General features: G+C 38.4%; 6 protein-coding genes across 8 annotated transcripts in view; 3 read left to right on the top strand and 3 right to left on the bottom strand.

Annotated features, from left to right (window-relative positions):
- Positions 1-6660: 6660 nt before the first annotated feature.
- On the top strand, positions 6661-7761 carry npy8br (neuropeptide Y receptor Y8b). The gene has a single exon (XM_020928378.2). The coding sequence runs from the start codon at positions 6661-6663 to the stop codon at positions 7759-7761; it is 1101 nt and encodes a 366-aa protein (XP_020784037.1).
- A 9259-nt stretch (positions 7762-17020) lies between these two features.
- On the bottom strand, positions 17021-18135 carry LOC110163406 (progonadoliberin-1-like). The gene is made up of 4 exons (XM_020928359.2): positions 18081-18135; positions 17871-18009; positions 17531-17623; positions 17021-17443 (listed from the first exon to the last, which is right to left on the bottom strand). The coding sequence occupies exons 2-4, from the start codon at positions 18006-18008 to the stop codon at positions 17402-17404; spliced, it is 273 nt and encodes a 90-aa protein (XP_020784018.1). The 5' UTR covers position 18009; positions 18081-18135; the 3' UTR covers positions 17021-17401.
- A 162-nt stretch (positions 18136-18297) lies between these two features.
- Positions 18298-22448, bottom strand: kctd9a (potassium channel tetramerization domain containing 9a). Its single transcript, XM_020928316.2, has 12 exons — positions 22277-22448; positions 21892-22013; positions 21777-21820; positions 21550-21646; positions 21397-21455; positions 21178-21306; positions 21030-21097; positions 20839-20934; positions 20607-20756; positions 20410-20515; positions 20019-20152; positions 18298-19675 (listed from the first exon to the last, which is right to left on the bottom strand). Exons 1-12 carry the CDS (start codon positions 22322-22324, stop codon positions 19559-19561), a joined length of 1170 nt encoding a protein of 389 aa, XP_020783975.1. The 5' UTR covers positions 22325-22448; the 3' UTR covers positions 18298-19558.
- A 310-nt stretch (positions 22449-22758) lies between these two features.
- Positions 22759-24980, top strand: ankrd39 (ankyrin repeat domain 39). Of its 2 annotated transcripts, XM_055161691.1 has the most exons (5): positions 22759-23115; positions 23216-23319; positions 23387-23590; positions 23785-23952; positions 24827-24980. In XM_055161691.1, the coding sequence occupies exons 1-4, from the start codon at positions 23022-23024 to the stop codon at positions 23926-23928; spliced, it is 546 nt and encodes a 181-aa protein (XP_055017666.1). In that variant the 5' UTR covers positions 22759-23021; the 3' UTR covers positions 23929-23952; positions 24827-24980. The 2 variants fall into 2 exon arrangements, with proteins under 2 accessions (XP_055017666.1, XP_020784031.1); XM_020928372.2 differs by lacking the exon at positions 24827-24980 and having other exon boundaries at positions 23785-24139.
- A 5222-nt stretch (positions 24981-30202) lies between these two features.
- Positions 30203-58043, bottom strand: fgfr1a (fibroblast growth factor receptor 1a). 2 transcript variants are annotated; one of them, XM_020928301.2, is made up of 18 exons: positions 57432-58043; positions 52836-53013; positions 47689-47922; positions 47354-47443; positions 46804-46976; positions 44315-44438; positions 42221-42411; positions 40532-40676; positions 37949-38139; positions 37361-37506; positions 36338-36459; positions 35884-35994; positions 35175-35365; positions 34921-35043; positions 34635-34705; positions 34401-34538; positions 32462-32567; positions 30203-32390 (listed from the first exon to the last, which is right to left on the bottom strand). In XM_020928301.2, exons 2-18 carry the CDS (start codon positions 52984-52986, stop codon positions 32214-32216), a joined length of 2484 nt encoding a protein of 827 aa, XP_020783960.1. In that variant the 5' UTR covers positions 52987-53013; positions 57432-58043; the 3' UTR covers positions 30203-32213. The 2 variants fall into 2 exon arrangements, with proteins under 2 accessions (XP_020783960.1, XP_020783959.1); XM_020928300.2 differs by lacking the exon at positions 40532-40676 and adding an exon at positions 41645-41795.
- An 11538-nt stretch (positions 58044-69581) lies between these two features.
- The window catches only part of lgi3 (leucine-rich repeat LGI family, member 3), a 6290-nt gene continuing 4498 nt past the window's right edge, over positions 69582-71373 (top strand). Inside the window, exons 1-2 of the mRNA XM_020928361.1 lie at positions 69582-69781; positions 70763-70834. Of these exons, the coding sequence (XP_020784020.1) occupies positions 69582-69781; positions 70763-70834 (272 nt within the window). The remainder of the gene's footprint in view (positions 69782-70762; positions 70835-71373) is intronic.

Here is a 71373-nt window from a genome sequence, read left to right on the forward strand (position 1 = left end):
AAATATACGCTTGCACCATTAGTCTATATCCATAAAAAACATTCTTCGCAGACATAATTGAAAAGTGAAATGTCAAAACAATGATAAATAACTTCAGGTTTTTGCATTTTCTTTAAGAATCATGAATCAAGTGATAACCAGTTGATTCACCATACATCATACCGGTGTGTTGCATAATGGCAAAATTAGCACTTGGAAGTTGCAAGTTTAATTGATTATTTGTCATCTACATTGACATTACCTCCAGTATTAGACCAAGGCTTATCCATAGCCACTAATTGGAATCAGTAGATGAATGAATGTTGATATTACTTGTTTTTGACAAATTCATAGTTTTAATTATGTCCAAGTATATACTGTATAGCCTTTGTGACATCTATATGTGTGTGTGTGTGTGTGTGTGTGTGTGTGTGTGTGTGTGTGTGTGTGTGTGGGTGTGGGTGTGGGTGGGTGTGTGTGGACATGTCACTAAAGCATTGCATACTGATGTAAGTAAGTAAAGAGACACTTGCTTAGGTACCTAAGCGAGTTACTACACGGGGGCACACATCATAGTGACTGAAGACTTAAAAACCATAATAGTTCTTTAAAGATGACATTTATCTATTCTGCAATATGCATTACTCCACAGATAGTGCTCTGTTAGGGAATAAATGTGCATGCAAAAGTCCTATTTTATCAGGGGGGCAGAAGGGCGCACTCCGTCACATGGGATTTGACTGATGCAAGCTTCTTCCAGCAGCATGGCATTTGTTCAGAACTGGGGTCAACTAAGAAGCCTCTGGGAATCTATGGGATGCGATTACAATGATAGTGTCACGACTCACTTTAACATGAGGCCAGGTCACAGTTTCCACTGAACATAATAAGGTTACAAAGGAGAAATTATATGCTTTATATGTGCTTATGTGTATGGGTGTATGTTGCTTGTTTTTTGTTTTGAGTAGTATTTGAACAATGTAACCCTATGTAATATCTGTTTAATTTATTTGTGGTGAATTTATATACAATCCGTATTCTTAGTATTTCCACCAACCTGCTAAGGGAAGGTGTAAATTAGTATTCATGCTAGAACCTGGCATCAGCATCTCTCCTATGTCTTTTGTTTTGCTTAATGGCCCTGTCTTGCACTGCCCCTGTGTAAATAAAAACATACCATACCATATACAACTATGTGAAGTAATATTAAATCATTTTTAATTTATGCAATATGTAAATGATAGATTACACATAAGTTATTTTGTAATGTTGCAAAGTACCTGTCCGCATGTGAACTGATCAATGTGTGCAGTGTTCCAGGAAATTAATGTTGAGGTATTTTAAAGGCTCATGCTATTTTCACCATGCATGAATGTAAACCAGGTCTCTGTTTTAGATTTGCTACACAGTGGCATTACTGTCTTGGGAGCCCCCAAGCAAAAATCACAAGAGACCCTCCTACTACTCCTTCTTTTGACGTGATAAGACACCGGTACAGGTTGCGACTGGTGGAATCTGTATCTTCCCTCCCCTTTCTGTCTATATCCCCCTCACAAGACCCATAACAATCATCATAAATAGGTGTAGGGGTAGGTAGAAGATGGTTTTGCTGCCATTCGGCAGGGGAATAAAAAGGGAATGATTGTTGTTTGATGAGACCTGTTTGGTTGAGTGTCAGTGATTGTGACGGGAAGGTGATAAAAAGGTATTAAGTTTTTTTTTTTTTTTATAAATCAAATACCTATTCTAGTTGTACCAAACAAAACATAACCTCAATAATATAACATACAGGAAACAAAATTTCACACAGACACATTGACAGTCGTAAATATGCTAGACAAATTGTCCAAATTGTCCCATTTTTCTGTCACTATTTAATTTTTCCCATTTACCCTTCCACCATCTTTTTGCATACAGCAATCCTCATCATTTCTCCGTCAGTCTTTGTTTCAAGTACATGTTCATTTCTGGCCAGCAGCTTTTTAGCCCTTTATTATATAGCTCTATTTGAATCATTAAAACAAAGGTAAAAGTTCTACATCACAACACATGTAAAAGTGTGTTCTTTAGGCAATCAGAAAATCAATTCACTTATCACCTGATATAGATTCAGCCCACCTCCACTTCCTACTGTGTCCTCACTGCCCCTGACAGCTTGTCATTTGTTCGTCACAATTGTTGCCTTTGGATGAGTGTGTGTCAAAACACCTGGAAGAAGGATCAGGAGAGTGACAGTGTAAGTACAAGTCATTCCATGTCAGACCTATTGAAGGGTTGATGATGACATAATTACATATAGCCTTTTCAACAACTGCACTGCCGGTAGATCAGAAATGACTGGTCTTTGGAGGCCTGGTGCTGCCTTGGAGTATAATGAACTGCACAGTGCAGCTCTGAGCAGTAGTGTGTGGGGACAGTGTGAAGAGGCAGTTAACAATCTGTTGCACAAGCAGAAGAGGTGCAAAGAAAAATGGGTCTAAAATAGTCCCTAGTGTGAGATTGGAAGAGGAAGGCATTTTAATGAGGCGACTATAGAGTCTTATGTGAGATTTCAGGATGCAATAATGATACTGTGTTGTTTTGTGCACATGCAACGTGATTTGACTCTCAAATCTTGTTGTTGGCAAGTTTTTTATTGTCAATATATGCGTAATAATAATAATATAGTAATTTCTTTATTGGAATTAGGATCATATCCAATCCTTCTGAATGCAGTCTTCTTGGATACCAATTTAGCATTTCTTTTCATTTTTTTTTTACATTTACTCCAGATGCATGCCCTTAAAACCAATCATAGGGTGAATGTGGTAGGTAAAGTGGTAGTGAAAAAAATGATTAACTTCAGTATTTATCCTTTTTACATTTAAATATTTTATGTTCATTTGGGCTCTATAATATGTTTTTGATGAAGTTGTATCCCTTGCATTTTGTATGTATCGTATGTAAATGTTTATTAGAATGTTTGATATTTATGTCTGTAATTTGTCACACAAATAATTGTAGTATATATTCAAGAAACTATTGAGTTTAAAATGTTCATAAAATGTATCATGCAACCTAAGGAAGGGAGTGTGCAGAAAATAGCATACAGCCGACACTCTATTGATAAGACAGATGTAATTTTTCTTGACAATTCACAGCCATTACATATAAAATGAAAGTGAAACTTTGAACCAGCTGGGTCTCCCCTCTTTATATAAAAAACAGTTCCGTTTGTGTCCTGTCTGATTTGTATTGTATCTCTTAACATGATTTGACTCAGATGTAGGTCAAATCAATATTGTCTGATGATCTGAAGGATAGCCATATACTGAAATGGTAATTGCACATTCCAATAAGTTTCAAATAGGCTACATTAAGCAATACTTGCATCAGTTTGGCTATCTTTTACCAATAAGTTATTTGAAAACAGATATAGGTGAAATCAAAAATGCTTGATGAGCCAAAGAAGAGCCATCTCATTTTTTTATGTATAGCCTATTTGTAAGACCTAATATTAGGTTATAAGATGAATGAGATGAATAGGTTTCTTAGGATAACCAAACAGACACAAGTATTGCTTAATGTAGCCTAATACTTACATTTCAAAAGATGGAAATCTATACAAATCAGACAGTACAAACACAACCAGAACTGCTTTTTGATATAAAGGTGGCAGATCGAGCATCGTCCAAAGTTTCACTTTCTTCTATAGTTATTCATTTCATACACACGCATAAACGCAATTTCATTGCATAGGAATATAAATAAAATGGGGGACTTGAAGACTTGACTTCATAACATTCTAAAAAAATTATTGAAGAAAAGGGCAGCAAAGGATTTTAAAGCTGAAGTGCATTTGCATGTCTATTTGGTTTTAACGTAGCCTAATCTTCCACAGTATGGCAGAAAACGTATTTCCTTCCAGAATTTTCTGAAGTATGGTTTTAACTTTCTTGTGATTTGCCACCTCCAGAAAAAATAAGACCCCAGTGATTTGGTGACAGGTGTCGGCGCTGGCAAAGTTCCATGCATTTGTCAACCAAGGGCACTAGAAAAGCGTCACTTTTTGACGTTCTCGGAGTAAAAATGTGTTGCAACAGTATACTAAGATAAAATATAGACTATTCATTTTTAGCTTGTTATCAAGGCAAAAAGTGGTGGTCCATTATAGTCTATCCAATCACAAAGGCACGATTGCCGTCAAAAGGACTTTTGAGACCATTTCATTGAAGCTTACAGAGCAACTGAATCTTATTGCATACAGGCCTACCTACACATAGACCTACCTAGGTCTACTGTAGCCTGTACACAATATAAGATCATTTCGAATATAAGATCACTATGCCACATTTGGTAAAATAGACCCCTCAAGTCGCGCGCCATTCAGAGCACGTATAAATGCACTTGTCTGATGCATTGTCTTTTCTTCTTCAGGTGCGGTGCTAAAACTGAAATAGTTCCTCCGTCAGTGGTCGCATTTATCAGTACGCGTGCGTGTGTACATTTGAGTGAATGTGTTGGCGCGTGTTCAGTGCGCGTCCACGTCACAGCGAGAAATTTCATTATGTAACATGTTCTACAGTCCCATCCCCACCAGAGTGTGTGATACATAAGGTCGCTTTAAGAGCTATCTCCACTCCTTGCTGTGTTCCTGCATGCGCGCTCATCAGACGCCTCTTTCTACCTTCTCTCCTCACCTGATGCGGAGATCCGTGCGAAGAAAGTGGGAGAGAGGAGACCTCACGCCACACTCCGGTAAGAAACGGAGCTTGTGCTAAAAGTGAAAGTCCGCACTATCTTGTGTGTCTTTACTCTTTTACAATCTTTTAACAACCTTATCCATCAAGCAAATGTCTCGCTCGTCTGTGCGCCTTGTTTTGGGCTACTGACACATTGTTCATTTGGCTGCCCGTCAGGCTGTTTTTATAGAGGTCCATTAAGCGGCGTTTTGAGGGTTTTAACAGAGAAATAAATTATGCTTTTACTTCTGGACAGACGCTGCAGCCTATGGGATTTACCCCAAGTTATGTGCACCTGTCCCAGCGTGGAATAGCTCGACACAGATATTAGAGGAAGAAAACTACGGACGTTTACCAGGTAGGCAAAATAACTTTTTTATTCAGCATGGGTACGCTTAAAATTCTCCCCGAACATTTTCCTTTAGTAATGCTGTTTTGTTTGTAGGGTATCACTTATCCTTATCACGTATCATGATATATTATTGAAATGAAAATGGATCTATTTTGACGTGTGTTTTTTGTCACTACGTGTCTCCTTATTAGCATGCCTATAGCTGTGCATCATGTTAATAAGGCAGTGTAAAGAAGAAAAGAGGCAGAAAATAAGGCATTCATTGTTATCTTAGTGTTGGCTATTGTGCTCGGTTCTAAATGAAAATGAAAAACAATTCACAAATGCAGCTTATTCCATTTGCAAAAACAGCATACATGATGTGGGAGACAAAACACGAGCTAAAACATGTGATTAATCAGTGTTGCTGATTATTCTCACTGCGTCCACTAGAGCATGAGATACACAGCTTTAGTGTATGTTTATACTTACATGTTATTCTTTCACAGCATAGGTAAGTGTTGTTGAGAATGTAAGAGAGAGAGTCTTCCTTGATGATCCAACCAGAATAAATTGCTGCTGTCAAAAGGGGAGCAAACATTTGTGGGAGACGGTTGTGTAAAGGAGCAGACATTATGACAGTTATTGTGATGGAAACGTAGATCAGCTTGCCATTACAGCGAATGCAGAGAAGTGGAGGTGTATGCTGCCGTCTTGAGGTGCAACAGAGCAGATAGTACATGGACATTTAGGACAAGAAGCACCCCCCAAACTGATTTATGTGTACGGCTGTAATTATTGTGTTAAAACCTCCCTTTGTGTCAAAGTGAGTGCTGCTAACAAAAGTGAAATTGGACCAATGAGACCAGCTCTGCTCCACAGATCCTGAGATTAATTTGGAACAGAGGAGGGGAATGTAAAAACTTGTCCCCAGAAAATAAAGAAAGATAATCTATTTCTGAGTCATGTGTTGCTTTCATGGCTAATCATGAAATTAGTTTCTCCAAATAATAACCACCCACATTTCAAGCTCTGTAACCATGTTATCTGCTAATGACAGGTTCACTACAGTTTAGATGACACGTTTTAATCAATTCAGTTAAAGTTGTACTATAACTCTTCTGGTGGAGTGCCCGCCACCTGTTTGTCTTCATGGAGATGTTATGACTTTGCCAGGAATGTTCTACATCATATCATTTAACATATCTATATCTATGGATACAAGCAGATGGCTCATTTATAGGTCAGATCTGTGGGAAAATAACCCCGGTTTCAGATAGAATGCATGTTTTCAAGGCATTAAAACACCTCTAATTGAATATATTCTAGACAGAGATTAAATACTGTACTGTAGAACATTCAAGACAAAGCAAAAATATCATGTTACGTAGTGCACCTCTAATTAGGAGTTCACTTTGACTTGAATTTAACTTGTTTGTGAAACGTATATTCTCATACAGTAAAGAGACTGTTTTAATCATTTTTGTTTTTGTCCAGGCACTGAAGTAATGACAACTGAAGATTAAGGACAAGCTTCAACGGCCCTCCAAAAACAAATTCATGAGGCAATTACAAGAAGTGTGACACGACAAATCGGCTTAATTAAGGTCTGCCTGTTGAAGTGCAAACATGGATCTCCAGTACAACTCATTCTATAACCATGCTTTGTGGAGAGACCTGGCCCTCGCCACTGAAGACTGCTCAATGTCTGTCAGCGGCACCACCTTCCTCATCATTGCCTACAGCGTGGTCCTGGCTGTGGGACTCATCGGAAACTCCTGCCTTGTTTTTGTCATCACGAGGCACAAGGAGATGCGTAATGTCACTAACATACTAATTGCCAATCTCTCCTGCTCCGATATTCTCATGTGTATTGTTTGCCTTCCTGTTACCATAATATACACGCTGATGGACCATTGGATTTTAGGTAGCGCTATGTGTAAGCTCACACCATTTGTTCAGTGTATTTCAGTCTCTGTCTCCATCTTCTCCCTTGTTCTGATTGCACTGGAGCGCTACCAGCTAATAGTCCACCCCACTGGTTGGAAGCCCACAGTTGCCCAGTCTTACTTTGCTGTGGGGGGCACTTGGGTGGTGGCATGTTTGATTTCCGTGCCTTTTTTGACCTTCAACGTTTTGGAGTTACCCTTTCAGAACCTAAGCATCCCCCTTCCACTGTCTGACCAGCTTGTCTGCATGGAAAAGTGGCCATCGTTAGCAATGAGGCGAGCCTACACCACCTCCTTGATTGTCTTCCAGTATCTCCTGCCGATCCTTCTCATAATGATCTGCTATTTGCACATCTACTTACGCCTCAGGAGAAGGAAGGAGATAGTGGAGCGGAGTGGGAACAATACGCAGAAGAAAAACAAAGGCGCTACAAGGATTAACATCATGCTAACGGCTATCGTGGTGGCGTTCGCTCTCTCCTGGTTGCCTCTCAATATCTTCAACACTGTTTTTGACTGGAACCACGAGGCTCTGCCCACCTGCAGTCATGATGTCATCTTCTCCTTCTGCCATCTCGCAGCCATGGCATCGACCTGCGTCAATCCCATAATATACGGTTTCCTCAACAGCAACTTCCAAAAGCAGCTCAAGTCCACCATACTGAGATGTCGCTGCTGGGCGGTCACTGAGAGATACGAGACTGTGCCACTTTCGACGGTCAGCACGGAGGTCACCAAGGGGTCAATGTTGAGCAATGGATCCATCAGTGCCAACACCTAAAAACATTTTCAGTTAAAGTCAAAAGAAGTTTGTTTTTGGAGCCTGTTTTGCTTTTCACGGGCACTATTCTTCTTTTAAAGCTTTTCTTGCTTGACTGTGTGCAAAAGCAGGAGTGTGACATTTACAAAGTTTTAAAGCTCACAGTTTGCCGTCCGATGGGAGCAGGCTAGAGACACTTAACTGCTGGCTTCTATTTCAGATGAAGCAGAACATGACAAAATGATGGTCAAAGCGGTGCACTGGGGTCAGCTAAGAAGTATTCTGCTGAAGAGTACTCTCTCTTAAAGAAAACCGCTTGTAATGTATCTATATTAACACTACTGACGATGTAGGAGTCTTATGGAGCAGCTGTGTCTTGCTTAAATTCTCCAAAGTGTCTATATTGATGAAAATGTAAATTGATAGTGAACCATGACATGTTAATGATTATTGACAGTTTTGTTGCACAACTGTAGGCAAGTACATTAGAGCCGCAAATGGGGCCCCAGGCGTTCATCCAGGCGATTTATTTGCTTCATTATACGCTGTTCTTATTATCAAAAACTCCCACGAACAATAATGTTTTCATAATGAACCTCGTCAAGCCAATGCAGTGTTTTCATGCAGTCTATTTTCAACCATTATATATAGTAGTGTGCCATGTGCCTGTAGATTTTCTCATAAAGATGTGACCACCATAAATTTAAAAGTGCCATAAAAGTAGTTTCAGTAGAGGACCTCTTTCACTGTATATAACCTTATGGACTTCCGTACATTACATTTGATTTAGGAGAAGTGTACGACACAGTTGTAAATCTGTGGCAATAAAAAGCAATGTGTAGCATAGAAGATATGAGGAATTAGAATTACTGTTGTCACTTTTATTTGTGTGATTACATTTTTATGATACATTTGTGAAATAAGTCTTGAATCTACTTTGTTGACAGTTGTAATGTAATAAATTAGAATGTAATGTTTGATATATTATGGTTTGAGATTCCCTGGTTTATATCATGTCCCAAGTTGGGTTGTCAGAAACTAGATAAATTAATACCCAGATACTAATCAATCAAATAGGCATACTAACTCTGAAAAATAAATCATAAATAAATAGAGCAAAACTGAACATTTCCTGAATAGTTTGTCAGATAGGGCATCTGGGTAGAAATGGTTTCAAGTAATCTGGACAATGTTTTTTTAAGTAATTTTGAAACCTCTACCATGGACCACTAGTGGACGAATTAGGAATTACACCAACAAGGGTACCAGTCTTAAAAAATTGTCAAGACACCCAAAGTAACAGAAGTAGAATCAGTACAATTCAAACTTAATCAGTGCATTGACAACAGTAAATGCATCAAATGTTTTGTTTTGACTTCGAATTGGACTATTGATTACTTTTTCACAACTTCCACTACATATGGATGTGTTTGTGGTGGTTTGTATGACATAATGATCGCAGTGGTGTCAAATGAATGCTCCTCTTTCCATCGGAGCCCATATTGATTTAGTGGCTTTAGGTCAGCTTGTAGCGTTCCATCTTCATCACTGACAGAGGCTAAACTAAGAGGCTTATTTGTGATAAAATGCCACTCTGACACCACAGTCTTCATCATTAAGACAAGTGTCACATCCATTTCCTCCACAGGTTAAAGCACGTCCAAACATGAGCCAATCAACACATTTGTGGACATGTGGAGATTAAAGCCCTGTTTTAACCCTGCCATTATTGCAGAGGTCAGGCCTAGTGCAGTGCATCTGTTACTGTGCATTATTCAGGGCGTAGAAGATCAGCGCTCGTTTTAGACATGTTTAATAAATCAGTGCTTTTGTTTGGGGCTGTAAACAGAGGGACGTGCCATAGTAAATATTAAGGGGAGAACTTCCTGTCAAACAAAATGTGCAGGAGTATGATTGCAATATATGATGGAAAGTACACTAAAACTATGTACTCTTAATCATGTTTTATGCAAGGAAAAATAATTGCAAAAATACTAGTAATAGTAATTGATGGCTGGTATAATTTTACTCAGCCAATATTTGAGTAGTTTTATCTATAGTACAATAATTAATCTACTTGCCTTGCTTGTTTTGCACTGTTGTTCTGTACATACTGTATATATATATATGTATATATATATATATATATATATATATATATATATATATATATATATATACATACACATTTTTTTTATATATTTATTTTTATTTAACAACTTATATTTAAAGGCGCACTATGTAACCTTTTGGTTAGGGGTCCGTTATCTGCTTGTTTCCATTGATATGTCATTATAGGTGGATTTCCTGTTCAAAAAACCTAGAAAAACAGGCATTCTGACTGTGAGTAGGGTCGCCTGTCCACAGATTTGACCTGTAACTTGGATCTGGTTTGGTTTCTGTGAAGATCCAACGGTTTAATGCCATACTGTCAAACATTCCAGACAAAGCAAAGCATCAGCATCTCTATGAAGAAAAGCATTTGATGGACCCTCCACTAGAAAAGTTACACAATGCCCTTTTAATACATGCCATTGTTTTATCATAGTTTATATTTTACTATTATTTTCATTGTTGTATGTTGCATCATACTACAGAAGCTCCTGATTCAGACTTATGTTTACAAAAATTGCATATGTCACATTTATAATTAAAAACAAGATTGAAATAAAAGCTTAAACCAAACTGTTAACAGTATTTTGGACTCTCCAAGGGCAGAGGCAGCCCCAGGGGAGCTCTCAGGGCATCTCTTGTCACACTAATTGACTTGTTGCTCCCTTTGCTCAGGCCTAAAATGAGCTCTCGTAAGCGGCACTAACCTTTTCTTCTCTAAGTCCCTTTAAACCCACTCTAAATCAGGAAGCTATGCTCACTACGGAGAAGGAGAGAAGCCGGAGGTACAGCACTTGACACAGTATTGAGAAGCTGCTACAGTATTGCGAAGTAGAGACACTTACCAAGTCCAGTCTCCCTCCTGGTGTCCCTGGAGTCAGTCCAGAAAGATTAGCATCTCTCATCGGCTTTGTGAATTTTAATTTAGACAGATTTTCATATCCTATCTCTCTCCTCCAATCGCAGGAACAACATGAACGAAGAAATAGTTGGCCAGAAATTTCCCCAAGCTGTTGTTTTGAAATTAAATTCTCAGACACATTTTTTTGCCTGGAAGCTCAAAGCGCAGAATATAATTTAGCATCCTCTGTCCGCTTCTCTCATTAACATTTCATTTCAAAGACAATTTTCCCCAAGTTTCCCCTTAAATTTCTGTGAGCCAAGAATAATTTGAGAGTGACAGAACCAAATGTTTTAAGCATGTGTTGCAGTGAGAATTTATATAGAAATAACTCTAGAACTGAAATCTATTAATATCTTTGGAAGCTATAGTGCTTTGGTATATGCTCAAATATTTCAGTATGTTCACTGCCTCATGCATGCACAGTAAACCATGCCTGCTTCTGACTGAAACAGTAGCCAGTTGACCTTTGAACCTTGAGAGACACTAATCTTTATGTTTGAGAAGACAGAAAAGGTCACAGAGAGACGTGTTTCTGCTGCAGAAGTCCAGATCAGTGCTGTGGTCTATCATAACATGTCCTGATGCACCTCTCAGGTCAAATCCACGGACTGCCCTCTCCATCACTGCCTTATTTCCCTGTGACACAAGCTCTTAGATTCTGTATAGCACATTTAAAAACAACCTCAAATGGTTCTGAATATACTGTATAAAAATATAAACCATTACATACAGAATAAAAATACAGAATAAAAAATATGGTGTAAAGATAAACTTTGTCTCAAAACTTAATTATGCAAATATAATTAGAAAGTGCTGCTTAATCTGTGTGGAACAGCAGTGCAAACAGGTGTCTTTAGGAGTTTTAGTGCAGCCCTGATGTGTGTGTGAAGGCTGTTCTAGAGTTTGGGTGCAACCTTTGTCTTTCTGTAGCACAATATGCTGAGAATTTTCACCCATAAAGGTTGGTAGTTTCATCTCTGTTGCCTGCATTGTGCCCTTTTACTGGACCCTTTACTTCAACGTTGCCTGTTTGAAAGGCTTTATAACTTAAAGGTGCACTATGTAAATTCTGGTGGAGAGTACAAGACCTGCGTCTCTTTAAGATAAAGTTGTCGTTGCTTTGCTTGGGAAATTCCAAAGTATGGCATTAAACATATATCCCCAAGGAGACAAGCAGGTGACACCATCAGGCCAAGATACAATTCAAACCAGGGGCCAAGCAAGTGGTATACGCTCTTTCAGAGAAGTTACCTAGTGCATCTTTAAAATGTTTTGAGACTTTGTAATCTATTCAAAATATAATATAAGCATTGCATCATGTATTAAAATGGCAAAATATACAAAAATTAAAGCTGTATTTAATTTTACCATCAGCAACATCTGAGAATACTTCCCACCCCACTTGTTTTTGGATGTCACACCACAGCAGTGAGGTGAATACTGAAAGTAAGGCAAGTCTAGTCAGCTTTCCTGAACAGACTGAAGCACATATGTGGTAGAAAAGCTGTAGATTGCTTGGATAATTTAGGTTGTAGCCTCTGAGTCTGACCCTCTATTTTCTTTGATTAGAAAACACAGGCTGCTTTAGTTGCCTGGTTACAGCTATACCTCGGGGTTTCTACTGGGGTCCTTCAGGCTAAAAACACAATACATGGTGAACAGCCTGGGTCCACTTCAGAGAGCACAGACGAAGAGCACTGATATGTCTTTGAAACACCACATTATCTATTCTATTGACACCTCTTGATAGTTTTCAAAATATGAAACTGCTATGTATTTTACTGCAACTAGAAGGTGCATACGAGTATATGAGCATGAAAAAGAAATATATTTAGAAGACATTTAAGTAAATAGGAAATGAAATGGACTGAGACAGCATTCAGCCTAATAGACCAAGTGCATCTCTCAACACACAAAATGGTACACTAAAAATCAGTATGAGCGTAGAGCCTAGCTAAACCAATTTACAATGTGGTCTCATCAAAAATACTTGTTTTAGGCTACCATTCTTCCTGTACTGTTGGCGGCATGTTTCAGAGTCTGTGTATAGTCTACATGACAATTGGCATTATTAAATTACTTGTTCATTACAGCAATAATCGATTAATCATGATTAATCTAATTAGCTGCTGCAGCCTTAATGACCACTTTTAGCCAGATGATCATTACGTGAGGTGAATTTTTTTCTTACCTTTTTTTTTTTTTTTTTTTACCAAAAGACAAGTGTGGTGATATGGGGTTCATTTGATTCAGAATTTCCCTGCTCATTAGACGTGCACTGCGCAACTTTTCTAGTGGAGGTTCTATGCCTACTTGTCTCCAAGGAGATGTTATGGCTTTCCCTGGAATGTTCCATGATATGAGATTAAACATATCCATCTAGCATTCATTCGTTAAGGCTGTAACCTGCTTGTCTCCCGTGTGATGGTAGGTTTAATGTGTACTGTGGAACATTCTAAACAAAGCAATAACACCATGGCGACAAGCAGATGGTGGACTTTCTACCTATGTAAAAACTTAAGAAATACTGGTAACAAATCTTATTCCAATTATAGAAAACTGTAGCAATCTTCATCTTAATTTTTTTGGAGTCCTGGCTCTCCTGTTGAGAATTACTTACGAAAACTTAATTATTTTATTTTAAAAGTTCCATTTCTGACAAATATTTTTCCTCAAGCCAGATGTTTTTACCAGTAAGATTTAAAAGACCTAATAGACATACAGGGCCTGCAGTGTGATATAGCTAGCACCTCAAAACTGTTTTCCTGTCTTTTAATGTTATGAAGCCAATACATCACATTAACAATAAAATGACATGACATTTTCTTGGATCCACAATGTATGTTTTTGAAATCGTCTCCTTTTGTTATTGCAGCCCCAGTCCGCTGTCTAGATAAAACTCCCCAAACTGATTGCCAAATTGAAGTCTTCAGACAAAACATGCTAAAGGCAGACACTAAAAAGGTCCATGCTTTGAGAAATGTGCAACATACAGTATATATCATGCATGAATGGATTACCTTTTTAACACACTTGCAATGGTAATTAGTGTAATGAGGTATATTTATGATAAAAAATGTGAAATTTCATGGTTGACTCTTTGGTACAGAACAGAACAGGACACTACAAGCAAATCCATCATTAATAATATTAGTGAGTGTCTGGGAGCGGCTAGGTAATGCAGTGTCCACTTACATCGGCTCATTGGCTTTCTGAGCATTCTCTTGTGGGTAATTAGCCACAATGTGTAGGGCCTCACAGCAGAGAGAGTACAGGGTCAAGAGGGGGACAGGTTTTCTCCTCATTACACACTTTCACACAGACAGGCAAGAACATACTTGGAGTATGATGGTTAAATAACTTCAAAATCTGGATTATAAAATACTTTATCACACTAGATGTTTTAGTAGAGCCACTTTCTCATTTAGTCTTCACATAATCCCTCATTTATCAAGGAGTGGTCCAAAGGTCTCATAGTCATCTTTAAGCCTAAGATGTTTTGACTCCCATCTGGAAGTCATTCTGATTTCTGAAATTACAGTAAAGTATGCGTTGTCCAGAACAATGTGAAACTGTAATCAAACAGCTTTTTGGGTTAACCTCCTCCAAGCAGTTCTCCTCTCCCTAAGGGCTGCATAAATCCTGGTCCTCAGACAGTACATCTGAAGATAGAAACATCTTGATCTTAATAACAGAAAATGTCTCTCTGGGTAAAAGCATGAAGTTTAAAGAACTATTCTATACTATACATGATAAGGACTGACAAACCCAACCACTAGCTGAAACAGAGTGGTAAGCTGCACATTCTGCTATTCTGCTGTATGGGCACATGAATATCTCACACTCTGTCTTATCTTATAATGAACAATTCATGTTCTCTTGCTTCATGAGGCAGTACACAGCAGTGATGGCCCAGGCTTCCCTCTCCCCAGACATTTCGTGTAGCTCCCACAGGGTTAAAAGAGTTCCAGCTGAAGTTCCTCTGACATGTCCTGAGCTCACCCCTGCCCCCTCCTCAGCGTGACACCGGAGTTCAAAGGACAAACACATGTTCAGGATACATAAAGTGCACTGGAGGGTCTGCCACCTGCTCGACTCCATGCAGATGTTATTACTTTGCCTAGAATGCTCCAGTATGCCATTAGGCGTATAAACTATATACTGCATCTCCATGGAGACAAGAAACTGACTCCACCAGGTCAAGTTACATTTCAGATCTTTGGAGAGGTAGGCTCACTCCCAGAAAAAATAATATTTTCTAATATTTTTTTAGCAATATAAATGTGTTATAAAATAAACAAACATAAGTGAAACATCTCAGTGAAAAAAAAAAACAGATAGTAGACCTCCCACCAGACAAGGTGTAGAGCACTTGTAAATAGTAGCCTAATCTAGGCTTAGCTGAAACAAAACAAAAAATAGGCTATAGCCTAATAGCCTATAACTTATTACTTTGACCTGTATTGCTCTATAGCATACATTCCATGTGCTTTTACACCTCTTATCGAAGTTATCTGTCTAAAACAATAGAGTACCGTGTCCATGTAACACGGTTTTTATTAAGTGATTCTCATAATAAATGTGTAGCCTGCGGAAGGAGACTGGAGCCTGTGTTTGCAGACCCCGGGCAAGACAGTTTGAACTAAAAGAGACATTTTCCATTGGAGATTAAACTGTCTCTTCGTGCGTTCCTCCTCAGGATATTACAGGCCGTTGTATCGCTGTCAAAGCGTGATGATGAATGCACTTCGATTTGTTATTCAGTCCATACAGTGTATTGGCAAACACGCACCTCCTGGTCAAATCAACAGTACGCTGCTTGGTCACCCATTAATAAACACTTTTATAATCCATATGGAGATTGCTCTGAGGTGCTGGACACACAGTAATAAATTGAGCTAACGCATGTCCTAAACGAGAACAAACATTAGGCTGTAAATGACACAACATGGCCCAGTACGTAAAGCCCAAACCAGGAGAAGGGAACAACAGTACTTGAGAAGTTCTGAGCTCATGAGATTCATAGCTGTTTTGCAGCGCCCTCTACTGACGAGAACGGCACCAACGAAGCTTACAATGGATTTAGTTCATTTATGTGTAAATGAGAATGTTAATAATTCATAATTAAGTGACCCCAGTGGCAAGGTAAACAATATTAATGTAGGCCTTGTGATTAATAAAGGTTTTAGTAGGCTACTTCATAATCGATTCTCTGTCATATCAAAACAAAAACAAAATACTAATGTTAATAACAGTGTTTACTTCCTCAACAGAAATAAGACCTTTCAATCAGGATAAAGCTTTGCTCAGATCTCATAAATTTTTTTTTTTTTAATTTCCTCAACACAATTCAGGTTTTTCAAGTTATTTAGAGCTATTTCAGCTTCATTCAAACATTTCCTTATTTGTCATGCGTGGACAGTGAGTGATGAGCTTAAAGGTGCAAGTGAAATGAAAACAAGACTAATGGGGAGAAACGGGAGTGAGAGAGGATGTGGAGGAGACGCGCTGAAGACAGAAGTGATATATTTTCACCAGAGGACACTATATTTGTGCCCACAGGAGAGGAGAGAGGGCACATTAATGTCAGGGAGAAGGAGAGAGGATGTTCGAATAGATGTAGAGGACAGATACAGGTGAGAGGAGAACATAGTTAGATCAGAAGAGAGGAAGAGGCGCACGCATAATGAAGACAGACCAGGGGACTTTCCTCCATGTTATAATGACAGATGGGAGTCACAACACTATAGTCTATTATTATCTTGCAAATGTCAGAGGGGCAGCCCAGTGATATTCAATTTACTAAAAATGGTCTGTAATCTAGGTGGAAGTAGTCATAAAAAGTGAGTCATTTGGTGATTTTTTAATTGTTTCAATGTTATTAACAACTTTATTGCTTTATTGGCGTTTTAACAGTAACAGGACTATGCTGTACATTGGGCTGTTCTTAAGGTTACTATAGGACAGCTGGCATGAAAAGGTAGAAGTTTTAGGCTATTACAGTTAAACTATACATGTATAATAGAATCTTTGTATTATACAATGCAAAAAGCAATATCTAAATTAAGAATATTTTACTTTATTTGAGTAGATTCAACTTGACAAGCAAAACTGTCTACTAATGGAATAAGTGTTTTTCTTAATTCAAGCAACATTAGATTTAGTTTCTTATTTTAAGTACAAAGAGTTATTGTTTTTCTTATCTCATAATGTAGCAAGATGTATTTTCATATTTTAACCACAAAAAGTCTTGTTCCACTGGTAAATAATTTTACTTGTCAACTAAAATTTATTCAAATCATGACAAAACGTTCTTAAATCCAGTAATCTTAACTTTGCTAGATTTTAGTTGTTGCATTGTATGACTTAAATAATTTGACAATTCTTCCAAATAGGCCTCTATCTTAGAATATGGCTGCATTTCACACCCCCAAAGCTATACATTTGGTTAATTTTGTTGATTTATCAAAACCCCAATGTCAATGTTAACAACTAACAGTAAGTAAAATTCTAAACTGTACTTTAATTATTTTATAAATCATGTCTGATTAAATTTACCAAACCAAGAAAATAAGATTGTATTAACATGCATTTGCTTACATTTATATTTTATTGACTACATTGATATAACAATGACAAAATGAATCACTTTTCAAATGCTTGATGTCCACTGTCTGCTACGTTGCCCTGGGAAGGATATATAGTGTATATACCGTGATTCATCATACACTCATAGCGTATAAATGGTATAATCAAAAAAGTTAAACCACTTACAAGAAATCTTTTGAGTCGGTATATTTTGGGCATTTCCTCTCTGCACCCCACCACACTGCAGGGTGTGTCCACATGTTGAAATCGTTCTACTATCTGCGAAAGAAAATATCCTGAGATTAGCAACCTATTAACCTATCCACCTCCATGGAGACAAGCATTTTTGAGTATTGAAAACACAGAAATTTTTAAATAAGAGATACATTTGTCTGTTACCAAATTGTGGGACATTCCAGACAGTACAGTAACATATGCATAGCGCAGGCAAATTTAAAAGTGAGACCTGTCAGGTGTAATATTTCTGCATACACTGAAAACAGAGAAACTCAAATAGAACACTTACATTACTCAAAGTTTGTGAGAGACCATCCAGTTCCCTCTTCCCTCCAGGACTCAGACCAAATGACCAGTGCTGGCTCCAAACCTGAGAAGTGATCAACCCGAAAACCCACAAAAGCAGAGCAGATGATTTATAAGCCATTCTGCAAAAGACAAACCACTGTTAAGAAAGAAAATCTAGAGTACTGTAAACAAAGTTCTACAGTCAGTTAACCTTGTGTCAAGATGAGATGCTTCTTCAATTTGATCTTCTTTTTCACTTTTATACCTCCAAGTCTTCACTGTAGGGGGTAACAAAAATACTTAAGCCCCTTTTACCGGTAACCCGCAGTGCTTCCATTTAGATATCCAGGACACACTTAAACATCTGCTCACATAAGCTAATACTTATCCAGACAGAAGATTTACAACAAAAACACATAACAACAGTGTTATCTTCTTCAGAGCAGTTTATTTATAACAGTCTTTTATGGAAACATATTTCCAAAGTCAAGTGCAATAATCACACAGAGGGAGGATGCCGCTGCCCCCCAAACACAACAAAACCTTTGCTCATTTTACAATTTACAATAAATAACTCTCAGACACACGTCCAGCTCAAGGTTAAAACACATGATTGCCTTCATCGTTCATTCTCACAGCCTCAGTACCTACTAATACGCTAATTAAGTATTGCATTTGAGCAGCTTCAGGCTTGAGTAAGGTTTACACATGCAACAAGTGAAGATTGTTCCTTCTTTACAAATCTGACATCATTGGTCTTTTCTGATAAAGTTTTTTTGGAAGATATTGGAAGCACTGGATTTGAATTACATTAGGATTACAAGCACCAAATGAATTAATTTGGTGGAAACATGATACAAGAACACAAACTTGTGCAAACATGTCAAAAGCAAGTACGAGTGATATATGAATATACAGTTTTGTCTTCAGGCAAGATCACATAACACAGATTGCATCAACAGCATTTTCCTGTTAAACAAGGTATTCCTTTTCTCACAAAGGAAATTAACAAGTTACATTGAGTTTATCAACACAATAAAAGCGCCACAAATGCATGCAATTGTGAATCACTAACAACAATTTACCAAAAAGAGGTAGATTCACACAAAAAACAAGAAAAAGCTTTTAAGTTTTCAGAAACGAGGAGAAAACAAGTGTAAAAGGTGTATTGCATACCCAGGTTTAGTTTAAGTTTAGCCCATCGCAGAGATGAATGATGCACTCACAGCACGACAAGTCTTTTAGACTGTGCGAAGTGTATGGCTTTGGGTTGGTTAGTGTTCCTATTTATACATGTGCATCCAGCAACATTAAGTAGCACACCATAAAGTACATGGCTATTTTAAAGTTGCCATTTTCAGCAGCATTAAATAAAGCTACTTCACACATAAACCATGACTCCCATAATAAAATAATGTGATGACAGTAATGCTAAATATAGGTTGTGAATGGATTGGATCCATATATGAATACACAAGGAAGATTATTTTGTTTTGGTGATGCATGCAGCTTGTACATCCTATCATTAAAACATACACACAAGGCCAACCCTGCATTGACTCTAGTGCAAGATATGTAAAGCTAACATGATGCAGGTGGAATGTCAGGGAAAGCCTATCAGTCTGTTCTCTTTGCACACAAAGGGAAACAGAATATAGGAAGCAGATATGAAAGGGTACTTCCATGAAGTTATCTGACACTCTGAGACATGTGCAGTGGTGTCAGCATTTCTTCAAAAATGGCTCCTTTCACATTGGAGCCTCTGAGGTTTGCCTCTTGTAAGTCGCACCCCGATAGATCACAGTTCTGGAAATTGTAAAGTACAAACATTTTAAATACATGTTGAGTTTTGCATGTAAAATTTTGTATATTAACTATAACATTAGTATCATAACCTATTTCTAAGCATGCTGGCTGTTTAAGAATGAGCCTTAGAAAAGTACAAATTGTACTTATAATATGCACGCTTCAAAATGAAAGAATTTAAAACATGTCATGGTTCATATAAAACAGTATAATCTTGTCCACTGAAAGCCTTTTTTTGCATGGTCTAATCTCTTAAAAGTACATGCAGTCTCTTGGGTCAGCATGACTTGGTTAATACTTATGTGCTTTTTCAAAATAATCCCTTGCTCCAAACATCACTCACCTCGAGATCGGTCCCAGCTAATGTGGCTCCCCGCAGGTTACAGTTCTTCAGCTTGGCATTTTTCAAAGTGGCCACACGCAGGTTGATCCCAGTCATCTGGCTCCCCTCCATATCCACACCTTTCAGATTAGCACCTAAAAGAAACCAATTTACTTATAAACATCCTACTTCTATGATGTACAATACACTGCATACACTAACCCATCTATTCAATCATAACATAACCCTCTCTACACAATACCAAATGATAATGTTAATATTTGGAGAAAACTATTTCAACATGCTAACTGTAGTGAGGTATATTCAATCTGCAGTGGAGGGTATTCATAAAATGTGGTAAAAGAAGAATACACTGGTCTTAAAATCTGAAAGAAATACAATAATGCATTACCCTCCAGGTTGGCTTTCAGTCCAGATGGATCCTCAAAATTACACCCTTTGAGAGAAGCTCCTTCAGCATTGGAACAAAGCATCTTCACTCCTTGTAAGTTTGCACCCTTTAACAAAAACACATAAAAAACATCAGCACAAAATCTATATTTAATCAGTGTGATTTGTGGGATACAGTGCAAAAATGGTAAGCCTTACATCAAGGTTAGCTCCCGAAAGATCCGCTCTTTCAAGATTGGAGCAACATAAATTAGCATGAGACAGGTTACAGCGGCTCAGATTGGCCATCTTGAAATTGATGTATCGCAAATCAAGTCGAGACAAATCAGCCCCACTGAAATTAAGACCCTATAATAGAAGATATCTTTGTCATTACTGTGATAATAATAGTGTAATTTGTAAGGTAATGATTAGGCAAAATGCCTTGTACCTGACAACGGAGCTCAGATTTAGTTGGTGTTGTCAAAAGAAAACGTACAAACTCCTTTCGAGAAATGGGAGAGTGGTCATCGGCCGGTTGTGAGCTCTGCTTAGGATACAAAATCATGATGTAAATGATAGTAAATTATAAAAAAAAAAAAACAAGTTAAAGTATTAACCACACCCTAGATAAGCACAAACCTTAACTGCCATTTCAAGTTGTTCAGCAAGTTGCTCAATCCCAAAAAAGCGAGCCTCTTCAAGTACACCTGGAAAAACAAATGATTTCACAATATTTCATTTTAGATTACACAAGTTTTTAGGTTTTGAGCATGTAAAATAAACCAACCTCGGATACTGATGCCTTCATTGACAATGAGCTGTCCATGCCTCAAGTAGTTGAGGATGGGTTCAAAGTATTCAGGGCTGCGGTCGATTAAGTAAGCTCCATTCTCATCCTGTTTATTCCCCCATACATCTAAATACAAAAAAAATTACTTTCGACTTTCAACTAAAGTGTTTCATGTTTTCATTTTTCATCAAAACCCCCCCCCAAAAAATGACATACCTTTCTCTCTAAACATATGAGCAAGCATACTGTCTGGCTCCTTGCTGACTAAAGTGCTCCTACAGAAAAGATAGAAAAAGCACATTTTAGTCATACAAAAACATACACATAGCCCAATTTCATGAACATTTTTAACTAGTTAATAACATTCACCTAGTTGTAGTAAAAAGCCGACCACCAATATTCAGGGTTATCCAGTCTGTGTGAGAGCCCTGTAGTTCCAGCATGGGCTTCAATTCATTTTGTGGATCTAAAAACAAAATAAATGGCATCAGTAAACGTATATCTGTATGTGTGTGTGTGTGTATACTACTACTACTACTACTACTACTACTACTAATAATAATAATAATAATACAATGATGAACACTATCACTCACCAACAAAACTGTCTCCATCTGACACGTACAGTACGTCGTCATCCCTATTAGAAGCACAAAAAACAAATGCGTGAGCTTAAATGGGCTACTGTGATTGTCATACTTTTTAGTTTACCTTATCAGGGCGATGTCATCTATGAGACCCCCTTTTCCATTGTAAAGACACGAGGCTTTGATTCCTAACTTATTGCTTGCTACAGATAGCAGGTCTGGCAAGGTCCCATAAACTGCTACAACCTAGATAAAGACATGAATAATTGAAATACCAAACTTAGCACATACTCCCATAGTATGTATGCAACAATCATTGGTTTATAACGTAATCCGTAATGGGCCGATCACTGACAAATTTTCAGATGATCAAGAGCAAAAATATAATACAAAAATACATCTGTCAGATAACGCTGAACACTGTTTTACCTATACACCTAAAACCTCTTTGAATTAGTCAAGGCCCAATAATACACTATATGTACCTTAATTACGGCGTTATTACCCACCTTTCCATTTTTAGACGTCCCGTTTACGAATAGCGTGACTCTTCTCATTATTTGGCGCTTTGGTTTAATTTAATAGTTATCTATATTTACACAAAATGTTTATTTGGGAAGCCCAGACCGATTCACACTTCACTGTAGCTATAGCTAACTGCATCAGACAATAACACGAGACAAAAGGCGCCTTTGGGGACTGTCAGGAAATACACTAGCAATTAAAACATACGACAAGACGTTCCGGTTTGGTTAAAATGAAAAACAGGATAACATATTTTATTATACCATAATCTACATCAGTGCTCATATAATAACCTATATTGTATCCAAACAACTATTGGTTACGTTAGTTGAGAAATACACGTGGCTACTTAACAAAGTTTCATAAAACCAACCTTTTTAAGAGTCTTTGGAGGTCACACGCGAATTGCGGCTCAGTGATTGGCCAAAGGCTCCTACGTAATGAACAATCACATAGGGAAGGTTTGTCCCACGCAGCTTTCCGTATTGCGCTATTACGTTGAAGTTGTTTACTTGATTTTACCTTTGCAAAACGTGTATACTTCGTCGATATGACTCTTTGTAGTACAACTATATATTGTCGTAAAGGTTAATTGAACACATTTTGTTGTTTGCAGTAAGTAGCTGGTGAATCTCTGAATCTCACAATGATTACTACAGTTCTTCATCCTACATACAAAGTACAAAGCTTGTAAAGTTTATTGAATCGGACTGAGCTTTTAATGATACCATGGCGTCCAATCGAGACCACTGTTCCTGCTGCTCACATCCTCTGTCATCCTCCAGTGTTTACCAGAGTTTGAGTGAGATGGATTTTGAGAGAGGTTTGAAACATGACTATTAATAGTCCTATACATAAAGGACTGACTGGCTGACTTATATTTTCAACAAATTCATAACTTACTTATCTGTTGTACATTACAGGTATTTGGTCAGCAGCGATGGAAGGGAACTTGGAAAGGGTCAATTTTTTGATCCAGAAAGGTTCACATCCAAACATGAAAGATAGTGCTGGATACACAGCTTTGGTTAGTATTTAGACTAATGTTCTTTATTGTTTTTCCCCCGTCTTATTTATGTTTTATTATTTTCCAGCACTATGCCAGTCGCAGTGGACAGCTGGCTATGTGCAAGTATCTTCTTGAAAATGGTGCCTGTGCAGCTCCCCAGACACCAGGGGGCGCCACTCCCCTTCACAGAGCGGCCTACTGTGGTCATCTGGAGGTGGTCAAACTCCTGCTGCAGCACAGAGCAGACCCACTGATGTGTGATGATGACGGAGCATCTCCCCTGCATAAGGTGTGTTTGATTAGGGTACTTATGGTGGCAATGTGGTTAGCAAGTGAGGCATACAGCTGATCGTCCCTGGTGTGTTCTCTATGGAGTTTGCATGCACTTCTCTAGGCTACCCCGGTTAAATAAAGGTTAAATTTGTAAATACAGCACCCATGTGTGAACTGAGTGAACTTGCAAACTTTTTTCCTGTTTCACAGGCTGCAGAAAAAGGACATACAGATATCTGTGAGTTGCTTCTTCAGCAGTGCCCATCTCTCATATCTCAAATGAACAACAGACATCTGTTACCGTGCCACTTAGCCAAACAGGAGGATCTACAGGAGCTCCTGAAACCACCATGACCATTAAGATACATGGAACTGAAGGTGATAAATTTGACCAGCACTCCATGAATTATCAACTAATGCTTCAGTAAAGGCATACAGACTACAAATGTTTCATTGTAAATTTTATGAATATGAAAGTGGGGAAAAGGTCTGATTTTAAGTAAAGCAATCACTGTGCTGTACATTACTCATAGTTCTATGAAATAAACTTGACGGTGAAAAAAAATCATAAAAACTGAACAAACTTTACTGTGTATCAGATTGCAGTGAACAGCAGAGGGAGCCATTGTGGTAAGAACGTGACTGAGTTTCGGTACAGACTATGTAAACGACCTGGCAAACTTGAACAGAATGACCTCATTCAATCAGAAATGTTGGAAAGCTACACAATGTCCTATAGAAATGGAGAACTACAGTGCAGTGATCTGAAGTCTACTTCAATAGTCACACTGGTGTACTTGCTTCTCATGTAACATGGTACTATTATGTCTGAAGTGAGAGTTTCTTCTTCTGTCAGAGAGTGAATGTAAAAGCCCCTTGTGGTCCATAAATGTTTCCCCTCTACATCACTTAAGGTTATTCTACTTGTTTCTAACCTTCAAAACATTATCCTTATAAGAAAACCTAATTACCAGCTCTTTTCTTTTTCACCTCCGGAGGTATCAAAGGCAGCCCACATGAACCTATTAAAGTATTTTTACACAAAGGAACAAAAGATGGAGGCCTAGGGCTAAATAAAGGATGTTGATATTTCCATATCTGGTAGAACACATGGAAGCACTTTGAGCTATTGTCTCCCATACTTCTCCAAAGCATGTTAAATAAGTTACATATGCACATATAAGGCCGATACACTTTTCTTCATCTTGGCTCTATCCAGATGTGCATTTAAATATGAACTTTTTTTTTACAGAAACTCTCTTGTTCTAAGTTGAGAAGAACTTTCATTGGGTCTCACTGGTGGGTGGCGCGTCCAAACTACCTTCAAAACCACATCCAGTGCCGTGACTGTGGAGGGGTGCCAGGCCACATCTGGAGCTCATTGCAGCTGACGCCACACTACACGAGGGGAGATGGGGTGTCGGGACGGGGGTAGGAGCAGTGGGGCGGGGGGGGGGGGTTCTTGTAAAGTCACAGTTTAGTTCGGTTTATTTCTGGTTTATTCCTGATTTATTAAGGTATAAAAGCATCACCATGTATGCTGGCATCTGTTTAGATAGTCTGCCAAAAAAATAATTTTGCTGTACACAAACAACAGTCAACGTCTATGGGAGGTCTTCAGTCTCCAACTACTTCAATATGTTTTCTGGTACAACTAGGCCTTTTCTTGCTTCTGCCTCTCACACTGAGAACTTCTTATTGATTCACATTCAGAAATTGAATAAGGTGACTTTCTGACATATTTAGTCCTTGTTAAATCATTTAAGTGTTGAAGTGAAAACAAAATGATTTCATTTTGGCCAATTAAATTTGTCCTTGGGCATGTACTTTTACAAGAGTGAGATAAGAAGGCAGAGGTGGCCTGTGGGATACCTGTAGGACTTTTTATGTAATTGTCCCAAGAAAACAACCACCCCAAATTTGCTCTGACTCTTGCCTTAGCTGTCTCTGTGTGCAGCTCTGCCACTAGAAGGTATGTCAACCCATCTCATCACAGGCCTAATTCAATTAAAGAGAGTACAAAGACATATGGCTTCAGGGCAATTGATAAGATTATAGTCCTGTGTACAGTCACACTGCTTTGATTCATCTCCTCTTTTATCTGCTGCACACACAGACTTCAGTTTCAAGGAGCTGACACCAACAGGACAAGGAACCTTCAGGTGAGGGTTAGAATCCTACTCCTCCCATTCACAACCAGCAACATGAGCTGAGGATAAAGATCATATTATACAGACTACGGTTGGAGAGCAACTGGATACTTTTACTCAATTTACCTAGGTACTTTTTAAAAACAATATTTACTTCAGCTTCATGTTGTAATCCTGGTTAATGCACAAATAAAGCAATCTAAATAAACCAAATGATTAAAAGTGACTATAGTTTGTGAGAAATCAGGGACTATTATGCTGTGGCTGTGTGGAATCAAGTAATTTGGCCAAAACTTTCATGGAAACTCAAAGAATAAATGTATTTGGTGGAAACTATTGGAACATAAAAAAATGTTTGAGTTTATGGCTTTTACAACGGAAAAAACAAGCTGATTTGCACTTGACTAAATTTCATATTAGAAAGCAAACCACAAAAGAAAGGCATGATTAGGAGACATATTTGTTTCTTGATCAGCATCCTGACATTTGGAGACTCAAGGGATAAGAAAAATCCTTCAAACTCAAAGGTGTGTATTGCAGCCCTTTAACTAAGTTTCAGTTCAGGACAATGCAGGGAAGAGACTGCACCCTCGAGTCAGAGCTGCCACAAAAGACAGATGATCCTCCTCTCGGGACGGGGACGTGTCGGAGGAATGCGAGTGCAGGTATATCCCGGGGCCTGTGGGACTAGCACCAGTTGATCCTGTTTGATAGAGGCCCTGACAGTCCCAGATTATATGTCTAGGCCCGGAGGAGGTGCGTCTCTCATTCCAGCACTGAAGAAAGTTGATCTGGTGGGAAAGAGGCGGGACCAGCCCAAAGGCGTCAGCTTTTGTCTTAACGCTAACAGACGCACGCCTTTACGGGACAGGCACGTAAGGTCCGAACCACACTGGCATCCAGCCCTGGTGATCCCAATTTATCATATCAATACCATATTGTCCAGTTACACTCTACTAACGCTATTATCATTTCAAAGATAGAGAAAGCGCTACTTTATTGATCTCAAGGGAAATTTAAGTTTTGCTGCAGCAAACTGTTTTGTTTACACTGCGCTTCTCACCCGACTGGGAGGAGCCAACAGGAAAGGCCTTACTCAGTCCGTTCTGGTGTTTCAGTTGGTGATGAAATGATTTATTTCCTCAAGGTTTTACCTCTGGAAGGTCTTCTGCCACATTTGTTGCCAAATATGGTGTAAAAAGATTATACATCTCAAATGTCCATAGCTCCTTAGCTAGCCTTTTGTAGTCTCCATGGATATGGGAAAAACAAACAGTTAATTTCACAGAGACCAACAGGCACTTGTGTTCCTCACTGTGTTTCCTCCGAAGATCTTCTACCACATCTGCTGCCACATATGGTGTAAAAATCCTTTAGCATCTCAAATGACCACATCTGTATTACTATTACTCTACTAGTGCTACTACTACTATTGTTCCTTACACTATCCAACACCAAAGACGACACTCTAAAAAGGACAGATGTTCCAGTTCCAGTGTACTAGCCTTCCCTGCACAACTTCACCAGTAACTATTCATATACCTAATCAACTGGATTCTAGAATTATTTCGCAATTTCACGTGGTAACAAGAGACACATTTCAGCGATATGGCCATGAAAAAAATGATAAGCAACTTGTTGTCTGTAAGAAGATTCATGACCACACAAAATTTGTCTAACTACACCAAGAATCTTCATGCAATAGTAATTTTACCCTGTATCAAATTCTTAGTATTTCACCAGCTGCTACTCCAGTAAATCTATACACCAACAAACCCAGCCTTGACCCATGGCTGTCCAGATACTATGCCTGCAGACCACCATCACACCCTCTCTACCCCGTCTGCTGCCCAACGCTAAACAAACAGCCAACTCATTTACCTGACCGCACCTGCAGACCCAGACACCATAACTACACGTGTGACTCTGCTTTACATGTGTTCAACACAGCATGTGTGATGGAATACACTGTATATGTGCTGTAATACTGGTCCTTGAAAGAGTGAACATGGATTTCAAGGGACAGCATGTAAGATTTAAATTAAAACGAGACCTACTATATAGATATGAGCTAGACATGTTCAAATCAGTTATTGATTTTACTGTTGATTTATGTTCAATACAAAAACATTGGACATGGTGGCCAAGTTAAGGGACTGACAGCCTAGGTTCAGTTGTGATAGTAGCAAGTAAGCAAACAGTAAGACCGTAGGCTACATACAGTGCTTAAACTCTTACATTTAGTAAATTGAGGCAATTTGGTTATCACTGACTGACCTCCAAGTGGGCATGACTTGAAGAATGGACTCATAATGTTAAGGTGTGTGTTTTGTTTTATGCATTGTTCTGTACATCAGGTTTGTTAAAAGTCCCCTGTAAATTAGCCTTTGATAGATAAATGCAGCCTCCCTGTATCCAATATATTTATATTAGAAACTCAACAACAGTGGTTATAAACATGGATATTTCTGTATCATATTTCATAGTTGATGAAAGAGGCCACAGGGAAAAACAAGATCACACAATGAGTGACAGACCTTGCCCCATCCTTCACCCTCTGTCGTCTTTGAATCCCTCTGTACCAAAGCAGTAACACATCAGGGACCTGTCAGAGATGGAGACTGCCTCCTCCACCAGGACCTTCACCCTTCAAGTCACATCCCAAAATCACCATATCTTCATCACCTGTCATTCTTATCTCAAACAGACCAGCTTTCACTTGTCACAGATTTTAGATCATTACAAATATTTGGGAGCTGCACCCTCAACCACAGTCGCCACATTTAGATGCGAAACATGCCATCGTCAGGGCTTTTGTTAACATGGGTGGATTGAAACACCAGAGAATTAAAATTCCTCTTGAGTATTTTGAAATCACTGTGAGCTTATTTGTCTGCGGTTTACCACACTTTTTCTGCCAAGACAAGACAAATGTCTCCCTTCACCTTGCAGATGGACGAGAGCCAAAATTATACACATCTCTCCCAGAACTGTCCCTCCACTGCTACTGCTGCTGCTGCTGCTGCCCTATCACTCCATGTCCCTCCCCTCAGCACTATAAATAACCAGTTCATTTACAAAATCAGACAGACTAGGCAACACCAGTGATGTCACCGCTACTCCTCATCCTGAAAGAAGACATTTTAGATTGACGACATATGTGCATCTCAGAGCTGAAGAGAGTAGACTGTCTGTCACGGCTGTCAGGAATCATCAAGTACAAAAAGTAATGCAGAGGTTCAGGGTTTTGCATAAACCTGGAAACAATAAGGCAGGACTCAATCAAGCCCTTCGCTGGTAAACAAAAACACAAAGTAATGCATCCAATAACAAGGCCCAGGAAACAGGCACGCACTGCATCTGGCTCATATCAATCACTCACACGCATCTTATGAGGAATTCACATGATTTGCTTTTTAATAACTTGTCTACATACACTGAAAAACGACCACACTTTGCGCAGAGCTAATAAATGACTTCAGAGGGATACCATTTGTTTCAGGTATTATAACATATTCAAAATGATGCATCTTGATATTCTCTTGTCTTGTAGGTTCATTCTGAAGTCAGCAAGTAAACAATCTGCCCCAAAACATGCAGTGCTTCACTTATGTATAATCAGATAAAGTGAATTTATCTGGGTTTAAGACAGGTTCAAAAAGCTTAGACTTGGTCAAGTTTTATTTTGTTTTTTTTTAATAAACACTGCTTTGTTCTATATATGTTATATACCTTGTTATTTGTTTATTTGGAATTAAATTTGTTAACGGTATGTTAAAGGGGCCCATATTACACTATTTACTGATCTAGTACATCATAATGTTGTTTCCTCATCACAAACATATGCAAACCTTGCATATTTAGGCTGAGTTCTTCTCTCAAACAAAAAACACTCCACCTGTTCCACCCTGTGATGTCAACAAGTGGTAATACAAGAAGTGCTCCACTGTGTTTTTAAACTCAACAGACCTTCATTAGAATCATTTGGATCATTTTCAGTGTCTACTGAACAAAAGATAAAAGGTAGCTTGAAAACTATGCTTCATGACATCATGAACAAGTGGAACAGAGCATTTTCAGCTCTGGAGAACAAACTCAAACATGTGTGAAGGAAACAAAACAGAACTCCAGGTATGTTTTTGAGGCGGTAACAACATTATAACATGACTAAAAGTTCACAAAAGTCAATTTTGTGTAATACAGGACATTTAAAATGGAAAAAAAAGCAAAACGGACTGCAAGTCAGAAATATTATGCTGTTGAAAAGGGTCAGACCAGAACTGGCACTTGTTAGCCTATGTCAATTAATTTATACAAATCAGCTCATCAGGGTACACAAAGGGGAAATGTGTATCGGAAATGGCTTGTCATTCCTCCTACTAGAACACAGTAGAACAGTATTCATGGCAATTGTTGAAGATAAATTGTGACACTTTTATTGCACATGAAGTTGTTGAATCAGGTCCTGTGTCACAGCTGGCACAATGGAGGCCATTAAGTTCGTCCGTGCCACTGTGTTCTCAGTACTTTAGCCTCAGATGCCCAAGATTCCTGTATTCCCAAATCAATTTACATACTTCACTCATCAGCCAGCAATCTCCACCAAAATAACACAAATCAACCACTTCTCCTGTCATCCCCTCCACTGCTAATGATTTAATCACCACTCAACTCCCTAAACATAGAGCCTATAAACAAAAAACAAGCACATTCCTGACAAAAATAGATGTTTTCGCTTGAACAGAGGAGGGCTGTTACTACATAAGACAATGGCAGAAAACCTTTGCCCCATTCGACTTGACATGTGCCATCTGTCAGAAGTGATAATACCATACAGCTAATAGCAGGTTATACAGCAGAGGTGCTTCCATTTGTACTATTTTTATATAGGGCTCTCCATCGTCACCTCAGCCACAGCACACAAAAGAGACTTTTATTACTACCCGTTTCCAAGCCTTAAAAATATGTCTTCCACAACAATAAGGTAATTTTCTCCATGTATCTTCTGTTGCCCAAAGGTCTGGCACACACCTTTGCTGTGGTTTTTTAGTTAGTGTGCAGCAACAATGCAATTTTTAGAGCTAAATTAGGAAGTCTCAGGATTACAATACAGTTTTAAGCCTAAAGAAATAGTGTCTTTCAGGGACAAGGACCAGTTTCATTTAGTGTCTTTTTGTCCCGTTGCATAGAGACCAAACTCCAGGTGATACATCAACCAATGGCAAAAGGCCAGAGACGGACACAAGCGCCAAGGTTGGTCGGACTGATAGTTTTAAGTGTAGCCTTAGCTCTTGCCAAGTCACCCACTCTCCAATAAATTACATGTTTACTGCTTTGGCTGGTGACGCTGGCTTAGTTGGGCATATGATGTCAGCGAAGCATTACCATATCTAATCAGGTACTATGGCGTAAATGGAGCTCATATTTCATCTTCATAAAAATAAAATACACTAGAGACATGCATATCTAATAGTTATAGGCATGTTTATGGACTTCAAACTCTGAAAGCTTTAGCAGTTTGTTTTTCAATAGCATTTTATTTAATGTAATCCTTTTACGATGACATGCGCTTTTGTCAACCCTGCGTCAGAAGTTATATGGCAGTGAATGTAATGTTATTCTTGTCATAGCATTTACAATAGGAGGTAAACTCAATCATATAAAGCCATGCACGGTAATGTTAAGTGCATGATGTTGACTGGAGAAAATGACTTCTTGCTATCATTCACACAGACAGACATACACAAAAAACAATGCATATTTTGTGGTAAGTGGTATGTAGATGGAGATTTCTGGACAATGATTTACAATATTCTACAAATGGTGTTGTTAAAAGCAGTTGAAATGATAGCTTATTAAAAATCAAAACATATTTTTTCCATAGTTGATTACGCAGTTTGGTAAGTTTAAAAGGGGGTATCAAGCTGAAAACTGGCCATATATTCTTATCACGTAACTGCCGCCCCATAGACTATAGATTCAAAAACGGACACATCCTTGTACAAAAGAAATAAATCAATTATGGTAATAAAAATAAGAGTAAAGTGTAAATATATATTCATATTTATAATTTTCTAACTGTATTTACACAATGTTACTGAAGGACTCAAGTGAAAAGCAGTTTGGAGTCCTTTACTATCAACAGACCAATGGCAGATAAACAGAACTAGATCAAAACCTGATATATTTAGAATCAGTCTTTTGATTTTCCAACAGAGGAATGCCAGAGCGTTGCCTGAAAGTCTGCTCTTTTTTGACAATGCCCAAGCATAAGTCAAAATCAAAGTGCCCTTTTTGCATGGTAGCCAAATCCCCCCCAAAGACAGAAGAAATGGCTATTTCAGTCTTCAGTCCATGTGATTTGTCCAATGTTCATCTTGGAATCTTAAACTCCTTTTTTTTTTTTACAGTACATCAGTTATAGCTTCATTACTGGGAGTATGGACGTGGGTGAGAGCTGGATAAAATGTTCTGTTTGGAGATGAGGTATCAGCGTTTCTTGATGGCTGCCCCGTTGGAGTGAGGGGGGAACTTTGGCAGACAGGGCTCCTCTGCACTGGCCTCGTGGGAGAAGACTGAGTCCTCACCAGATGAACAGGTAGAGCTGCGCGTGTCGGGGTAACTGGGCGAATATTGGTCCAGGGGAACAGAGAGCTCCAAATACTCCTAAAACATGAAAATAAATATACGTATAAGCAAGAAGAATGACTGAATTTGTGGAAGGCTATAATATTGACCTGGTTTGACGACATGGCCAAGCAACGGTCCAAGTCCTCCACGAGCTGTTTGAATGTTGGTCTTTGTGAAGGAACAGGGTGCCAGCAGTCCCTCATCATCAGATATCTGCAAAGATGAAGATAAATGCTTTACTTAAAAAATGATTTTTACTGTCTTAAAACTTGAAAAACAGAACTAATTTATTTTAAAGGGGCATTGTGTCCGTCAAATGCTTTTCTTAATGGAGATGTTATTGCTTTGTCTGGAATGTTTCACAGTATGGCACTAAAGCTTTCTATTTTCAAGGTGACCAAACCAGACCAAGTTACAGGTCAAGTTACGTGACCCTGCTCACAGGCAGAATGGTTGATTTTCTAGGTATTTTTGAGCTATAAAACCATCTGTAATTGAACACACGTAAGGTAAATCTGTGGAACATTCTAAGCAGACCAATGGCATGTAGAAACAAGCAGGTGACAGACCCCCAACCAAAAAGTTACACAGTGCACCTTTAAACTATTTGCAGTGGTCCAAAGTTATTTCTCACTAACCTGCATCTGTAATATCCTAATTATTCACACAGGTTTATAAGTGCCAGAGGTCAGAGCACAGGTGTCACATCATATTGTATAAGCAGCTCTTGAGGTCAAAAAAGTCTATGTGCATGGCGACTGTCCTTCATTGCCCAAGCATATTCAAATTCACCAATTAATGTGTACTTCATCTTGGGTCGGGCTCACCACACTGCTTATGTGCACAAATTACCATATTATTATTAGATTATTACAGAGTAGCTGATGCTAAAATGCAAGTCTTATAATGCACAGAACAGTGTGTCCTATTCGGGGGGGTTATGCATGTTTTATTGGCAGCCACTCAAACAATGGCAGAGGGAATTATTGTGTTGCTAAGCACCTTAGTTTTTATACCATTCTACAGACTGTTTAAACACTGACATCATCTTAGTTTATATAAAAGGAGCACTGCCCTATATTCACAACATTACCATGTAAGAACTGAATTAGGTCTCAGTGGATCTTATTATTTGTTCTACTGTCTAGAGCTGATTTTTTATGTGAGAGGCCTACTAGAATTGTGCAAACCTGAGAATGGGAAATTAAAGAAAAATAAGGCAATATTTTCAGAAGTGCTTTCCACTGATCAATAAAGTTGTCCCTTTATGAATCATGTCAGTATCTCTCTAAATGTCAAGTACACGTATTTAATCAAGCACAACAAATTACATCTAATGATGTTTTACTATGTTTCATTAGTTGCTTAGTTGCTTTATTAGTTACACTGGTTGCGAATTTTATGGCTGCAGATAATTTTAGCACTGGCTATTTATGTTCATACAGATGACTACAAATAGTAGACATTAGGAAACACAATTACAGAATAGGATAATGTAGTAATAAACTCAGTGGTATGGGTAAAATAATGCTTAAAAATGTATTGTGTAATTTCCATGGAGATGTTAATGTTATTGCTCTGTCTGGAATATGTCACAGTATGATATTAAATCTTTCTATCTTCATGGAGACTAAACCAGACTAAGTTAGAAGTCAGATCTATGGAGAAGCAACCCCGCTCACAGTCAGAATACCTGTTTTTCTAGGTATTTTTGTAGCACCTGTAGATGAATAAATGTAAGGTAGAGCTGTTTAAAGTCACACAACAAACAAGCAGGTGATGAACTCACAACCGCAAAACTATATAGTGCACCTTTAAAACGTGATATTATATTGCATGTTAGTGTTCAGATATTTATATTCTATAAAAAGAAAAGACCAAATAGCTATGCAGTTACTCAGGGTTTGAATATTGTTACCAGAAGTAATAAGAACACTGGCATGGTAGTGGTATGTTGGCTGTTTAAAAACTATTTCTCCTTTGGGATCTAATGAACAGCATAGTAGTGTGAAAAGTGAGAGGAAGATGAGTTGAGTTTTTCCTTACAGCTCATGGGTACACGTTGACGGCTTGTCCATGCGGTGACCCTCCTTCAGCAGCTTGAACAGCTCCTCCACTGGGACCCCCGGGTATGGAGAGCCCCCAAGGGTGAAGATCTCCCAGAGTAGCACCCCAAACGACCAGCTGCAGACACAACATGCCAGGAAAAGACAGGAAAAATGTCTTGAGAATTTAACCCTTCACATGCATACCACAACATTTACTGCATGTGGTACTTACACATCACTTTGGTGCGTGTATATCCGGTCAAACAGAGCCTCAGGAGCCATCCACTTGACTGGTAAACGACCCTGTGTGAGAGGTATAGGTTAGTTCAATCATCCATAATGATCTTATTTTACTACAAAGTCGAAGATTAAACACAAATACAGAGAAAATCTAAAATATACAATATAGTATGGAGAAATATCTGTATAGTCTAGAAAATACCATATCTACTATTAACATCCAATATGTCTATAAGCACTCTTCACATAGAATAGATTATGAGTGTGCATTAACTTACATTAGTGGTCTTTTTATAATAATCGATGTGGTGAATATCTCTCGCCAGGCCAAAGTCTGCTATCTTCATCACATTGTCTTCCGTTACCAAAACATTACGAGCGGCCAAATCTCGGTGGATGCACTGCAGAAAAACAACAAAAACACATTATTAGACTTAATCATCCCGGAAATCTGCCTCTCAGTCCCGAGGCTTAATGTGATACCAGCTCAGAAAAAACAATGATCAGATAGATTATTATTACATCACTTTACCTTCTTAGAGGCCAGGTACTCCATGCCTCGAGCCACTTGGTAGGCGCAGGATACCAGGTCTTTAATGGACACGTTTTCCACTGGGACCTGGTCTGGGTTATAGCAGTACTCCAGGCCCGGAGGTCGGCGGGCTCGCAAGTACTCGCGCAGATTCCCTTTAGAGGCGTACTCCACAATCACATACAAAGGACCTGCACATAATGTGGAATTAGTCCCAGAGCAGTCATACTCATAGCTAACTGTTACAGTGCTACATACAATAGGAAGAGAGTATGTGGCAACTTTTTGTGTTGAGATTAAAGATAAAAAATATTTTTTCAAAATATCACAGTATGAAATTAGGCAAAATTCTTATAATATGCATTTTCAAATGGAAAGGGAAGAAAGCTACTAAATTGCCCACCCCAACATCAGATTAAATTAATAGTATTTTCATTATTTTGAAGGTCAGGACCTTGGGCAGAACGGTTTTCACAGATGACTGAAAGAAACGGCCAAACCAAAGGTCCACTTATTCACCAAGAGATGGATTTGTGGGTGTGACTGCAGCTTATTTATGCTGGTGGAGTCAGCAAGGGAGTTTATTTTATTTTATTTTTTTTCAAGTCTGACAAGACAATTTTAGCAACTAAGTATTCTATGCTGTCTGTGCATTGTCTTGTAAAGAAGGGTAACCAAATGTGAAGGTCAAGTCCCTATTCACTCTCACCATCCTGAGTGCAGGCGCCAAGAAGATTGATGATGTTCTTGTGCTTCCCGATAATCTTCATCATCTCCATTTCAGAAATCAGGTCTGACAAGTCCTTCTCTGTTGCATCAGCTGAGAGAGAAGAAAATAATCAAATCAGGAACTTTATTTATAAAATGTTTGTGGAAAAAAGTATTCAATGTGAACGTGAGATATGTGAAAATCTCTAAGTGCTTTCTAGCTCTTTCTCTGACTATAAATGACACTTTTGCTCCATCATTGCCCCTCTGGCTGCAGAGTTTAATGAACATGTTTTTATAAGTGATGTCAAGGGTTCTCATAAATTTTATTTCTGCTCTCCCATTTTCCTGTTGGCTCATATCCAAAGCAGATGCACTAGTATCAAGGCAATATATTGAAAGAGAATTTCTTTTCCCAAAAAAACATCAGTCAATTACAAAACTAGCAAACTTACCTTTCAACATTTTGACAGCCACTTTGGTCACCCGGTTCGGTTTCTCCTTATCCAGACCCAGAGCCTCTCCCATCACCACTTGACCAAAGCAGCCTTCACCCAAGGGCTTTCCAAGAACAAGTCTGAAGTGGAAAGAACAGGAAAACTACATTAACACATTTATAGATTTGGCACAAACATTTTAATAGTATACAGACGGATAAAGTGTAATTTTTATTTTTAAAATAGCCCCTATTTTCAGACCAACTTTACTTTTCTGGGCAGTGTAGTCAAATTTCTTCATACTTCACACTTGCCTAAGGAGTTGCCAAGCAAAACAAGGAGATAGATAAAGTTACTGATGGTAGGGATGCACTGATAACACTTTTTTGAAGACCGATATGAGCACAGTATATATTAGTATAATCATTTCTGTACTTGCCAATACTGAGTACCAATACTGATACTTCAACCCCCCACCCCCATGAACATACACTGAGCATCCAGGTTATTAGCCATATCCCTGTCATGGCAGTATTTGAGATATACCGTTTACATGCGCACTAAGAAACAGTGCGCATTTGATCCCTGTGTACATGATCAAATGTAGTAGCCCGGTTTCTTTTGAGAAATAACAGTGGTGGAAAAAGTAAAAGTTAAGTATCACAGGAAAAAATCTACTTAAGCAAAAGTATTTTTATGCATAAGTATAAGTACCCATTAAAATAATACTTAAAGAGTAAACAGTAATTTCATGCAGAGTTTGAGCTCTAATAACACTTCAAATGTAATGATTTTGTTCAACAAAAAAAAAAAATAAATAAATAAATAAAATTGAAATGATATTTTATTATCATTATCCTAGTGTTTAAATTTTTTTTTATTGGTCAATATGTTTTTGTTTGCCTAAACTATATATGAAATTAAAAAGTATCTTTAAAATCTACTTAAGTAAAGTACAGATGGCCAACATTTTTACTTGAGTACAGTACTTTTACTTTGTAACTTTCTACCTTTTACATAATGAAGATTTAATAGACATACCTGTCACGGGGCAGTTCCCAGCGTGGGTCTTGGGGCAGTTCGTATTCAGACACTCCTGATAACATGGGGGAGCCGCTGGAGGAGAGGCGAGATGGGCGCACCAGCATCACTCCTGAGTGGATGGAGTTGCTCGACTCCACAGAGACCTAATGTGAAGAGCAGTGACATTACTCTCTCGAAGCGGAACACAAAATCACTACAGTCAGATTATTCCTAAACTAGTGAACTATGAGAACTGTTAAAACACTTACTGTGCATACTCTCATCAACCTGATGGACAAGGGATTATATTGCAAGTTAACAAAACAACTTTTACATGTAGAAAGCAGGCATAAGCTTCCAATTAAACAGGACAGGAAAACATGTTTACTTACTAGAAATACATGTATTTTTATTTGTAAACATTTAACTGGGTGAATTTGTTTTGGATTGGACATTACATTTGTTTACTTTGAGATGCATGAAAGTGCATGCTTGAGCCATTTGCTCATAATATTACATTTTGGGACATATTTTAATAGTACTATATTTGTAAAATGACCTATGCTAAGAAGTAAATATGCAAACCCCCTATCTACTTTCTGTTACCTGTCTGCGCAGAGGGATGCTTTTGGCCAGCTTGTGCACAGCCATCTGGCCACTGAAGTCGCTTTTCTTGGAGGAGGTGCGGATCTTGACGATAATGGTGATGACAACCATGATGATAATGAAGAAAAAGCCCACACAGTAGATGACCACCTCTAGGTACGTGTGGTTGGCTGGAGGATTAGTGGGTACTGCTACATAGGAGGGTAGGGTGACAAGACATGTGTCAGAAAACAACACATAGACCATACAGCTTTACCTGTAGATGTACAGTTCAGTGCACAAATTAAAAAGGCTGACAACTTAATTACAAGATAGTGTGTGATATAGACACAAGGACTGAAGATACAAAATTCACCTGAGATTAATTATCACTACTGAGATTTGAGGGTTTCATGGCTCATTTCACCAAGACTGAAAAGAGTTTACAATCAGATTTAGGCACAATCCTACTGCAAGTCATGAACAGTCCCACCCAAGTATTACCAGTGAAAGTATACTATACTGTGCCAAAATGCAACCAATCCCTATTATTTGTAACATTAGTGCACTCTTAATATTTTGTATTTAAAAAAATTGCACTGAGCTGTACATGTAATGATGGAGAACACACAGTCACTTTCTCCCCAGAGTCGAAAAAGGAGAACCTGTATTATAAATCTAAAGTGCAAATACGGTTTATGCTCTGTGACTAAACATTAGCAAAGGAACCAACTTTCAGACAAGGACTCCAAACTTCACACATATCACACACATTATTGAATTTTCTACTTCATATTTCATGATTATCTGTGTCTCAGCACTATATTACAAAGCATAGCTCATTGCTACCCAAGATAAGGATCATTAAGATTGGTATGCTCATTTTTACTGCATTTCTAAGGCATTTTAATAAGTTGTGTGCCGGTGATTCAAGCAAGTGTAGCGTGATAAATTGTGTTTTTTTCCTCCCGTTCAGAGAAAACACCAGCGTTTATTAATACCAGTGCTCAGAGTGTAATTGTTTCCATGTTTAAGGGTATCGTGCAAGCCTTGGTTTTGGATATGTCTTTGTGGGGGAAGAGGGGGAAATATAATATGTCAAACAATATTTGAATAGTTTAAGATCTAACATCTGTCTCTCTACTGAGGTCATATAGTCCTGAGGTGTTGGCAGTCGGACTTTTCCCATCTCCATATATTTAAAACTAAATAATGAACATTACAGAATATTTTATATACAGCATAATGTCATTATGTTATTTTTACATCATGCTTGACAATGAGTCCTAAATGCTGCATGCTGGTTAAGTTTCGGAAATAGTTTAAGACCACAAGAGGTAATTCTAAAGAAACAACTAGAATTTTGTATCGTGGCTTTCCCTTTGGATCAGTAGAGTTTGACATTTTAGAATTGTCACAACAATCTATTTTAGCTTGTACAACAAATTTAAGTAAGCTGCTGCTCAAATTTACAGTGACATTTTCAAGGAATAGCCTGTACTCACAACATGTTACAATATTAATTTGATTGCTTTATATTGGTGGCAGAAAACTCGTTCAAAATTCGTTCAAACCCACTACTGCCATTATCCCAAACCATGGCTGCCATACCAACATTGTGCAATCACAACCCTAACCGAAAACACCAACTACACAAGTGCACTGCTCTTGTGTGGAGGGGCTGACTGACAAGCACTTTGATAATTGGACAAATGCCCATTCGGACCCTTGCGAATGGGACCACTCCAGTTCAGAGGGGCAATTATCAAAGCTCTCAGCAGGAAATGACATCACTAATACATGTCATTTACCCAGCTTGTCAAAGAGCATCAGCTTTTCACCAAATCAACACCAATTAAAGAGCAGAGAGTACAGGGAGTTCAAAGTGGAGTCTCATTAGAGCTGCCAAACAAGCCTTTAGTGATAGTGACATCCTACCTGCCCCAGACCAATAAATGTAATGTCATATGGTTTGAGGCGAGACACTGCGGGGTTACTATTTAACCTAAAGAGGACACTTACATTTTACTTTGCTTGCATCAGTCATAATGTTGACTATAGTTTAAATGTTTTTTTGTTTTTTTTTTAATTCTTAAACAATATTGGAAATACTGCTTTGTGATGTTTTACAAATAAAATGGCCCCAAGAATTAAAGCAAAAAAAAAAAATTGTTTATAAGCAGGTACAGTTAGAATGTCTTTTGCAAACTACAAGCTTTGACTTGAAGTTGGAATTTCAGGTGATATCCTAAGAATACTTTTTATGTAAACTTATGTATATGCCATTTAATGAAATTTCTGAATTTGAAGTGTCTCATCCTGTGTCTCATAATTGTTGTATTGTTTGGCATTCTGTGTTACAACGAAACAGCAGAGCATGGCACAAACACTCCCATCTTAACAGTTTAGATGAGGTAAGAACCATGCTGAGCATTCAGACAGAAGAGAATTTAAGTACAGTAACTTGCCCTGGCTTCCCCACACATTTTTCTACAGAGCTGAGGTTAAATCAACCTCGTTCTGATAAATGCGATAATGAACGTCCAGGCAGAAACGAATAAAGACACAAAGAAGAAAATAGAAGAAAGACAGGACCACTGATACCTTCAAAAATGGTCAACCATGCAGAGTGATGAGAGTACCCGATAGAATTGCCCGCCAAGCAGGTATACTCCCCAGCATCCTCAAGAGACACATTTCTCAGTTGGAGGACTTCCATTTCCTTGTCCGTGGTGTTAAGGCCAGCGGTCTAGAAAATAACAAAGGAAGAAGACCCAACAAGAGGCCCAAGAAGGAAAAGGTAACCATGAGTAAAAGCTTTTGAAAGAGAGAGAGAGATCAGAGAAGAGAAGAGCGCGGTTATTCTTGATCCAGCACCATCGGCCCCAAAGGCACCACCAAGAGCCCACTGCAGAGGTCTCTGTCAGGGAGAGCCCTCCAGCCTGTTAGTGGAGGAGCTGTTAGAGAAGTCCAGACCTGGGCTATCCCATCACCACATCAACACCTCGTCTCATCTCTACATGCACGAGATGGTCACCATGGAAATGTTTGCAGCAGAACAGCACACAAGCACACATACACACACACTCACACATAAAGAGCCTTTCTACCATCTTTGGACTACCTTAACTTGAACTTACCACACTTTATTGTTAAGTCTGTCGCTTATGTATTAAGGTGATTGCTCGGATGGACTGCTCAAGAAAAAGTTTTGAATTTTGAATGAGAGTCCTGGAGGCAATAATACAACTCAATCTCTTATGCTATTATTGTAAGCATGGCTAAGTAGAGTTTTTTGGAGCTGAGAAATAGAAAATAGCCCTTTAGTACTAGAGTGAATTATACTAAGCCTCTTGATGGAAAGTGGGCTCGTAAAAACATAAAAACAACAGTAGGAGAAGGATGGGTAGGAAGTGTGGAAAAAACACACAAAACTTTGAAGGGCAGGGGAGTGGCAGTAATAGAAGAAGATGGCAGAGAGGCCCTTAATTAGGAGGGCACAGCTCAGGCACACAGACAGCATAACCCAGGGTCTAAACACTCTCAACTGTTCTGCTGGGAATTTTCCATAGCGTCATTTACAGTCAGGAGCATCGAGGCAGGAGAAAAAAATGAGGGGAGGGAGGAGAGAAACAGCTTGTCTAGGGGCTTGAACATGGCCCTATGCTTCCAGGAGGCTCCTCTTTTGGGCATAGCAGCAGCAGTGGTGATGGTTACCTGAGGGCTCATATCTGGTGACAGTCAGCCAGGCCGACTGATTGGCTTCTCCTATATAATTGGACACTTTACATGTATATTCCCCGCCCTCCTCCTCAGTCACATTGTAGAGGGTCAGCACCTGAGCATCCGAACTATTGACCCCAGAATGCTGGAAATAAACAACATGTTATGGGCAAAAGACACAACAAAAACATTTGCGTGAATGAAATAAACTGCAAAAACACATGTAAAAATTCAGCACTGAATGACAAGCAAGTGGTTGTATTGTGTGTTCTAATACTGTTTTTTTTTTTTTTTTTTTTTTTTTTTTAGAAGAAGTATAATATTTGTTCCATTTTATTTCTACTAATTGCAAACCTTGCACATAGTAGAAAGGAACATTATAAAGCAAATCTATCTTGCCAAGTTATTAGGGAGAATTCCGATAAAGAGTTCCTATAAAAATCCTATACCAACAAACATGCTACTTGCTTGCCATTTAAAGCATCACACAGGATTGACATTCTTACGGATGTATTTTCTTAACATCATAATTGAATATAGAAACCATAAATCTGCGCATCTTCTTCATACCTTAAGCACGCGGACGTATGGGAGGCCGTTGGGACCCACGCGGCTGCCATTGATCTCAATGTGTTTGAGCCACTGTATGTGAGGCTGAGGGTCACTGAACACTTTACATTCAAACTCTACATCACTGCCCACCACTGCTGTACGGTTTGCAGGCAACCCGGCCTGAAGGATCGGCCTGTGAGGAGAGCGCTCTGTAGATGACAAGGAAGCCCAATACATAAAAGGTTAAATGTGCATTGTGTAACTTTTCTGGTGAAGAGTCAATCAAATGCTTTTCTTGATGGAGATGTTATTGCTTTGTTTGAAATAAATGTTTCACAGTATGGCTTTAATCTTTCTATCTTCATGGAGACCAAACCAGATCAAGTTACAGATCTATGGAAAGGCAACAGTCAGAATGCTTGTTTTCAAGGTATTTTTGAGCTACAAAGCCACCTGTAATTGAATACATGTAAAGTAAAATCTGCTTAATATCAAGAAGAGCAGGGACATGTCCATGGAAACAAAAAGATGACGGAAACAGAACTGAAAAATTACACAGTGCACCTTTAAAGATGAAAACAAAAAAAGTGATTTTTTTTTTTTTTTTTTGCTAAAGTAACTACATATTTTCAAAACAGACCCCCAAGGTGACATAAAAATAACAAAAGCTTAAGCCAAATAATTATTTAAGTTATTAATGTTGTTTGAAGTTGTCAACTGGGTAATGGGCAATTAACATTTCATATTGATGTTCTCGAAGTACCGTACTTATGATGCCACATTTGTTTAAAAGGTTTTATGTCCTTTTGACACTGGCTCTGATGTTTTTTAGAGAAGGATTTAAAACGGGGAATTCTGAGCAGTTTAATGATCCGTGTGTTATCCGGTTGACGTCTGAAAAGTTTTGAGGGTGGCTACGCAATAAAGCAGGATGTCTCTTTCAAAGAACCGGGTTAAACCTGAGCAGTCTCCTTTTCAAAACTCACTCCAGAAATGCTGAGGCTTCATTGTGGTTTTGAGTTTGTGACTTTAGAGTGAACCATTGCAGTTTTATAAGGGATTATTCAAGGCGTTACCCAGATGATGAAGAAAATGTGGACAAGCATATATGAAAGTATTTAATATGCAAATAATGAGCACATATGTTATGTATAAATCAGTCTTTTCTAACATTTAGTTCCTACTCAAATATTTTGGGGTTTACAAATTAACAATTAATACAAATTAATTTGAAGCTTTGAAATTTGAGAAGTGGACAACAAAAAAATGCTCTCCACAGCACAAAAATTGCTATATTCTGAAAAAACAATAATGCCATCAGGGCACCAAATTTTGTCAAAAGAGGAAAACTATCATTGCTTCAAGGAATAATTGTACAATTGATAAATACAGCCAGTGGACATGAAATGTTCCCCTAATTATAGAATCATACTACTGCTTTTTTCTGATATTATAGCTCAAAGAAAAATATAGATGGTAACGGCAAAATTACAATATTGGCATTATACATATGCTTCGATGAGAATTTAGATTTTAGAAGCTAAAACTAATGATATTATAAAGATGATATAATAAACAATACAAATATTTAAATAGATTCTTAGATGTACTCCTCCTCTGAGATTGTGACTGTATCACATTATAGAATCTGAAACCAACCAATTTTCATGATAAAGTTGGATGTGTGCATAATTTTATATAATGCTACCCTCATTCCCAAAACACAAAACCTAAAAAGGGAAGATGAGAGCTTATAGTAATAGCAGGTCTGTTTAATCTTATATGATACCATGTCATTTTACAGGTTAGGCTGCAATTTCTTTCAGGGAAAATAATTGCCGTTTCTGCAGCTAAGCATAAAGTATAATTATGAACTATAAATGGATGCAATCACTTTGAGTGCCTTGTGTTAAATATAATAATATTCTCGAGGAGGTTTTATGCCTGAAGTGTGTGATGGTAAACATTTATCAGAGAGGTGGTAGTAAAATTCTTGTTCATGAGTTTGTGTAAATTTATATATGATTTTGAACACTCTGAGAATGATCCCATTGTAAGAAACAGCAGGCTCACTGTGACTGTGTGAATCTTCAAATAAAATATACAACTTACCGACTACATCTAATTGGTAGGTATGGTTGATGCTGCCGTACTGATTCTCCACCACACAAGTGTAGTTGCCTTTGTCTGAGGGCACTACTGACTCCATGATGATGGTGCCCACCTGGTCACGCACCTATAAACAAAAGGTGGGATTTTTCAGTTGGTAAAGAAATTTTATTGAACCACTCATGTTCAAACCAATGTGATCAAAAATGTCCGCTGCTTAAATAAACTAAATCAGGGCAAATCTCAGAATGAAACAGCCAAAATAAATAGGATTAAAATTGCTAGTCAATTTTGACTTGAAGAATGACAAGATAAAACGTAACATAAAATCACAAAAGGCTGAGTAATACCAAAAGAAGCCAGCATGCTGCCGGATGTACACCACAGTTTGACACTGTATTATAGAACTGCCAATTGAATTATGAGATTAATTATGTGTGATGATGATTTAACTATCCTGCACCACTTCCTTCCTGACAACACCCAATGATTGACAAACCGGATCCTAACAAAACACAGGAAAATGTTGTTTTATATACATCTGCCCAAACCTGTCTTAGCCTTGTTAGCCCCAACTCAAGTCTGGTTCTTTTTCCAAGACATGTTATAATTTTTCTTCCATAAATCTGCCAAGACCGGCAGTGTGTGATTAACCAGACAACCTCTAAGGCAATAGCAACATCAAACCTGCAAATCCACCAACCATACGGCGGGCTCATTTAGCTAAAACGTGATGAGGGAATCCAGCTGCCTACTGCCAGATGTGTTGTGCTTGGCTTCATGCATGTGGTCTACATTACTCAATCCCTTCGTAGAGATATGAACAATAGATGCCTTGGCCATAAAAGCTGAACGCAGGGGGAATGAGAGACGTCCCATACACACATGGCACCTAGACTGAAAAACTGAAGCCAGATGGGGAAGGTACTGCATGGTTTAATTAACTGTAAAATATTAATCTTAGTTATGTATAAATCTGTATCAAATGCTTGTCTTCATGGAAATGTTATTGCTTTGTCTAGAATGCCTGACAGTATGGCATTAAACTTATCTATTTCCATGGAGACAAGTCCACAGGTCAGACCTCTGGAGGGGTGAGCTTTGTACTATTTTTGACCAGTAAAACCTCTTAATTGAATAAATGCAACATAGATGAGTTTAATGCCATACTGTGAAATCTTTCAGGTAAAGCAAACATATCTCCACTGAAAGTTACACAGTGCAACTTTAAGGGGTTATTTTCAACACAGTACTTAATAAAGATAACTTACTGAACTGAGCAAGCATCAACAGTAGCCTTAGTTCACTGTGTTTTAATTGTAATAATGTACAGCACTGTGTGGGGCCAAGGGCAAAAATTACTAAAGATTAAACATCATTTTATCAGTAGTAGTAGTGATGATGCTTTGGTTTCAGTTTGATTTCTTGAAGCCTCTTAGTCCAAAAGTAAAATCTGACATTGCAGGGTGGAGACGGGCAGCTGAGAGGAAACTCCTAAATATGCTCCAGCTGTGGAGTTAAGACAGGCTGTAGTAACACAGGACAGGGCTGGACTGGTCTGCACATGATGGGATAAACAGATGGAAGAAGACGTTTCCCTCCGTTAACATGTAAAGTATCCCACACACCTGCACAACAACGGCCTCAACACACACTCATCGCAAAATTTTAAGGTACATAAAAACACAAGATTTACTACCACCAATAAACAGTGTCAGATCACAAAGACCAGCCAAGAAGTAGCTTATTCACTCTCAAAAGAAGCCATTTGGAGTGATAAGCCGATATCAGTAATGTTATCAGCAGTAAACTTTAGTGACCACAACCAAAAGTGATAAGGAGGGGGAAGTAGAGATACACTCCTTAAACTTATGAAACCAAGTAAACAGACTGACTGACCCAGACAGTTGTAAAATTCTTATCAATATTACATGTTATCAGCATTAACAACATATATGAAAACAGTTAGCTTATAAATAAAAGGATGTCAAAAAAGGAAGTCATTGTAAAACACTAGTTATCAAGAGGTGGCTGTACATTTTCTGTGGCATAAAGCAAACTGAAAAACAAAAGTAAAACAAAAAATAATAGGGATGGCTTAAGTCTCCCACACAACTGGAGGTATTCTTAATATGGTACTGTTTCATTAGAAGCATTGGATTTCAGCCACATTGTTTTTGAGGTCAAATGTGTAACTTGTCTGGGTTTTCCACTTTACAATCAGGGAGGGGTTGGTGATCAGATATAGAGATGAGCTCACCATCGCCTCCAAACAGGTGAAGATGAAATGCTTTGCTAAAGTTGAGTAAATTGTTTACCACATGGGCCAGGTAATCAATGGTGTCTAAATTATTGTAATGCCCCACTATGATTAAGATACTCCATTATGGGGCACTTCAGATCCTTCGGCAAACATATTGTACAGATTTTCAATGGTAGTATAACCTGGAATATGCAGAGGAAACATACACTGAGGAACAAACAACACAAACCTTGAATCCTCCTATGCGATGGTCCCTCTTGAACTCCTTGCCGTTCTTATACCATTTGAGTGTTGGCGTGGGGTTACCACTGGCCTGACAACGAAACTTTACAGTCTTACTGGCTGGCACAGCGTGGAGCTTTTTCTCCATTTTCCCTGGTTGAACCCATTGAGGAGGCATAGCTAAAGAAAGAAGAAGGTGGTTGGTGTTGGACATACAAAAAATGTATAAATAACAAAATCAAGATTTTGAACTATTAGGAACTGCGTCACATTTAGGGTGTGCACAGAAAGGTCAGCATGCCTGCCACACTCTTTGTGGTTTGCCCAGATGCTGAGGTCTGAGTGATGGTTCTTAATAACATTATGTGACACAACAGGTTTACCACTGTTACTCACTATAGTGCTTAAATGTGTCATTATTCTAGTTATTCATCTCTGATTCAGACCTAAATCACTTTCCCATTAACCACCAACCTATAAGAGTTGAAGGAATTAGATGACTCATTTAAGGGAAACAATGGATGGTTTGGATCTAAATATTTTTAAATGTCACTTACGCATCTTCTTCTGACTGCCCAATAACTTTGCTTCCTCTGATGAAGACTCCTCATCTTCATCATCATCTTCTGATGAAGCCATAGCATCAACTGCAATAAAAGCACACATATTAACACATTTCTTGTTTTCAGAATCCAGCAGCTGGCAGCAGTCATCCAATAATCAGAGTGATACTGCCACTGTGTCATTGGGCAAAACATTCTCCCCTACCCGAGTACAAATGCCTCGTGAATATGAATTGATAGATTTTTTGATATTTGATATTTTGTTCAAGTTAAATGTTTTAAAAGACCATGGGCATGACCATTTATTAACAGGCTTAAAATATCCTCACCTGTAACATTGAAGTAGAGGCTGTGGTTGCCAAAGGTGGTACATGTGTAGAGCCCAGAGTCTGTCAGCTCCACAGTCTCAATCTCCAGTTGTCCATTCCGAATGTGAGTGTGTTCACCGTCAACTATCACCACATTGTCTTTGGTCCAATTCACCACATGGTCCGTGTCCTTTGTTGAGCAGCTCAGGGCCAGAGGGTCCCCCAGTAAGAGAGTGTACGGTTCACTTTGTGTTTCTATAGGAACCAGAAGAACAAAAAAAAGCTGTTATCAAATCTAGTAAAGCAGCTGTATCCTTTGAACAAACGTTTTTTATAGGAAATCTAGGAAATATTTGCAAACATAAACTTTGATTTTATGTAAACTTCACTCAATAAAAAAAATCTTCTTTACCCATTATGTGACTTCTAAAAAAATATATTTTGTACATTTTGTACTTTTTATATGTCTAGATTTGCCTCTATCTTTTATTTCAAGAAACTGCACAAGGTATTGGACACTACTTCACATAAAGTTTTCACAAACACAAAGCCTTTTTCTCCTTGTATCCACTGTCCACTTTCCCCATCTTACTTCACCTGTAAATTCAATTTTATCCCAAATTAGTCAAAGCCTGTTGTGGGGCAGGGTGGGCCGCAACTACTTTACAAGCGGAGCTGGAATTTGATTAGAGCAGTGAAGAGCGGAGAGGCGTCACAGCACGAGACACCTGAGCCCTCCTGTGCTAAATGACTACGTAGTCCACCGGGGGAGGGGGGTAACCCAATTTTGCTGACACATCGTCCATCACAATAGTGTTGTTTTTCTGAGCACAAAGGCAGAGAGATCGCCACTGTCCAACTTATGTAGCATTCTTACTGTTGTATCAGCCTAGCTGCTACAGGTCTAAAAATAATGCCCGGCAGGATCTGTTAACAAGTGATTTTCTTTTACAACTTCCTACAGTACAAGGCCTTTCCTGAATGCATTAGAATACTTCCTCCAAATGACAGTCACATAAAAAGCACTATACAATCATTTAACTGATGATTGTAATAGAAATTTATATAAACAAACCACTAAACATGAAAATAAAGTGAAGTTGTACAAGATAAAGGTTTGCAAGAAAAACAGCAATAATTTAAGTACTTTACAGTAATAGGAGTAATTGTGAAAAGTAAAAGTTACATGATTTAATATACAACCTGCTGACAGCACACATATGAAATCATGGACATTTGTTTGGCCTTGCACTTCCTCTACACAGGAAGCATAACCATACCGTACTCCAACTTTATGTCAACATAAGCAAACCTGCAATGTAATCCCTCCCATCGTCTCAACAAAAGACTCCCAAACAATGAGAGGTCAGAGGTAGCACTGAGTAGTGTAGAACAGTGTAGGAGAGTCCAATTCATTTTACACCATTACCTTCAAGTACCTCAATTATTATTATTTTAAAAAAGTAAATAAATAAAAAGACATAATTATTCAAATATAAGATGAACAATTTCCCACATAAAGGCTATGATCATTGCAGCATTTCCTACATGGAGACGAAGGCTGTTGTTTTGTTTTATAATCCAACTTTAAAAAGGACATCTCTACGGAGCATGTGCAGAAGGCAGAGGGCTTGCAGAGGCAGGTTCTGGTGCCAGTTGCTATGGTGACCCCACTTGGGCCTAGTAAAGGTATTTCCTGGATCACATATGTCTGACAGGGCTCCTAATCCCAGCAGGAAAAGGGGGCCAGGGGGTAGGATCAACTTTCTCCTCCAAAACAAACTGAATAGGGGGAAGTAGAAGAAATGTTTGAGCAGTTTTAGAGACAGAGGGTGTATTTGGAAAACGCTGTAAGTCAGGTCGAGAACTATTTGCAATGTACTAGGAGTTGCCTTGGGAACAAACGCCACTGATAAGACATCCCAGGTTATTTGGTTAAGGAAGACTGCACAAACGGAAGATACATGTAATTCAAAAGGAGGTTGTTTATCTTAACAATAGTATGACATAACATTTTACATAGCCATAATCAGCCAATACCAAAACCTACCAAAGCTCATAAAAGTGTTCAATCTGGTTTCAACACTTTGCTAAATACAAATCCAAGTACAATGGGAGTCAAAGATATTGTTGTGGTTAAAATTAAATACAAATGAATAACACTAAAATCATAATTGCCTCTCTCTACATGGTTTGATAAACATAACTTGGCATATGCCTCAAAAGTTTCCAGTATTCCAGGGGGTTCACTGATTAGATCAAAATGGATTATGGGCAATATTTTATTAGTACGGTGCCAAACTATAAAAAGATCTGTTGTCTTCTTCTAAAAACCTGATTGGCATGGTTTGAAATCAGATAAATGACATGAACCTTTCTCAATTTTTAAGAGTTCTGAGCTAAAAATCAACAGTGTGTGAATAAGGGGAAAAGGGCTTGGCACCAGTCATTGGAACCTACTCTGAGTACAAGATAGGAAGCAATATGCTGCATGAATGACTTGTGGGATTTCCTGCCCTCTTTGCAGTGATGGTTGAATGCAGTGACTCCGGACGGTCGAGGCCTTTTCCTTGTGCCACACTGAAAAAACATTGGCACGTTCCTCCGCTAATTTAACCAGAGCAGAGTGAAGGTGGGTGACGCATAAAGAGGATTGATAAGAGACAAAAGGCGAGACTAGCAGGAAGCCAATGACTGGGACAAAGGCCATTAGCAGAGCCCCAAAAGTTCACCAGTCCACCTCAGCAGTGAATACACCCCAGCATGGCCTTTTCAGTTTTAAATGAGACACAATCAACATGAATTAGCACTTTGAAGCAACATGGAAAACTAGTCCGTGCCAATTTAGTCACCAAGCATTCAGAATATACAAAAGATAATTGATTTAGGACTACCATGTCAGAATGCTAATTAGACTTAAAATTAGACAAACTTTATTGATCCACAAGGGAAATTATTTGGACACAGTAGCTCACAGATCACAATATATTATAATAATTCAACTTGCTGACATTTAATTTATTTTTAGTAACACACATTGGACATTTGAACTTGGAAGGAGGAAACGTTGGTAATCAAATTATTATTTTCGTTTCTAATCTGGCTCTGAAGACCGTAGATTAATTTAATTGTATAGGGCTTATTATACAGACAACAAAACGCTTTTAGACAAATAAAGAGGCACGCATGAACCAAAGCCATTTGAATATCACTTTTTGTTTTCTTGCACGGAGACAAAAGGAATGCAGCCAAATGCATGTGCTGTGATTGTTTGTGGACAGCTGAAACCCTCCGTCACACTGTGGGGAGCGGGGAAAGTGACCTAGAATTCACAGGCTGGCAAGTGGGGGAGCTGTGCATAGATAGTACCTGGCCATTTGGTGATTAGCAGCAGGGCGGGGTGTAAATACTTCAACCTACCCCCATCTCCACTCCTTCATCACAATGGAAATTTATGACACAGAAGACAAACATTCCCCTAAGAAACTCTATCCCGAGGCAGGAGGGGTGGGCTCAGAGTAGCGTCTTCTTTCCTCTTTTTCAAAAACAGGCTAATTTATAGTTTCCCTGGCAGTTAACTCTACTCTCAGTGACAACAAATACCTTTTCATTACAAAAGGAGAGGAGCAGAGCTGGACGAGGTAGCATGGCTGCCTTGAGGCGACACATGGGACCCATTTACTCCTCCCTGTCCCAGAGTTGGCTCCAGAGCAGCTACACCAAGTTTATTTTAGGGCTTAAGACCCTACAGAGACCCTCTTTCCTAATATCTCTAATTATAACGTTGAGGCTTTATCATATCCAGTGGCTGCGCTCCACTTCCGACTGTAGAGTGTAAACATCCCAATTCGCTGCCCACACGTCCAGCCGGCTATTACTCTGCTGGAGTGCTTCCAAGAGACACATTTTTAAGGATTTGGTTTCAGTGGCGCTTTTCCCTTTTCAGAACATGTCTTGCAGGCAAATCAGGATGAATACTCTTTGGAAAATAAAATTAATCTTGGAATTATAGCAAGTAAAACATGTATATTTACATCAGCATATCCAGTATATTCAGAGTTTCAACAAAAGTGACTAAAAACTCCTATCAGGAGAAATACAAAGGTCATAGGGCCATTGAGGCAGTATTATTTGGTTAAACACATAACAGTAGCAAATAATTTTGTTACAGCTATACTTTATGTGTAATTACATTTTGGAAGTAATATTGTGATTGCTTCAGAAGTTAATATGTGCTCTGACTTCCCATCTGGGTGTTTCAATAGTACATATTTGGATACTATATAATCACCACCGCAAAAAAAAAAAAAGAATGCACAGAGCGTCTGTGGTGAATTTGTTGCACTTAACAAACATCAGACTGAGGAGAAAGGGGGAAGTGGGAACACGCACACTACAAAGGGCAGGCCTCAGTGTCCGTGTGGCCTGGAGTGTGTTAGGATTACATTCCTGCACAAGAACAAAGCTCTGATTATCACTGGTCTGCTTCTCAAGGCAATGGGCCAGATAAGACTGCCCCAGTGAGTCCACTCGGATACAGGGCGTTTAATAAAACTCAAACCAGGAAACAGTATCCAGCTATAAGTCAGAGTGATCTTGGTCCAGTCCCAAGCATTGATAAACTATGGGTGCACTGCTACACTGAAGGAAGTCAGAATGTTGGGTTTTGATATAGCCATAGCGTAATAATACTTTTACTTAATTTACTTAAAAGGTGCATTGTGTAACTTTTCAGGTGGAGCGTCCGCCACCTGCTTGGAGATGGCATTGCTCTGCCTTGAAGGTTTCATAGTGTTACAGTTGGATTTAGAGCTCAAAATACCTAGAAAAACAAACATTCTGACTGTGAGACAACTTGCCTCTCCACAGATATGACGTGGTCTAGTTTGGTTTCCATAACGATACTGTCAAACATTCTAGACAAAGCAATGAAATATCCATGGAGAAAGGTATTTGACGGGCCTTCCACCGGAAAAGTTACACAATGCACCTTTAATACTTTGACAGACCTTGTCCAACTCATTTCCTTTCCTAAGATACCATGCATTATAAATAAACCTTTCGAATTTCAAAATTAATTTATTAAAAGGTGATTTGAAATGGATGACGATTACAATTCAATTCTCATATCACTATAAAAAGTTCATGAGAAATACCAAAGTCCTTACCTTCATCTGTGCTGGCCAGTCGGCAGTGCATGCTCAGAAATTGTGTGCATAAAGCCAGGAGCAGGAGTAGACAATGCCCCGTCAGCATCCTGAACAAGGGGCTACGACCGTTGGCTTCTCTGCGACCGCTTCTCCATTCAGACGTGGGCATCAGCAGCACGGCATGGATACTGCTTCACTACACACCCAGAAATAAAGCAGAAAATTATTAGAAATAAATGTGCAAGAGAATATTACATATTTGGAATAAAGTAAGACTAAAACCTAAAACTAAACCTGGACTTAACAAATATATGATTAGGAACAACACTATAAACAATATAGTATCTTTGTTATGTCTGTGGAGCTTTGATTTTGTTTTGTTACTGGTACTTTTATGATAATGATGAGCTGATGGAAAATGCCTACATTTTCCTACATTTGTTGGCATAAAAACTTTTGCAATATGTAAAAGCAATACTAATCTGGTGAAGAGAAAAACATCGCTCCCAAAGTGTCAGAATTTTATATTGTGTCTGCATGCACAAAGATAGTATTCCACTAAAGAGGTTTTACAAAACATTGATAAGAAAGTGCCTAGTGGCTGCTTGCTCTGTCAGTTGAGAGTAGAAACATGCTGCTCACATCTCTGGATAAAGACGTTTTGTTGTTTGACTCTTGTGGTCTGAGGTCATTACGACTATCACCATAAAAACACTGGCCCAAGTTCACTTTCACAGCTCCACAGTCTAAAGGATGAACCACAGCCTTCACTACTTCTCATCCTACGTCAACTTTACAGCCAGTGACCCTTGGCGCAACATCTGTGGACATCATCAGTAAGATACGGACATGCACACTTGGTCCTGTCATCTCTCCTATGTCCTTTGAAGAATTTGTTACGCAAAGAGGGGGCAAAGCTATGTGACTCCATTTACTCTTTTGGTTCTCAACAGTGGGACAGCTACCAATGAAGGCTTGCTCATGAGTTAAGGCTGGGCAATATAATAAAAAATGAATCACATTTTCTTTCCTCACATTGATTCATCACATTTTTCAATTTCATTTTGTCTTATTAAAAACAAATTTCGTTGACTTAAAACACACTTTACATTAACAGAAAAATGCTTTTACTGAGAGAGCATAAGCTGTTAAAAAGACCTTTGCATATCAATGACAATTACAACCGAGTGAATCTCAATCTTGAAATTTCATTCATCATTGCCCAGCGCAACCTAGAGCCTGTCCTAGCCATATATTTAATAGTTCAAGATGAGGTTTATCCTATTTTGAATTTGGCCTAATCCTGGTTTTGTAGTGGCTTAGACCAAACTTTTAAGATGTTAGGGTTAGATGCCTTTTATTCCCAGTTTAGACCTAGACTGATAGACATCTTTTACTGTGTTGAAGTTGATATTTTGAAAACCAAACACAAGCTGTAGCTGGAAAAAAAAGTATTAAATGATCATTTAAGAGAAATCTGTCATCAGGAAGTTGGTGTAGTGCCTTAAATGGCCCCCACAGAGATCATTTGCTCTACAGACCTGTCACAAAGTGCCAAACAAATGCTTTGAATCTTGACTTTCAAGACAATAATGTCCCAGGCCAACTCAAAACTATAGCTCTATATTTTGGTCAGACAAACCCCAGCTTGGTCAGCCCTTCACACAGACTCATGTTCAGAAGCAGCTGTGGTTTCCTTTAAGCGGTAATGGCTGCCTCTGTGACAGTTCATTTGGAAAACATTATTGTGTGTTCCCCCACAAAACCAATTGAATTTCACTTTCCAAGAACCAAAGCCCATGCAGTGTCGTAGCAGCTGAGCGGGGTCGAGGGGTCCTGAGGGGATAAAGAAAGCTTGGTCATCACTGAATTGTGTAAGCTGTGAGTCAGAATTTGGGACAGCTCCAAAAAAACAGTTTGTTTTGCCCAATAGACGGACCAAAGAAAGACCACTACTCCTCGCCATGGCAACCATTGATAATTGGAAGAGGAAGTGGCGCCTTTAGAAGTATGACACTGTGCTCTGTCATCCTGTGGGATCAAGAGTTAAACATACTCAATGCCTTAGTGTCCACACAGAGGGAGCACTTCACACACCAGCCATCAAATTCATTGGGGAGATGAGAGCTTATTTACAACTATGTCACAATTAGAAGTACTACATGTCAAATACACAAAATCTTTCCCTTTAATGGTGTTCTAGTTTTTTTTTTTTTTTTGGTTGTTTAAAAATAGTAAAAATCTTGATAGACAGACTGATAGGTTTTACCTAAAATACATCCCGAGCAATGACATTACAACTATCTCCACCAGGCCACCAGACCAAGTTATAAACCAGATCTGTGGAGAGGCATGGTAACTTCGAAGTAACTTCATAGATTACAAGAAGAGGCAGGGTGTTTTCCAGTAACAGCATACGATATGGAGTAAGAGCCATGCCATACTGTGGAACATTCCAGACAAAATCATTATATCTCCATGGATGCAAACGCAGGTGGCTGACATCCCACGATAAAAGTCACATGGTGCACTTTTTATACAATTTTAATGTTAATGCAAATTCAAATTTCCAATGATGACATCTTTACTTATCCAATCTTAGGACAGAACAAATGTGGGCACTGTTTGTCAGTGACTTTAGAGTTTTTCACATGAGTCTAGTCTAATTACAGCCTCTACTGTTCCAACTATACTGACAGAGTTTCCAGGTTTGGGGAGAAACGCTCATTAGTCACTGAACAGGAAACAGGCTCAAGGATTGTAACGAACTAAAGATTGAAAGCTGCCAGTGTTCTTAACCAGTCCAACTATTCATGCTTTCTCATTAGAGGCTTTTGGTACCTGACTGACACGTTTACCAATTGTTGTACTTGTACTTCCATTTTATGGTAGAGTAACCAACGAGAAGAGTTCAGACACAACTAAAAGACCCCTCTTAACCTGAATTATCAAATGCAGCCATTGTTTAGTCCAGGGTTAAACCTGATTAGCTTGTCTTGACTCATTTGGCCAGACTTTCCACCAATAATATCCCAGGATATGCCTGCAAGTCATTATTTCACAATACTAAGCTCAATTATCACATAGTTTTTCTGAAGCTGTGCAGTCCTAGTTAACTGGACAGATGTACCAGACACTTTGAGTCTCCCTCATTATAACCACACAAAGGTTACAGGACTAACCCATAACATGGCCAGCACAATAATTACTGTTCACTGCCATCCATGCATAACATTCCACAACTCCAGTCTGTAGCCCCTTTGCTCAATCTGCCCAGTGTGTAGACTAGACGGTACCCAGGTTTTATATAGGGCCTAGAGACACAAGCACTCACACATTTTGTACAACCAATGGCAAGTTAAATAGCCAGTTGTGTGCAGTCCACAGAGCCAAAAACTGTCCTCAAGTGATAGTATTGTTACATCACAACAATATTACTCACCCAGGAGTAAAAGCTTTACAGTGACTTTGGATAATGCTAGTCTTAGAAGTTATTTGAATGTTACTTGAGGATGTGTTACAAAGTAAGGAAAATCTTAACTACTTGACTCTCGCGTCTCTCCTGTCCCGAGGCTACTATTTTCATAAAAACAAACATCATTACTTCTTCCTTTTCCACAGTCTAGAGGTTTGTCCATAGAGATCAGGTGTCTTCAGATCACACCTTAGTGCAAAAACAATTAATGTCAAGTGAGCTGACACTATACCATTTGGTTGACACCCTGATCCCTTTCTGTCTACATACAAAAGTACTGTGTGTGTTTTCCCAAGAGGCTAATGCAGAAACAGCCCTGAGTGTGGATGTTTGTAAAGCATCCAAAATACATTAAATAGGGAATTTAATGAGTTCAAGTAATTGTACACAGGCACAAAAGCAGCTATAAACTGTCTGGGTGAGTAATAAGAAAAACACATAAGAAGGACTAAGCCATCCTCACACCATTTTATTACATGGATTAAAAAGTGGATGTCCTCTCTTTGCCAAAGGGTAAAACTAAGTGAATTGCCATGTCTGGTGCTGGCTTCATTTGGATATTAGACCTTTTAAACTCAATGTTGAACTCCCCGAGGACAAGCTGCACTTCCAGCTCAAAACATCTAGAGCTTTTACATAACATTACGTTGCCTCACGTAAAAAGACGGTGACTTCACAGATGATGGTTGCGTGTTATTTTAAATAGACCACAAAAATAAATTAAGCAACGCAATAATGTAAAATTAATATTACATTTCACTCGTATTCCTATAATTATCATAAGGCGGGCCAACACAATATAGTAAAATAATAGACTAATAAATTAAAGGAAAGGGAATAACTAATGCCCCATCTTTTTCTCTTGGTAGGTCCGTGATTTGCATTGGTTTACTTTGATAAGGCGGGATGGGACAGTTTCAGAATTACATTCAGACCTGCCCATCAAACTTCAATTGAAGTAGCTAACTCTGACCAAAATACTGCGTATCCAACAAATACAACATTTTTAAACTGCATAAAAAAGACACAACCAACATCACATAGTTGTTGACAGTGGATGGAAACGAAATTAACGCAGATTTGACCAATTTGTGTTAGTTTGTTAACAGCGTAAATGCTCGAGCGTAAAATGGACTCACCTTGGTGGCTACTACAGAGGAACAGACACTCGATGCTTCTGGTAATGGAGACTCCAAAACTGAGATTTTGGTTGGAAAAAAAAAAAAAAAAAAGCTTTCCTGAAAGTTTAATTCCCAGACAAAACAAGTCGGCCGCCCGCAGTACCAGGTAATCCAAAAGAACAACCAGCATTCAGCGAACAAGTTTCAGCACATTTGTACCAAACTTCTACGAGACGAAAAGCCTCCACTCTCTACCGTCTCCTCTGTACAATCCTGAGACAACAACAGTGCGCAAAAGTGTGGAAAGTATGCACATTAGAAAAGCAATGCTATTTTTTCTTAAATATGACAGATATTTTCTTGTTTGTTGCTCTCAAACAAGTCTGAAAAGTACGTGCGTGCGTGCAGGCTGTGGGTAGTCCTTTTATCCCAACTCGTTTTGCTCGCAAAAGTCCGAGTCTCCCTGCTGAGAAAAAGATTAGTAATGTAAAACTTCTTTTCTCTACCGAAACACAAAAACAATAAACGGCTGATGATTTACAAAAACTAATAGATATTTTTAATCCGTGTTGTGATCAGTCCTCGCGGATAAATGCAGTTAAACAGCGAGAGTCCAGGCAACTCCAAACCTCCCCCTGAAAGCAGAGAAAATGCGCATCCTCGGGACAATAGTAAAGTCATAGCAAAGAGCGCAATCGACTTCCGGTGTGCGCCTTCAGAGTAAAGTTCAACTAGATACTTGGGGGTGGGACTGCGGGTGGGCAGGGGGAGTAATATCATCAACACAGCCTGTAGGCTTTTTAATGACAACAAAACCAAATAACATATCAACATTATTTTTAAAGAATAAAAATGTGTGAGTGGTCCAAACAACATCCTGCGTGTCCTACTGCCAGTAGAACAAACACAAAAACAAAAACATTAACTTTGAATTTCATGAGTAATTGTAAACAGACACCAAATCCGGTATAAACACGACGTGTGGCCAGACGGACCACAACTCTCAAACAAGACTTAACTCAAACAAGACTAATGAATCACAGTCTATTCTACCTGCTATTTTGGTGATTAAGTTTATTATTCAGCCCGAATCTATTTGATTTGGAGGCTCAAATGACCCGTGTATTATCTCATATCGACGATGTTGTAAATATAGTATGAAATAAAACAAGTAGGCGTAAATTAAACATTTTATTTTGACGGTCTCAGTGTGTAAACTCAAGGTAGCATTCGCACTGTTGTTGGTGTCTTGAAGTTCAGGATGGTCACGTCCTGGCTCTCCCCCTTCCATCCACAGCACCACAAATTCTGGATTATCATGTCCAAAATTAATGAGAAATGAAACATATTTATATAAAATTAGTTACTTTATTCGTTTAGTGACATTTTGAATAGCATAAATAATGAATTGTGGTGACACCTTACCATTGCAAAGTATAGAGCCTTAATGCTTACCCTATACTAGGATTATTATCCTAATATTAACTTTATACATCTTAACTTTATACATTTTAAATAGGCTAAAACAAATACAATATATACCAACTGCATGTGTGTGAATAATGTGTATTTGATCAAGAAAATGTGTTTTCCTTTGAGCACTTTGTAAATTAGGTGAATTCTTTCAGCAAAAAGCCTCCAATTTTCATCAACTTCTGTGCTCAAAGCAACTATAAAATAGTTTTATTGTCCTGGCATAAACATCATATACTGGCAGCATTTCAAAGTGACTCAGACATTCAAATGTATCTGTCGGTTCAGCCTTCGAAGGCTCTGTGGATCAAACACGTTTTTCACATGAGGAGTTCATGTGAGCTTTGATTTCTGTCATAAGTGAAAGATGATTGATGACTGGACATATGAATCACAGCTTCATGGTGAGATTAAAGACTGGGGTGAGACAAAGAAACTAATTTGTGACCCGGGCCAGGGCATCTGCCCTTCTTTCATCACACCTGTCTGTGGCAATAATGCTTCCTTAGTATAAGCGCACTTTATTATTTAGAATAATGCTGCGGATTTATCTGGTTCCTTTCAAGATACTAGAGGGGCTTTACATTTAGTCCATACTCAGAAGCAGTAAGGTTATTGCTTTCAGTGATCACCGATAGAGGTAACATTTCTTTTTGGTATTTGGTTTATTTTAGCCTGGACTAAAGAAAATAGCATTCGGCATTACAGTAACTTAATTATCACTCGACCTGTTTCTCTTCCAGGTTGGGACCAGATCAGACCAAAGCAAATATACAATCATATTATCACACATGTTTTGGTAATATATAATATAAGATCAAAAATGCTTGTCTTGTCACTGCTTGGTTGAAACTTCAGTCAATCACAATAACAAATAGTCTGACTCCTGACTTCAAAGAGTGGCACAGACGCTGTCCCAGATGTGATATTAACCACTACATACCAGAAAACAGCCCAGTGTGTTTATAATAGTGAGAGTTAACTGTGTGCACCCCCCACCCTCAGCCACATCTTACAACTGCAACTTCAAAACATACATCACACAGGCTTTGAAAAAGGAGCAGGGTCTATAAATGGTGCAGAGTTGAGCTTTATAAGAAAGATTTGCAGACGTCATTAAAGTCTTTGCTTGTGTCACATTTGTTTATCAAAAGACATATTCAAAATGCACCTTGTAAAAAAAGCTAACAAATGAAGATTAATATAGGAGCATGTTTAATGGTTAATAATTACCCAGTGTAAAATGTGCATGCTACAGTAGCTTGTAGCTACTAGCCACTGAAGAAAGAGATGGATATTACCACGAACTTAGACCTATACTTCCCATATCAAATGTAAAAACATTTTCTATGCCACTATGGTTTGAAAATAAAACATTTATCATTTTACTTAAAATGGCCATATAGAAAATATGTGTCTTATCTGTTGAATTGAAAAATTTGTAGATTTTAGAGACTGCATACATTTGTATGCAAAAGTTGTACAACTCCAACAATACAAATATTGTCTACTCCGGGGCAGGAATAGTAGAGTAATGGAACCTACACTAAAATGCCACAGAGGTGCCACTTTTCTTGGAAATGTAAAATACGAGGGAATAGTTCGAGGAAGATTATTAAATTTTATGTTGCACAAAGTGACTTTAAATTTGTCTGAGTTCAGATGCAGTGCACAAAGCCCTGTAGCTCACGGTCTGTTTAAGACAAGGTGGGGCATCACTCCTCACCTTGCTTTCATACTAAGGAAATGTGCCGGACACTGTTAAAGCCATATGCAAAAGAAAACCGAAGGCTGCACTGAGCCACACATCAGCATCTGAGCAAATAGACAGTCATGCAGTGCCCAGAATGAACAATATGTGCCCGGGTATGCTTTGCATGGTCATTTCCCTAGCAGCTTCTTCATCACCCCAAAGTGCTGTATTATGGTGCTTGCTTTTCATGTTTGCATTCCATTGTTCCTGGGCAAACTACAAATACCCACCAATCAGGACACGGAAGAGCCCTCATCCATCTATCAGCATTGCCCTGGTTTTGCACTAGGCCCCACATGCTCTGCCCCCCCACCCTGCTCCCTGACATGTGGCCTTTATGTTTGTCTTTTGTCTGGGGTAGGAAGGGAGCGAGAGGGAGAGGGAGAGGGAGAGAGAGAGAGAGAGAGAGAGAGAGACACAGAGACAGAGAGAGATTAACATTAAATGTACACTATGTAAATTTTTGGGTAGAGGGTCAGGCATCTGTAGTTTAAAATTTTGGCCACAGCACAGCTTTAAATGAATCTACTGTCTCTCCACGGAGACAAGCAGGTGAAGTCACTATGCCAAATTTGAGGTAAGATCTGTGGAGAATTGACTCAGGCCACAGTTATAAATTCATATTTTCAAGGTATTTTTTGGCTAGGCACAGTAATATAAAAGAAGGTAGAGATCCCCATCAAAAATGTTAGTGTTAGTTATTGCTACTGATGCCTTGTGTACAGGATAAGAGATGTACATTCTTGTAACATATCTGACAAGTGTATTGTACAAGAATATTTACACACCAGAATGTCAATTATTAGGCAGAGTAAGCAGAATTAGAACATGTCATATGTTTACTGCCCAACACTTATTAGCTATATTAGCTAGAAAAATGCTGATAAACCTAACAGTCATTCAGTACATTTTAATGTTTTTATGTTCATTTATTAAATATGGGACAGTGCACATTAATGAACATGTGCTAGTACAGCATGTAAATGTGCCAGAGTTAGCCATGCAGACCCATTTTCATCCATAATTCTTTTCTCAAATTAATTATTATTTCTACCAGATTTGAGGACTTGCCGCCACTGTCCACTCTAGTCAACAATCAAACCGGAATAGGAAGCAGAGGATGCATTGTTAAAGTAGACACACATATCTGTATAGCTTTCATCCATCCATCACATTGGCCTCTTTTTGCACTATGTCCCCTGGTTCTCCCCCTGGACACCACCCCCGGCCCATTCTTGGACATGTCGCTGTGGCTTTCCGGGTCTTTATGCTGCTGCCTGTTGTCTTGTGGGGGACAGATTGAAGACCCCTTTTGTGAGTGCGTCAGAGCCCTGTCCTGAGCGCAGAGGACAGAGGAGGAACCTGCTGGGCTGCTGGAGTGGAGAGACAGGAATGCGCATATGAATGGGGCAGTGTGCTTTGTGCTGACAGAGGGACAGCGTGCATACAAGTACGCACCATCTTGTTCATTACATGTGTGGCCTGCTGTGGTGTAGCCTTCCCTGCTCATTGAAACTGAATTGGGGTCTGGTCAACAGTTACTGTGATAGATGTGGGCCTTAGGATGTGCCATTGTTTTAACTGTTAATTAACAACTATGTTCATTCAATTAGTGCTACGACTGCATGCAGACAGGCTGCTTTGATGTGACTGTGTTGTGCAAATAGACCTAAAGACATGTATGAACGTGTCCATTCAAGGGAGTGTAATGTAATGAAAGCATTATAGAAATTAAAATGAGTAAGGCTTAGGTTTATTAGCCCTTATAATTGCAGGTAAAGTATTAGCCTGGCAGAAAGGCAGTTAACTTGAACGGTTATGTATTTAATACAAAGAGTTTTTCTGAAGTACTTCACCTCTTTAACCAGATTGAAATGAACCATCTTCTACAAAAAATAAGAGCAAATTGAAAAACTTTCTATTTTGGGTTGAAAATGGATCACTGTCGAATGCATGTTTCAGGAATTCAATTCTGCACTCAGTTATTTTAACTTGTCTTTTGCACTACATGGATTACTGTAACTTTCCCCTATGTATCCCATCTCTGTGCTGTAAAACCAGATATGCACACACAGGCACATAGGATAATTTTTTTTTGTCTCATTCTGAAACACTTGAGATTAAGACCAGTGTCTGCAGGTAAAACTCATTTGCAAAAGTCCACAATAGCTATGCAAATTGGCACTCCCAAAGAAACATACTCTCCTATCTTACATATAGCACTCATATATATGCAAATACTCTTTCATAGGCTGAATTAGGCTGAAGACCTTATTTAAATAAAGCTTGGAATTGGACATATAGCTAAAAGTTCAGAGCATCCATTAATCGTCCTCTGACTCATATGGTTCAACTTATGGGTTGTTTGTCTGGCCATGCTTTTCAGAAGATTAAATCTCCATAATCAATAAAAAAAGAAACTTAATCGTCCATAATAGTCTGGAAAATACTCCAGAAACAGCTAGGAAAATATGCACTTCCCTGAATAGAACTAGCCCCAAATTACAGCGTGATTAAATACTTGGACATAATTCTGTTTAACTACTGCCAAAAGTGTCCAATTTAGAAATGTAACTTTGATCATATTTACATCATACTCCAAATAAGCAGAGAATAAAGAATATGCACTGTGATATAAAAGTAGAAGAAAGAGACTTAATCAACCTAAGAATACTGTGCAAATATACATAGAAACATTTTTATTTGGGAAAAAAAGTTGAACTGCTAAGAAAATGCTGTGAATGTGCAACTCAACAATAAAAATTAACTTAAAAAATTTACAAATGATTACAGACTTAACATTTTTACTTAAGTAATATATATTTCTAATAATGTATTTTTTGTTTTGTTTTATATATTTTTAATAATGCCTTAAAGAACATTTATTCAGTGGGTCTACAAAATGACACAGCTACATTTGTCATCTACTGGAATATCTATCTATATCTATATCTATATATCTATCTATCTATCTATCTATCTATCTATCTATCTTATATATATATATATATATATATATATATATATATATATATATATACACACACACACACACACACACACACCCACACACACACAATCATTTCATGAAAGACCCTGTATGCCCCTAGCTCTCATCAACCGTAAACCTGTAAAACACAAAACACAGGATCTGCTCCATCAGACGACCCACAGACATGACCTGGAGCTTTGAAGTGGACAGGGGACCCAATTGGATTAAACCACGTTTTCGAGGAGCAGCTCTCACCACAGATTTGATTACAAACAGTTTACCCCCACAACACCAGTCACCACTACCCACTCCCCTATTTACCCCAGAACAGACTAGAAAACATGGGCACACCTGCACTGGGTCCAAACCTAACTGATTCTGGTGTGCCTATTGTGCCAGGCATGTAGTTTATGATATGGGCTGTATTTAAAATAATATGTATTTAAAACTAAAGGGGCACTTTACAGTTTGGAAGACTGACACCTGCTTGTCTCATAGATTTACCTGGAATGTTCCACAGTGTGGTATTAAATTTATCTTCTGGTGAAGTCATATCTGTGGAGAGGTAACCAGACTCACATTGATGTAAAGACAAAATACATGGTTTTCAATGGAGACACAGAAACAGGACAATATTCTCTGAGAGGTATTTTGGCTACTAAAAATATACTTATTTGCATTGGTCTCTTTTCAAAGGATTTTGCTTTTGCTTTCCTTATTGTATATATTTATATGACCATACCAGGTATTACTCTTTGTGAGTCAAGCAAGCATGATACAAACCACAATAAAAGAAAAAAAAACAATTTAACTATTTTATATGTTTACAAAGCCACAAGCAGCTGTTTTTGTAATAGAAAACCTTAAGGCAGTCCAATAAAATGATCCTGCAAACTGTCTCCAAATCCCGTATACCATGTACACAGACCACCTTCTATTTGAGAAAAATAACATCCAGCCCTGGTTTAACTTGGCTCATTATGGTGGAAGTGGGTTGAGGGCCAGGAAGTTTCATAGCTTTCCAAATAAATCTCACTAAACAGAGCTGTAATCCAAATTCCTCGTCTTGTGGAGTCCTGCCTAAGTCCTCACTTGAGCTAGGAGCTTTTCAAATGACTGTTTCAGGCATCACACTTTCACATATAGATACTTATCAAGCAGAGACTGATGAGCATTTATTACATTGCTTCTTTAAAGGCTCATTACCCACATTTTTGACTGTGGTTTCTTTTATTTATACTTTAATCTAAATGGTGTAAACAGCACTATTACTAAACTATCAAGACATATTGAAAGTGGCAGTTCTGCTTCAAATGGGACCACGTCTATTGCAACCAAGCATGTCATTAATTCTAATTTAGCATCTGTAAACATACACTATGCCTCAACTTACCAAGAGAAGCCCATGTTTGTTTCTTATATATACTATCCAATAAAGGGATTTTTATATTGGGAATTCAAGATTTAATTTTCAAAATTATATTGTCATTGTCATAGACCTTGAGTTTTGAGGTGCTAAACAAAGGTGCAAGACCACATCCAATAAAATGTGGGGAAGTGATCATATAAATTGTAAACCATTCAAGAGAGACTCTCTCTCTCTCTCTCTCTCTCTCTCTCTCTCTCTCTCTCTCTCTAATATTGCTCCATGAAACCTTTGCAGTTTAACTTAATTATTTATGTTACATATAGAACCACAGAACAATTTACTCCAACACCGCTCATGGGGGCTGTGATTTACATATTTGTTTGGCATAGCAGTTGTCATGACAATCACTTAATTTATTACATTTTTCATCAGGAGACCATATATGTCAGTATGTCCAATGAGAATTTTGTCTCTCAGATACAGAGAACTATATTAATAGTAAACTTCTTCTGGTTTAGTAGTCACCTGCTGCTTGTCAGCATGGAAAGGTTATCGCTTTGCCAAGAACGTTCCACAGTATGGTACGAAACATACTCTATCTCCAAGGTGATGCACGAGGCAAATAGAAATGGGAAAACTGTTCAAAACTGCAGAGGTGAAGCAGTGCATTTTAAACATATTTAAATGGTTCCTTTTTTTAACCCTATGTGCATGTCTTTTAGTACAGTACAGTTATGGGCAGTGTAGGAGGTAGGTGGAAACACCCAACACTAAAATGCAGTACAGTACAGCAATACTCAAAGATTAATGAACTGCATACAACTTTGAGTAAGCAAAGGATGAGGGAACACCATAAATACATTTTAAAAGCTTGTATTAAGTTTCCTTTAATGCTTGAAAAAGTCACCTGTGAAATATTTCCCACTTGAACTGTCAATAACTGTACCTGCTTCCTCCTCAGGAGACTGTCTGTGCATAGTGACTTGTGCAAACTTGTCTAACACCTCTGTGGTCCTAGGATGAACGTGACACATGCCTGGAGCTGTTGGGGTTTTTCCCTAGAAATAAGAAGACGAAAAAGGTTGAAGGAGGTGAAACAAACGAGCTCTTTGGTTGTATTGTGTTTTTGTGCAACTTCCTGTACCGCCAGGAGAAGGCCAAAACCATGAAAACCAAAGAGGAAATGGGAACAGACACACAGGGCTCTTTTGGTCAGTAATTAGAATGGGATGTGGGTTTGGAGCGGAGGAGAGTGCACTATGTTCAAGGCTGTGATGTAACTCCTGAGGTATTCAAACATAAGCGATTTTAAGTAAAGTGAAGGTGTGTAAATGAAAAGTTCTAATTCTTCATACATTTCATCTGATCAGATCTTACTGCATGTCACACTAAAATGTTACTGCTGCCAACAAAATACCTCATTTAGCATAAACAAGACTTCAGGTAGCTTTGATAATTTGTGTATATATTTAAGCATTTTTTCCACAGTGGACAGATTCATGTGTCAAGATTGCCATGATGTCAAGGTTAAGCCTATCCGGTTAATGAATAATCGTGATTATTCAGATTAAATATAAATAACAAATCCTATTTGTAAGGGAAAAAATAAATAATAACTGTGAAAAAAGAGAGTACATTTTATCTGTAATGCACTTTACAGGCTTGTCAGAGACTCTCAATGTACTCTACCGTTGTCATTATTCATTAATTTCATTCATGTTCCAAAGTCAATGCTACTCTCGCTGTGTAAAAAATGATTTAATAGTGATGTTTCTTCACACAATAATTGTAACACTAAAATTTGATAAAGTCACATTTTAAATGCTTTAAATGTAAGGGATACAGGGATACATTAAACCACCCTATAATTTATACTATGACACCTTTTCTCTAATAGAGGTTTTAGCACTGTACTCCCACATATAATGAGGCAATGTGCCTGGCACAAGAAGCTCTTAGTGGGGTTTTAGGATGTTTTTTTTTTCTTTTTTCTTTCCAAATCTGATAGCTTTGACGTGAGGCTCTTAAAATAGCTGGTGACTTGGCTCATATTGGTTTAATGATTTGAAAAGTTCACATCAAAAGAGGCAGGACCAGAGTTTAAGCCACACAACTATGTGGTTATAGGGGAATATGAAAAATAAATAAATAAAGTTTCTCCCTTGTTCTATCTTTCTTGAATTCTATTCAGTTTTATTTTGTCCAATGTAAGATGTATAAAAGTAACACTTTTTTCTAGCACACTCACACACATACACACTTGAAATATGTTGATTATATGTCTGCTGTGCCCTTCTAGAAATAACAAAGCCTTGATGTACCAATAGCTGGAGCAATTGGCTTAAACCCCATGTTTTTCTAACGACCATAACGCACTAACAAAACAAGCATTCATATCTCAGCCACATTTATAACTTTTTGGCTTGAGCAGAGGGCATGCCAGGCCTCCAGCTGCTGCTTCATGGTTCCTTTTCGCTGCCATACAATTATACAGTTTCCCACCGGAGGTTAGCTCTGGCTGGGTGGAGCTCCAGGCAGAAGTAAAGCTCTGGCATTTACTGGTCCTTACTGCGCATAACTTACATGAATGCACATATACAATTAGGATAAAAAGAGGCCAAGAAGCACGCAGCAACAGACAAAAGAAAATAAACTGTACAAAATAGCTCTGCCTTTCAGGAAATAGCCGTGCATCAGACTACACCCTTTACTTGGAGCAAGACATGTTTTATTCAAACCTGCTCATGTTATGTTGTGCGACTGATATGATAAAACATCACCGGGGATATAAGCCTCTGCAAGACTGAAGAAAGCAATACTTCGTTTATGCTAAAAAACGTTACAAAGAGTAAACAAATAATGTTAATATAGGCCTAATGATACATTTGAGTTCAAACCTTGGTCAGTCATTGAGTTGACCCACCTTGCAGCTCTTCAAATACCCTATAGTGTCAAGACATGGATGTTAGTTTCTATCTAGAATGCAGATGATTCCATAAACATAATTTAAAAAGTTACATACATTCATACTCGTTAAGGTTGGCTAATGAAGCAAAAATATGAATTCCTCTACTGACCCCTGGTGGCCAGCCTTCATAAGTTTGTTCATTGGCAAGCGATTAAAAATAAGCAAGGTTAATACAATTCAAGCAACGAAACCATGGACTAGTCTACAAGTGTAGACTTACGGCAAAAGTGGTTGGAAAACAACCTGGATATGATTAAGTCATTAGTCAATATCAGTTTTGGTTGGTCAGTTGCCACACTCGCACATGTCCAGTCTCGAGTCAGTGCTGTGTGAACTGTGAACACTGTGGAGCCTTGCCCGTACACCACGTCTTGTGACAACAGTGAGATTGTAAAGGATAGGAGAGGCTGGTGACGCCTGGCACGGAGTCATTTGCCCCACAGCCCAGATGAGCCGCTGTGCAGTCTCCTTCTGCCCCTCCTGCCCCCAACCTCTGGAGTGTCTGCTCCCGACAACTGTATGTACGACAGCGCCATCTGGTGTCACATTTAGGTAGGCTATTTACGCACACTGCCAATGATGTAATTGAGTCTGGCACTATGAATAAAGCCACAGCTCAAAATGTTTTCTTATAAAAGACTGAACTTTTGACCTACTCAGACTAAGAATAGCCAATCACCTGCAGAAAGAGGTGAGTTAAGGATTCAGAAATACTCATGTATTTGTGACGTGCACAGTCCACAGTTCACAAGCAAAGGAAAAAACTTAACAAAATAACTACTGGCTAATTAAGTTAATGAATCAAATGAACCATATTGTCTTGCGTTGTATGGTATAACAACAAGTTTCAAAGCATCCTGCATTAGGCTATATGGAGCTGGATACTATTTAATAATTATATTGTAATATTCCATTCTAATTTTGACTGCATAATATACATTGCTGCTACTTTCCTGTGACAGAAATGATACAAATACTTTGTTATTTAACTAAAAAATAGGAAATCCTTTTAGGAAAAAACTAACAACACATTTTTTATTTGATTATTTAGCCTTGAATCTTCATATTCACTACTGCTTTTGTATTCTGCAGTTGCAAATATGCAATGTCCCTATTGTTCAACCAAGTAAGGTAATTTATAAACAAATATAAAGAAGAGTGCTAGACACTAAAAAATAACTTTACAAACATCTAGATATATAATAAATTCAGACATGCTATGTACTCAAGTAAGCAACAGTATAGTGGCGACAATATGAGAGCAGCTTTGAATACCCCAAATGCATTCTAAGAGCCTTTTACAGCCGCAGCCACTAAAAGTGATCTACAGCGTGCAGCAGTTGGCACTGGTGTTTTGTCCTCTCTCCTCTCTCCTCTGCATTTGTGTAAATGTGACGGTGAATTATTGATTGTGAGCGAAGCAGCGCACTGGTCCTTGAGCTCGTCATCCCTGCAGTGTGCCCTCCTCAGCACCAGAGAGGTACCACCATCAAACCCACATTCACACAATACCACCGCACTGCCTCCTCCCTCTCTCTTTCTCTCCATCGCTCCTTTCTTTTCTCAAGCACTGTGATTCTAGCCGGCTGTCAACTTGAGGAAGAACTTTAAGGATGTTGGAGTGTGGACCAAGATGGATGATACGGCTTTTAGTTGTGGTTGTATTTTGCCTGCTGTTGTGCATGGAGGAAGCAAGCTCAAAGAAAGCCAAGATCCCTCGCTGCCCAGCTACCTGCTCCTGCACCAAAGACAGTGCTTTCTGCGTGGACACCAAAGCCATCCCCAAGAGCTTCCCACCTGGCATCATCTCTCTGTGAGTTTATCTGTTTCTCTAAACAGTCAGAGCCTAACTGGTAGTCACAAATGAATGTTTGAAGGCAAGCTGATTATAAAAGATACCTATAGACTGTTTAGAATGTCAGTCTGATTTTAAGATAAAAAATACATTTTTAAATCTGCTGGTTAATTTAGGTAGACCATAACACAATCAAATATTCAAACATACACCAGTTAGTATGTGATAGACCCAAGAGTAAACACTAAATAAACTCAGCCATCAAACCTAAACAAGTAAAAGTTTTGAAAAACTGCTAATGCTAACATTTCACCTCACCCCACCTCATCCCATAAATACATGATGCCATTACATTCAGAACTATTTAAATATAATGAAATTATACTAATAATACTATTGTTTTGTTTAAAATACTTAAGGATGGGTACACTTTTAAATTATCATGTGATTTTATAAATTTTTCTTCAAAAACAGAATGCATTGTAGACACACTGAAAACTACTATGCAAAATGAGTCTTAAGAAGTGCAGCGGTGAAATGTGTTAAACTCCAGGGAGTAATTCTAACAATAGATCCATCCTCTCTGCTGCAGCTCTCCCTTTGAGAGATTCAATCTTCTACAGCTACAGAAGTACACTAAATGGAGCATACATAATGAAAGGGAGAGTTTTATGTGTTCGGATCTCATAAAGGCCCTGTCACTTGATGTCGTGGCTTGTGAAATGAATATTAGTCTAATTGGGCATGGGAAATGAAACACCACTGGCACATATTTATGACAGTAATAAAAAAAGAACAATGGAAGTTATGGCTTAGTTTTAATTAAGTGTCACCTTCCTAGAACTTACATAAGGCTATATAAGAATAATCAGGCAACAAGGCTAGAAATATGAAATGTGCTATTATGTTTGATGTTTGATGTTTTTTGTTTGTTTGTTTTTTTTTTGCAGCAAATGTGTTATTTTTATTTGGCAACCTTCATATTGTTATGTTTGACAGGACAATGGTGAATGCAGCTTTTACGACAATTCCAGAGGGAGCCTTCTCACATCTTACACTACTGCAGTTTTTGTAAGTATGAACTGAGTCAAAGGTATACAGACTATTACATTATTGAAATACAAGTTACATGCATCATTTCAGGCACAGTTCTCTTTTAAACAAACTTAATTCAATTGCCAGGGCAAAAGTGCATATTATCTGTGAAAAGTGCATAGTGCATACCGTGATTTGATGTATTTACTGCATTGTCATATACAGTTTTTGTTTACAGTAACAAAAACAACACTTGAGCCTCTTGAATGCTACTTGAATGAATGGTTAGTGAAAACAGTGGTGACATAGCAGTAATAACTGGCCCAGTAATAGGGGCATTGTCACCAGCCCTGTTTCAAAGCACAAAGGACTGACTGTGTCCTCCAAAGTCTGTTTTCTGCTGCTGTCACCAGTTTGTAAAATGATATTATGAACTCATAATGTTTAAATTTGGATGTATTATTTCATTTATTGCTTTTATCAATTATAAACATGAACACAGTTAAAATCTGCTGGTTAATTTGGGTATACTGCAACATAATCAAGCATTCAAGTATATGCAAATTAGGATGTAA

The sequence above is a fragment of the Boleophthalmus pectinirostris genome, unplaced genomic scaffold, assembly GCF_026225935.1.
Source record: "Boleophthalmus pectinirostris isolate CB_2022bp ecotype Guang Dong unplaced genomic scaffold, ASM2622593v1 HiC_scaffold_4, whole genome shotgun sequence".
NCBI classification, from domain to species: Eukaryota; Metazoa; Chordata; class Actinopteri; order Gobiiformes; family Gobiidae; genus Boleophthalmus; species Boleophthalmus pectinirostris.

What these genes read in the sequence shown, in the direction of transcription:
- kctd9a (XM_020928316.2), bottom strand. Translation starts at nt 22,324, where the DNA reads ATGAGAAGAGTCACGCTATTCGTAAACGGGACGTCTAAAAATGGAAAG. An exon ending in CGGCTTTTTACTACAACTAG is followed by an intron (nt 21,456 to 21,549) that starts GTGAATGTTATT and finishes TCTTTTCTGTAG; the next exon opens with GAGCACTTTAGTCAGCAAGG. An exon ending in AACTTGAAATGGCAGTTAAG is followed by an intron (nt 20,935 to 21,029) that starts GTTTGTGCTTAT and finishes TATCCTAAGCAG; the next exon opens with AGCTCACAACCGGCCGATGA.
- ankrd39 (XM_055161691.1), top strand. Translation starts at nt 23,022, where the DNA reads ATGGCGTCCAATCGAGACCACTGTTCCTGCTGCTCACATCCTCTGTCA. An exon ending in TGAGATGGATTTTGAGAGAG is followed by an intron (nt 23,116 to 23,215) that starts GTTTGAAACATG and finishes TGTACATTACAG; the next exon opens with GTATTTGGTCAGCAGCGATG. An exon ending in GTGCTGGATACACAGCTTTG is followed by an intron (nt 23,320 to 23,386) that starts GTTAGTATTTAG and finishes ATTATTTTCCAG; the next exon opens with CACTATGCCAGTCGCAGTGG.
- fgfr1a (XM_020928300.2), bottom strand. Translation starts at nt 52,986, where the DNA reads ATGCCCACGTCTGAATGGAGAAGCGGTCGCAGAGAAGCCAACGGTCGT. An exon ending in ACTGGCCAGCACAGATGAAG is followed by an intron (nt 47,923 to 52,835) that starts GTAAGGACTTTG and finishes TGGTTCCTATAG; the next exon opens with AAACACAAAGTGAACCGTAC. An exon ending in GGGCAGTCAGAAGAAGATGC is followed by an intron (nt 46,977 to 47,353) that starts GTAAGTGACATT and finishes TTCTTTCTTTAG; the next exon opens with CTATGCCTCCTCAATGGGTT.
- npy8br (XM_020928378.2), top strand. Translation starts at nt 6,661, where the DNA reads ATGGATCTCCAGTACAACTCATTCTATAACCATGCTTTGTGGAGAGAC.
- LOC110163406 (XM_020928359.2), bottom strand. Translation starts at nt 18,008, where the DNA reads ATGGCTTATAAATCATCTGCTCTGCTTTTGTGGGTTTTCGGGTTGATC. An exon ending in TCTCACAAACTTTGAGTAAT is followed by an intron (nt 17,624 to 17,870) that starts GTAAGTGTTCTA and finishes TTTCTTTCGCAG; the next exon opens with ATAGTAGAACGATTTCAACA. An exon ending in ACCGACTCAAAAGATTTCTT is followed by an intron (nt 17,444 to 17,530) that starts GTAAGTGGTTTA and finishes TATCCTTCCCAG; the next exon opens with GGCAACGTAGCAGACAGTGG.